Here is a 72,089-nt window from a genome sequence, read left to right on the forward strand (position 1 = left end):
CAGGCAAAAAAAAAATATTTAAAAATGGCTACATTAAGTACAGGTCCTAAATCTATTTTCATAATTGGCTTGAATTTCAAAAGTAACAAAAAAATCTTGGCATGAATTTGTATTTGTGTTTCTATTATTTAGTGGGAGTTGCTGAGTATCCAGCCCTGTGGGAAATCAAAATACTATTGTAACATCTTAAGTATGGATGTAGGTGGTTAATGTTAGGCACCATTTTTTAAAAAACCTTGGCCTCGCTATGGTCCCATCAGATGTTTGACAGAACGGGCTTTATTCTTTTTTCCTGTGCTGTTTCTTTAATAAGTGAATGCTGGGGCTATACTCGGTGAGTCTGGGGCAGCCTGTTGGTAAACCTGTTATCCATCACAGTAATTCATAGAATCTGGCATGTACCAGATGGACAATATTCCATTGTATAAAGTGAGCTCTGTCAATCTTTGCCATTGATATGAAACAAAAGTCAGGATTATTAAAGCACATGGGTACATGGCCTCATGCACTAGTTAAGCCGTTGCTTTGAGAACCGGACTGCTGCCGCTGAGCATTCTGAAAATGTATATCGTGTGCTACAGTACATAAAGAATCACAGATGTCAAGGGGAAATGATATGTGAAAGCAGCGTGCCTTTAAAAATGCAGCACTACTGTACCTTCTTAAAAGAAAAAAGAAACTTTCCTCCTTCTCCCTCCTTCTCTCTATTGCCAGTTAAAATGAACTGTCAGAGCCTGGATAAAGATACAAACAGGATTGCATACCTTACCAAGCCTACAGTGACTCTTCGACTTTGATCTAATTCTATTTGCTGCTTTATGATGCATGAAGCTGTCAGATAAAGAGGTGTTCAAAAAAATCCACTTGAGCTGTCAGGGCTGACAAGCCCTGTGATGGATTACAGAGAAAACAAAAGGGTTATCACCTTAACCACAAACATTTATATCTTTTTTTCATAAGGGTTCTTCAATCAACATGTAGTTACCAGCGTGCAGGTTGTTGTGAAGCCTGTAGAGACACAGATCCAGTGACATATGTTGAAACAGCATTTAAAAAGTACAACACAAGCATTGGCACTAATATGCTGATGACATGGTACAGTTGGGCTTATTCAGATCAAAGATAAGAACCCTATAGTTTTTTATAGAAAAGAGGATTTTTCTGAAGAACAGCTTTCCCCTCTCCCCCTTCAAAGATTAAACACAGTCATAACAGTCTGAATGGGACTTAACTCAAAAAAGGCCAGTACTTAAATATGCCCATATGATTATTTACACTATTATTTCCTGCATGTTGAATAGAAACTTCAACATGTAGGAATAAGGAACACTTAGCATTTGGCCCATGTAGAGGAAAACAGTGTTAACCAAAAAAAAAGTGCTTGTCCTTTTTATAGCACTATCTAATGAACTAGTGATCTATAGTCCCCTCCCCCCCCCCCCCAGACTATCTGCTTTTCAAATGGCTATGGCTAGCACTGAATAGTACTTATTGCTTCAGAAAACAATGAAAAGCCCTCACAATGCACCAACTCCATGGTTCATAGGAAAGTCCAGATAACAGAGACATTTTTCATCCTAACTGCAATTTGGATTACAATGGAGCATTGCATGACAGGGGACATATTCTTGCTGGGCTGCACTTTCACATCAGGGATGAGGGAAACCATAGACCTGACTGGAGAATGCTAGGGACTGCATTTGGCCCACATTGGCCATTCCTTCCATTCAGTGATTAATAGATAAGCAGGTTTTCTAATGTAACATTAATTTAATGATCAGGGAAAGTACATATAAACTCTGGGAACCATTGGCTGTCTCATAAAAGACACACGCTATTCACTTAATGAGAGGCCAACTCCCTCAGTTACTCTCAGCACACAATGCCAGGCAGCATCAAAGATACACCCACACACATGCACATGTGCACACACACACACATATGTGTATACACACACACACACACACACACACACACACACACACACAAACTTCCCATCCTCCACACCATTTCTCTATCTTCTTTCTGTTCCAGTTTGCTAGTCAACCTCACTAAATTCCAGTCTCTTTGGACCTGATCCATTAATTTCTGTGGCTTTGTGGAACAAGCCTTTTTAGGAACAAAAGGGAAAAAATATGGGCCCTCAATATTAGCAATTTATGAAAATGTATGTATTAGCAGAGAAGATTTTTACTAAGACATTTTGACATGAATGTCAACGTTTCTGGGACAATACAGATGGAAAATACAGTTGCCTGTCTTCATTTAGTAAATAAAAAAGTTTGTTAAAGTGGCCTTAATCTGTTATGTCGTCTGCTGTTATCCCAGATTTGAGAAGGCACCTCATTTCACTCTGCAATGCAAGGAGGTGCTTCTAAGAGATTTCTGTTTGTTTGGGGATGTTGGCAACCACTTAAGAGATATTTATCCAGCAAGCAGCAGGCCATAGGAAGGAGTGTCATAGCCCAAGTCAACAAACTCAGGCTTACAGGGCTCATGCTATCAAGCTAAAACAGCTGTATAGACATTAGCAGCTGGGCTAGGGCTCACCTCTCAAGCCAGCAGGTGGGCTTCAGAGCCCAGTTCCAGACTGAGCAGCATCACCTATATCGCTATTTTGAGTGCTGTTGCATGAATCCAGAAAGCCCAACTCTGTAGCCTGGGCTTTGAGATTTGCTGCCACAGCTGTGCAGACACACCTGTAGAGTCTCATCAAGCAGAGGGTTTTTAAGGCCATGTAAGTGATAGATAAGACTCTCCAGTGCAAAAAATAAATAATCTTGTGGACAGATCACAAAGGGCCAGGAGTCCGCTCTCATTCATTCCGGTGACAATCTAAAGTAGCTTCAGGGATTTTATTGGAATTACTCTGTACTGAACCTTGTAAATGAGAACCTAGCCCAAGAAGAAGAGTCATAGAATCATGGAAAACTGTGGTTGTAAGAGACCTCAGGAATTAATCTAGTTAAACCCTCTACTCAAAGCAGGACCAACTCCAACAAAATCATCCCTGCCAGGGCTTTGTCAAGCTAGGACTTAAAACTGCTAAGGATGGAGTGTCTACCACCTCCCTAGGTAACCCATTCCAGTATTTCACCACCATCCTTGTGAAATAGTTTTTCCTAATATCCAACCTAGACCTCTCCCACTGTAACTTGAGACTATTGCTCCTCATTCTGCCATCGGTCACCACTGAGAACAGCCTCTCTCCATCCTCTTTGGAACCTCCCTTCAGGAAGTTGAAGGCTGTTATCAAATCCCCCCTCATTCTTTTCTGCAAACTAAATAAACCAAGTTTCCTCAGACTCTTTTCATAAGTCATGTGCTCAGACTTCTAATCATTTATTGCCCTCCACTGGACTCTCTCCAATTGTCCATATCCTTTCTGTAGGAGTAACAAAGCAAGACAGAAAAAGAGAAAGGTGTGAAGTCAACACTTAGTATTGGATAAAGGATCAAAAAGAAATACTAACATCAGTGAAATGAATTATCTTGCAAAAATATGGACCTCCTAACATTCACAATAAATCATGAGTACATTTATATAAGTTAAATTGCTAAAAAAATCCACACTTCTTGTGGATCTTCCTTTAATAACTATTGCCCAGACACATTGCTTATATAAAAGAATGGCAAGTTTTTTTTTAAAAATCCCTCTTATACGCATTTGCATTATACTAAGATAATAGAATCATAGAACATTACAACTGGAAGGGTCTTTGAGAGGCAAGTCCCCTGCCCTCACGGCATGATCTTGGGGTTGTCTGGGAGAGCAGTGGTTCCTTCAATGAACATAACTTATCGGTTTTAAAGGTTTCTCTTTTCAGCTCTACATTTTTAGCACAGTTTGGCAAACTGCTGACACACTCAGACATCACCCCCATGTGTTAAACTTTGGTTCCTATGCCATAGTCATGCAACCAGACCAGTAAAACTGCTTTTCAAGAAGTTGAAAGGCAAGCTGGTTCAGATAGTCAATTGTTAGTATGCATAGAGTGTTCATTCACAGGCAATAATACACTGGGAATTCAGCTAGCCTGAGCCTGGGCTGATGTGAAGCATATGATATTACTTATGTAGGCATGAAAGCAATCTGCTTTAATATCAGACACTTTCATGCAAAGAATGTCAGGGTTACCAGAGGTTAAAGACAGGCCAGTGTTTTTTGGTGTGCGGGTTTTTTTTTTTTTTTTTTTAAGCAAGCTGAAATATGTGGGACAACTTATTTGGTTTTCAATTTCTTGTGCTACTCTATAAAACACTAATATACAATTTACCTCAAAAACTGTCAAAAATGGAAAATGGAAACATGGTCTACAGTGTGAGAGAAAAGTCTGAATGCCACAAGCCGATGTCACTCAAATCAAGGGACATCCAGTTCTGATGTCCCATCCAGCACCTGCTCCCATTGAAATCAATGGTTTCTAAGGGAGCTGAATTGAGATATAAGGAACTACAGCTCAGATTTTCAATTGGCATAGATCAACTTTCGTCCACTGACTATGATTGCCTTTTGTTGATTTTAATGGTGCTACAGTGTCTTAGACTAGATGAGGAACTGGCCCTACAAGGTTTGTTTGTTACAAGCTTTACAGCCTGATCCTTCCATACTTGCTAATGCAAGTAGTCCACTGAATTTTGTGAGTAAAGTCTACCTGAAGGATCAGACCCTTAGGGTACATCTACACAGCAGGGCAAAGTTCAAATTAAGCGATGCAACTTCAGCTATGTCAATTGCGTAGCTTAAGTTGAAATAGATAATTTGCTTTCTGGCGCTGTCTACACAGCAGGAAGTCGAAGGAAGAACACTCTGAGGGTATGTCTACACTACCACCCTAGTTTGAACTAGGGTGGTAATGTAGGCAACCGGAGTTGCAAATGAAGCCCGGGATTTGAATTTCCCGCGCTTCATTTGCATATTGCCGGGCGCCGCCATTTTTAAATGTTCACTAGTGCGGACTCCGTGCCCCGAGGAGTAACGGTAGTTCGGAATAGGAAGCCTAATCCGAACTACCTAGTCTGTGCCACGTGTAGCCGCGGGGCACGGAGTCCGCACTAGCGGACATTTAAAAATGGCGGTGCCCGGCAATATGCAAATGAAGCCCGGGAAATTCAAATCCCGGGCTTCATTTGCAACTCTGTTTTCCTACATTACCACCCTAGTTCGAACTAGGGTGGTAGTGTAGACATACCTTAAGTTCTCTTTGACTTCCTTTACTCCTCATAAAATGAGGGTTACAGGAGTCGGAGTAAGAAGTCCTCCAGCTCACCATTATTTTGAAATAAAGGCTTGTAGTGTAGACGTGCACTATGTTATTTTGGAATAATGCTGCTATGTAGATGTACCCTTTCAGTCTGGGTGTTGAGGTGTGGGGCCCACCGGTCAGTTCAGTATACGGGAGGCCCGCCACTCACTGTCTTACTGCCCCCCAAAAGGGGGGAAATTTTCCAGCGCCAGGAACCCCAGATATCCGTCGCCTCTCCTTCTTTGTGTCAAATCCCCTTCTTTGACTGTGCCGAGCCCCCCCCAGTCTCCCAAACCACACTCCCATCTCCCTCTGTGCCACATCTGCTTCCTTCCTCCACTCTTCCTCCTCTCCCCCCTCTCACTGGACCTTGCCTGACTTTTAACCTTCCTGCCTCCTGACATCACCCGCTGATCCTCCTGACGTCCTCGCGTCCCGGTTCCTGTGCTGACGTCATTCCCCCTGTCCGTATCGGCTCCTCTTGCCTCCGCGTCCTGCTCATGCGCTGAACCCCGCTCCCACCGCTCATCTGGGCCACCGTGGCCGTGCACGGTGGACAAAGTCTCTGCGCCCCCCAGCCCGCCCCTAAGAGCATGAGGGCGACTGCCGGGTCAGTGCAGGGCGGATCCACCTCGGAGGGGCAGAGGCGGTCGGTCTGTCCTGTCACACTGGGCCTCTGGTTTTGGCCTGACTATAACTTTCATTCTATCCTATCCTAACCGACCTAACCGACCCCCAGCAGTTACTACTATTGCATCAATTTGACCTTTCACTTTTTCTTAATTTTTTATTTTAAACAGCCATAAAACCAAACCTGGCTTGTCCCACATCTCCAAAGGGAACCCTTACTGAGAACTGCAGCTAGATGACCCGTTGGGACAGAGCTGGTGGGTTGCTCAGAGTAGGTTAGCATTTTTTTCTCAGCATTGGCATCTGCCATCGGAGGAGAGAATGAGATAAGAGTGAGCTACCAAGGAGAGGGAGCTGAAATAAGGGCAAATCAGAGCATGAAGGAGCTGAAAACAAGGATAATAAACTGGCTTTTCTGGATTTTTATTTAAAATATGATTATCATTTGTACTAGATTAAATGTATTTTGGAAGGTAAAAATAATAAACAGTAGAAAAAGCTAATACAAACACCGCAACCATTCACTCTCATGGATCTACTGTGATTTCACTACCTACTCTTTATGTATGTATAACCTTGTCCTTTGCCACTACCTGTGCATTGTTCTTTATGAACACATAGAAGTGCATCTATAATAGACTGCTTATGAAGAAAGAAAGAAAGAAAGAAAGAAAGAAAGAAAGAAAGAAAGAAAGAAAGAAAGAAAGAAAGAAAGAAAGATGGCCCATTAGTTATGTATATTGTGACCCATTGCCAGTCGCAGCCCCATGGGAATGAGGCATAATAAAAACAGAAAAATGGAAAGTAGGAATTATACTTTAAAAACCCCATAGTGAACAAACTAAATTGTCTAGAAGGAAGCAGAGTAATAAAGATTTTTTAGCTGCATATAAATCAAAATTTCAAAATAAATTTACTAAAACAGGAATCAGCTCATGTGCAGTCACTGGCGGTAGGGTCTAAGAGAGGATGATTGGAAGCATGCCTAGGTATGAGGGGGATGATTGAATAAATATTCATGATGGTAATGTGCATGTTACAAACACATGCCCTACTGCAACAAAACCAGCCTTTGTACATCCTTGCCCACCATCCAATCTCAGCATGCTCATTCCCTACCCACAGCCCAGCCTCTCTGCATATCTACTCAACCCAATCTCATTTCCCTCAGGTCCATAATGTCTTACTCCAAGATCAGTCTGATGGTGGACTTTACTGTGTGATCTCTGGTACAACCTCATTGACTATTCCCTCATCCCAAAGTCATTCTGAACCCCAAGACTAATTTCATCACGCAATGCATCATCTCACTGTGTCCTCCGGCAACTCACCTTTACAGCCCATCTTCTCCCTCCTAGACTTACCTGCCACTATGTGTCTCCCTCACTTCAGCCTCACTCTCTCCTCCGACCCGCAGACCCCCTTCTTCCAGCCTTATTGTGAGCCCCTCCAGCCCAGCCTCCTCATATGCTCAAAGAATCTCACTGAAGATACCTCATTATTTGAGGTAATTTTTCCAGCCTGAAAACTCCCCCACGCATACCTAGGAATTTGTGGGCCAAAACAGTGTGGTTTCTTGTCTGGTCAGACAGTGGCATGGCTATTCTGGGAAGTACAGTTCTCTAGGATCTGTAAAGCCCCATCTCACACCTATAAAATCACAGACTAGAGCATGGTAGTGTGTATTCCCTGAGAAACACTCTATCCCTTCACTTTTGTGAGGCACAATTCCCTTTTCTCCCCTCTTTCCATTTTTCCTCTCCCTTCCTGAATTCTCATGCATTCTCCATTTTGCTCTTCCCACATTCTGTCTCAAGGGCTCTTCTTCCTCTCTACCTTTCCTCCTCTTTCTAATTTGAGAGCCTCTTTGATGTGGGGTCTATCTAACAAGTAGAAAAGCTAACAATTTCTGGCGCAATTTCACCTCTAACCTTTTCATTGCTTTGAATCCTAACAATACCGTGGTAACACATCAGAGTCTGTCATTTATGTTGGGGAGCTGGGAAGAGTAGTGTTTTGGGTTTGTTTGCTGGTTGGTTTGTTTGTGGGGTGTTTTTTAAATGAAATGATTATTGATCTATCCCAGTTAAAGCAATATTAGTGAAAATGTTTTCTAATGCTTCTTTGGCAAGTTGAAAGCAGCTTCCGAAACAGAGAGTTGTGGATTCAGAGTGGCTTCACTATTGCTGAGGATTCTTGCAATTTGTGGGCTAGCACTGTGATACGATTCAGATTTTCATAGAGTTTAAGGATAGTAGGAACCATTAGATGAAGTTTGACTTCCTGGGTATCACGGGTCATTACATTTCACTCAGATACTCCTATGTTTAGCACAATGACTTAAGTCAGACTAAAACATTTCAATCCTCAGATGACTGTTGAGTGCCAAAAGTATAGAATAAGAGACTCTGAGGCATCACCAAGACCGATTGAGGTTGTTTTGCTACTGCCAAAACAACAAGCATCTAAGAAGCCTGGTGATACACATTCTACAAATAGCTAATATGATTACTGAATGACACACCGGCAGAGAGGCAGATGGGGATGAAACAGTGCTTCTTATTACTTCAGGAGATAAAAGGCCCAGATCTTTTCTACATATAAGATACATGTTCTTTTGTGGTTTTTCCCATTGATTAGGATGTCTTCTGCATTTATTGTTCTACTCATTGTCCATAGAACAAGACAAGATTTTGCTTGATTTCATCAATTCAATAAAAGCCCTTGATTCAAAATCAATCAAGCTAAGCATAACAGTGATATCCTAATACTTGTCACTCTAATTAATCACTGCCTGAATGAATGGGAAGAAAACCCCCCAAATCCCTACTTTCTTCAGTTTCTAGTTACACAGAGGTCCTGATACTTCAGTGAGCTCTGCATATGTAGACCCAACAATAAAGACGGGAATTCATTCAACAGTCACGATGCAAAAGAACCTTAACTGGTCTTTCTTACTCAGCCTCTTCCATGTATCTCAGCAATATGCCTATATATGTGATGAGAGATAGCTTACAGTATCTAGGGAAGAGGCTGCACATATGAAATGCTCACCTGTGCACCACAAAGAGTAGGATTTCCTGTTTAAGTAGTGTGACGTATTGGATGCATGTACAGCCCAGGAGATTAATCAAAGGTTTCACATGAAAAATGGAGCAAGCATATATTACCCCTAAAGTTCCTACTGCAAAAATCCTAAGAAACAAAATTTTGGACTTAAGAAACCATAAGAATGGTTAGCTTGCCTATATCTAGCTACATCTGAGTTCTTGAGAGAGTGTTAAGAAAAAAAATCTGTACTTGGATAATCTTGTTATGCCAAACGTCTGAGCCTTATTTCACTGCTTCTTCTATTTCCAACTCGGAACCATCACTTCCTCTTGCAAACTAGTAGTTTGTTCTACCATATCAACCAAGTGATGGCCAGACACTGGAGTTTATATAATTAACTAGTGAGTGTGCAGTTAGCACTCACTCGATTGTCATTCCACATATTATGTCACCTGAAACTCAAGCCAGAAGTTTTGTGACCTAAAGGAAGCATATCCAATGAGCTAACAGAAGAAGGATCACTCTGCTGTTTGGTTCCTGTAAAAATAGCCTTCACTTAAAAAAAAAAAAAAACAAATGGAAGGAAGAGTGGAGAGAGCAAGGTTCACCCTTAGGAACTGAGGGTGGAGCATCCAAGTTGTGTATGAACAACTGGAGTTGGCCTGGCAAGTTGTGCAGTGATGCTACAATTTCGATGTGATCTCCATACGTGAGAAGAGCCCTATTTTGATCATTGTAAGGACAGAGGCCATTCTTTCTGTGCAACAGATTCTTGCTTGGTATCAGGAGTAGATCAACCAAGGCAGCAGGAGCTTTACCAGGCTTGTCTCTGTAGTAGGTTAGCCCCTAAGTAAGTTATGATTCCTGCTTCTGGGCAGAACCTGTTTAACAAGAGGTGGGAAGAATGAGCCAACTGATAAAGGAATTCAGCGAGTTACTTGTTTCCTTCAAGCTACAGAACAACTTTGTTTAAACATAAGATAACAAGCATGGAAGCAAAATGGGAGCTAATGATGTGCAGTTGCATTCTACATTCTTTGCTGAGAGAGGCTGAAGTGGATTATTTGGCTTAGTGCCTTGTATAGAAAGACGGTGAGGTGACAGTTTGTTGTCTTACCCATGCATGAACACATTATAAGATCAGCTCCCCGGTAACCTGCCTTTTGCCTTCTCCCTGGCATAAAGATACCATCGTGTTACACCAGTAATGACTCAAAGGCCAGCAATGGGAAGGAAGGTGTTTGTAGCTGTGTCTACACGGCAATTTCAAACCCATGGCTGGCCCATACCAGCTGACATGGGCTCTTTGGGTTTGAGCTGAGAGGCTGTTTAATCACAGCATAGACATTTAGGGTACGTCTACACAGCACCCTTACTTCAAAATAGCTTATGTCAAAATTTGGCGCTGACTACACAGCATCAAATTTTGAAATAAAGCGCTATTCCGACAAGTCCCTTAACCCCCGTGGAATAAAGTTACAGGGACGCCGAAATAGCATGCCTGTTATTTCGAATTATATTTTGAAATAACAGCCACATTTAAAGACACAGAATTGCTATTTCAGGATACTTCTGGTATCCTGAAATAACCCCACTGTCTAGACATAACCTTTGATGTGGACAGAAGCCTGGGTACTAGGATCCTGTGATCCTGCTAGTCTGCAGCCTGAGCCCAAATGTCTACACCACAGTTAAACAGTTCCTTAGCCTGAGTCCCATGACCCTGAATAAGCTGGCATGTGCCAGCCAGAGATGTCTAATTGCAATGCAGACATACACACAAAGGATAATCCTACACACTCAACAAACAAAGCAATATCATGCCCAGCACAAAAATGTGTAGGCAACGTACACTGTTTATGTTTTGTTTGCTTTTGCCAAGTCAATAGTGAGGTAATAGTTCTAATTTAGACACAATTATGCCAGTATAAAATGCCTTATGCCTATATAGCTTAACCTGGCTTCTGAATCAGAATAAGCTATACCTGCATTGCCACTCTTAGACCAGTATAATTGGTCTAACCTGCATTGCCACTGTTAGACCGTAGGTGGGGATTATGCCACTTTAATTATGCTGGTATAGTTAAAGTGTAGATAAATCCTAAAGGTGGCAGGATCCAGCTCCATGTTATAAAATCCCCTCAGTGAATGTTAACCCTGAAAAAGATAAGCTACAGATCAGCAGACAAGCAAGGATGCCAATTTTGGTTTTCCTTGGTTTCTAGAGCCCAAACAGAGTAATGGGGCTTGGATTGTCTTTAGTCTCTCTCCACTCAAAGAAACTCCCTCAGTTCAGATTATAGTATGTGACAGAAGTATGCCTTAAATCTCCAACTTAAGGATTAAAACTTGGTAAACCTTTTAAAATCAGCCAGACAGCTCTAGTCCTCATTAAAGCTTTTGCCATGTTTCAAGCCCGGGTGCACTCCAAAACGCGACTAGCAAAAATAAGTGGAAAGAGAAATTCTTTTTTCCTTTGTAGTGGGGTTAAAGGTTCCTACCTGGGAAAAGAAGTTGTTGGTGCCACTTGTGGAGGGAAAGGTGGAATGGAAGGAATGGTCGTTCAAAATGGGCATGTGGATGTTACTGAGATGCCCGCAGTATTTTTATTTCAAGTCAGGTTTCCTTTTTAGTCTGCCCTCAAAAGTGTTGGGAAAGGCTTGTTTTTACCCACGATGGCATGAGGCTGGCCAGCCATGGATGTTTCAGAAAGGAGTAAGAGGGAAAGACTGCAGTTCTTCTGAGGAAGGTTAGAGTACACTGAGAGCATTTGTGAGTTCTGTGGAGATAGGAGGAAGTGCTAGCTATTTGAGAGAACAGTTAGATGACAAATGTGCCGGTGATAATCCGTTACTGCAGAAAGTTAACCAATTATTTCCATAGTGTGATACAGACTAATGTAACACTCTCAAGGGACCTAGTAATGTCAGGGGATGATATATTCAAAATCTCTATTTAATTTGGTATGAATGCAATGGTGTGCTTAGTAATAGCTTCAGGGATTCTTGCTTGGTATCAAGAGTAGATAGTGTGTTGTTCCTTCCCCTTCTTCTAAACTCTTCTTCCAGACACACTGGACCAAATTCAGAAGTAACCTCTCAGCTGGTGTACATTAAGCTTCCCTTCGGCTGATATACCTCAGTTTCTGATGTGTGAGTCTAAGCTAGTGTAAAAGATGCATTGAGGAAACAGAAGGTATAAGAAGGACCAAGCTAAAGTAGAATGGAAGTTACTTTAACTTATACTTCTGCCCTTTTGATGTTTAGGTTATACCAGTTTAGACTAAATGAGCATGTCTACACTAGTGAGAAGATCAACCCTCCAGAGGTCGATCTAGCATTCGATATAGCAGGTCTAATGTAGACCTGTAAATCAAACACTGAGGGCAGGCCCGGCCAGCATCCAGTATTCCTTGATCTGTGAGGAGTAAGGGAAGCTGATGGGAGCATTTTGTGTAGCTGGAGTTGCATATCTTAAGCCAAACTGCCTGGCCTAGTGTAGAACAGCAAATAAGATTTCCTGGGCCTAAAACAGGCACTTTTCTTGACAGAATTTTGCTTGCAATAGTCTTCCACACTCTTAAAACTGTGAGTGGATCCTATGGATGTCAACAAAAGTTTCATGTGCTGCCAATTCCTTTGATTTAAGTCTTGCAATTTTGGGTGTTTCTGTTCAAGCCCTTGATCCTGGACTCAGATGATAACATGACAATCTCTGCTTTCATTATTTTCATTATGTTTCTAGCCTTGCAGAGAAAAGGTTGCCGAGAAAAGGTTGAACATGTGAACAGAAGGCAAATATTAAGAACCAAAACTTTTATTTTCAATGTCATGATTTTTAAACCAGTTTCGCGATTTTTGGAAGCCAGTCAAATGACTTTTCAATACTTAAAGTTGTCATCACTGGCATCTCCCATCCCAGGACAATCGGACCCCAGAGTGCTATTAATGGGCTGTTATTATAGCTAATGTAATTATTGATTTAGTAAATGCATTATTTCTTCTTTTACTATGCTATAGTATTTATGCACTGAATAGAGAATAAAAACTAATAAATAGTTTATTCCATAATGGGATTTTTCTTTTTCCATCCCTGGGGCCAGGCACTTAACCTTGGATTCTCTCTCACGCTCATTTCTTCCCCTCCTCCCAATCCCAAACATGTAATCTTCATCTACTTTTAATTATCTCTGTAAAAAGGTAATATAGTTGAAAGCAAAGTAAAACAAACAGCAGGAGTGTCTTAGAAACACAGACTTGTAACAAAGAAGGAATTTATTTTGTTCACCGTCTTAGGTTTTTCCTAAGTTACTCACTTTTTAATCTGTGGCAATAACTGAGTATCCCAGCAGTCATTTTTATCACTGACCTATATTTCCTTGAAATGTATGAGATGTGTATGGGACACAGGGGCATAGTGTTATGAAACTTTGGACTTGTTTTTAGGCAGAACACATCTACTCTACCTGCTTGCTAAGTGCAATCACTACATAGACTTGTATCAGAGGGGTAGCCGTGTTAGTCTGAATCTGCAAAAGCGGCGAGGAATCCTGTGGCACCTTATAGACTAACTGAAGTGTAGGAGCATAAGCTTCGTCAGATGCATAGACTTCAGTTAGTCTATAAGGTGCCACAGGACTCCTCGCCGCTTTTACATAGACTTGTTTTATCTTCTGTTCTCAGGTACTAGTTTGTACGTTGATAGTACAATGTATGACAACTATGTCCCTTGTATAGCAACAAGAAGTCATGTGGCACCTTAGAGAGCTCAAGTCATCTGAAGAAGTGGGCTCTTGCCCACAAAAGCGCATGATACAACATACAGAGAGATATAAACCTTTTTAAACACGAGATCACTTTTTTGAATTTAAGTGCAATCCAAGATCTACTTCCAATATAAATACCTTCACCCTGCCTCCTTTGTGCCTCTTCTCTGAGGCCACACCCCTGCTCACTCCATCCTCCCTCCCTCCCCTGGCCTTCCTCCCTTTCATCAGGCAGGTCCTGAAAGATGGGTTACAGACTCTGGTCTTGGATTAAGGGATCTGCAGTGTGAGAGGGGTCTGAGCTAAGCTTGAGGCAGGCAGCTGGGATACCCAAGGAGGTTCTAGGTGAAGTCTCTGGAGGGGTGTTTGGATGCTGGGGTACTCAGGGATAGGACAGGGGCTTGGGTGCAGAGGGGTGTTTGTGACTGGGGTAGGGTATCAGGATGTGGACTCCGACTGGGCGCTGCTTACCTCAGGTGGCTCCTGGGCGGTGGTGCACTGGGGCTAAGGCAGGCTCACCACCGCCCTGGGCCTGCACCACTCCCTAAAGCAGCCAACAAACTTCATCCCAAGTCCTTTTGTGCCCCTCTCTGCTCAGTGGAGATAGGATACTGGATGGGAGAAGGGGACATCTTGACATCAGCCCCCCCTCCTCTCCCTCTCCTGCCCTGCACAGCAAGCAGGAGGCTCCTGGGTATGGAGGGTGGCAGTTCCATGGCAAGCTCCTCTGTTCTTTCAATTTTCTTGCAGAAGAACACTACTGCAGTGTGGACGTTCCTCAAGTTTTGTTGGAAAAACAGCTGTTTTTCCAACAAAACTCTGTAGTGTAGACATACCCTCAGACCTTTGTATAGCAGACACCTAATACAGGAGAGACATTTAGCTAGTAGGGTTCATTAGACAGCTAAACAAAACTGTTTCCCCCCAGATTAAAAATCCTTTGAATACTAAATGCTGCCTTACACCATTTGGCATCTTTAAAACTAAGCTAAAGCATGAAAATATTAAATAACTGTCCATGCACATAAAAATGTGTGTGATCAGAATCCCAAGAGTCAAGTATCTAAATCATCAATAAAATTGGATCTCTGACTCCCAAAAGCCAGACAGCATAAATTGAACCTGTTTGAGACATCCTTCATCAGCCTCTTCTAAACAGTTTGCCATTCAAATATGAAAATGCAAGTTGCGTATGAAACAGCTCTCAGGCTGATTAAAGTGTTTTGCATGTGTTTTTAAATTGTCTGTCATTACCTTCCTTGGACAATACTCATGATCTTCTGCTGCTGCCGATCACGTGGATAACATTTTGGATAGGGTTTAGTGGGTAAGAGAAATCTTCCTGGAAAAACCATCCCTCTTGCACTTCTTGCCTTTCACTAATTTTATGAAAGGATTTTGTAATAAAAAAGTATTAGGTTCTCACTGACCTCATGCAAGTTCTATGAGCTTGTTTATACCCTAAAAGGCAAATTTCAACACACTACAATTTATCTTAAATAATGTTTTTTTTTCATAAAAGGACCCTTGAAACGTGACTATTTTCATCTTTGTTTTTCTCAGATACAGGACTAAGACAAAAGTACCACTAGGGAAGAGCTCTCTAGTCTTGTGTGTCACCACAGGAGACAGACTGATAAAGCTATCAGCTGGCAACAGGCTGTATTGCTGATGTTTTCTCAGCCACTGCTATTTGGATAACAATGTTTAATATTTTTGCACTAAGGTTTTTCCTTGACAAAAATCTGGGCCAGATCCTCAGTTTGTATAAACCGGCATCGTGCCTTCAAGGGAGTTATCTAGGCTGTTCCACTTTACCTAGTCCTATTCAGGCCCGCTGATGGGGGGAGGAGACAAAAGGAAAATTGTCCAGGTCCTTGTGATTCCAACCAACCCAGGTCTCCCAGGTACCATCACTGTTACTGCAGCAGCAGCAGCGAACCAAGTCCTGGACTCTTTAAATCACCATCAGAGCACACTGAAGCAAGCTCCGGGTGGCTCTGAGGGCTGGCGGGGAGGAGCAGCACACTTAAGGCAGCTCTGAGGAATGGAGGCAGAGGCACAGAATGCTCCGAGCAGTGCTGAGGGCTAGCTGCCTCCAGCCCTGCCCCTTCCACCTAAAGCCATGCCCCTTTCAGGAGCACAGAGTGGGGGGGCCCCAACATAGCCTGGGCACCCAGCAATTCTGTTGACTCTGCTTGTCCTATTCATTGCACTAAAGAGATATACTAAAATCATCCTGTAGCTGCATGAAATAAGTTATCATCCTCAAGCATTTGGTAGATGTAAACTTTATTGTATTCATATGGGAACCACCCTGAATGAGTTGCTTTCTTAATTATGAGTAAATTAAAGAGTAATAGTGAACTCTACGGGCTTCTGTTGTGCATGTTTACTAATGTGAGACAATGTCATAGTTTCTTCAGCAAGATAGCACTGCAACCAAGCGGTCAACAAAAGCTCTAGATTGAGCAACTAGCTGCTGCCTTGATCTTTGCAAGGTGTAATCTTCCAGCAATAGGCCAGAGCTCTTATGTCACTGCCTTTAATAGGAGCAGTAAGATTGTTCCACAACATTCTCTACCTGCATGATCCTGCGGTAGCAGCCTGATTCTTGGACACCATGAGAATGATTAAAGGATTAGACAGAATGAGCTACGTCTAGACTGGCATGATTTTCCACAAATGCTTTTAACGGAAAAGTTTTCCATTAAAAGCATTTTTGGAACAGAGCATCTAGATTGGCACGGACGCTTTTCCACGAAAGCACGTTTTGCAGAAAAGCGTCCGTGCCAATCTAGACACGCTTTTGTGCAAAAAAGCCCCGATTACCATTTTCGCCATCGGGGCTTTTTTACGCAAAACAAATCTGAGCTGTCTACACTGGCCCTTTTGCGCAAAAGGACTTTTGCCCGAACAGGAGCAGCATAGTATTTCCGCAAGAAGCACCGATTTCTTACATGAGATCGTCAGTGTTCTTGCGGAAATTCAAGCAGCCAGTGTAGAGAGCTGGCAAGTTTTTCCGCAAAAGCAAGTGCTTTTGCGGAAAAACTTGCCAGTCTAGAGGCAGCCAATGCAGTTTAGGGATAGATTCAAGAAGCTCAAACTATTTAGCTTAACAAAGAGAAGGTTTTGGGTAAAATGATTACAGTCTATAAGTATCTATCAGGAGCACTTTGGATTGATAGTAAGTTCTTCAGTCTATCACACAAACATATAACACAATCCAGTGGCTAAAACTTGATGCCAGACAACCTCTTACTGGCATTAATAACGAGGGTAATTAACCCTTAGAACAATTTACCAGGGGTCATGGAGGATTTTCTATCATTGATAATTTTTAAATCAAAATTGGATATTTTTCTAAAAGATACTTCCTGGGAATGTTTGGGAAAAGTTCTCTGGGCTGTGTAATATAGGAGATAACATTAGATGATTACAACCGTCCCTTCTGGCCTTGGAAGCTATGAATCTTTTCATGCTATGATGGGATTTGATTAATTCTTTCTTTGCCATGCTGCCTCACTTGACATAAATTGATTTTAAGCCGGTTAACTGATTCCTTTTCTTTCTAAACTATAATTGCTAATGGTAGCTTTGTCTAAAAAGTTATTCCTGCTTGTACTTCCACCATTATAATTATGCTTTTTTAAGGCCATGTTACTCACAACATTTGGGATTTTCAGAGTCAGGTATGGGATTTAGTCTTACAACTCACTATTTTCAAGAAGAATGGTGTATGTCCTTTTACCAGCTCCGAAAATCTCATCCAGCATGTTTTAACACTGTTCCATAGTAAGTTGCATTTTCATGACACTATGGCTACGTCTACACTGGCCCCTTCTTCGGAAGGGGCATGCTAATTTTGAAAGTGGGAACAGGGAAATCCGCGGGGGATTTAAATATCCCCCGTGGGATTTAAATAAACATGTCCGCCGCTTTTTTTCCGGCTTGGGGAAAAGCCGGAAAAAAGCATCTAGACTGGCCCGACCCTCCAGAATAAAGCCCTATTCCGGAGGATCTCTTATTCCTACTTCAAAGGAATAGGGATTTATTCCGGAGGATCGGGCCAGTCTAGACGCTTTTTTCCGGCTTTTCCCCAAGCCAGAAAAAGCGGCGGCCATGTTTATTTAAATCCCGCGGGGGATATTTAAATCCCCCGGGGATTTCCCTGTTCCCACTTTCAAAATTAGCATGCCCCTTCCGAAGAAGGGGCCAGTGTAGACGTAGCCTTGGAGTCTGAGTCAATGTTTTTCTACTGCCGGGTTACTATCATATTGTAGCAAGTTCTAATTTCCATTAAGTACACCACAATTTGTAGAAGCTGCCCGCCCATTTATGTTTGGAGGGTTTTTTTTAGAAGAATGTGACTGAAATTGATTCAAGGTAATTTTTTACTACAAGATCTCAAAAACAGCCTTTGTGTGACTTCAAACCATTTTATTTTTACACTCGGCACCTAAAAAGGTCTCTTTTTGCAGCTTCTGGCAGTTTTTTTCAATAAAATATGCAATTAGCCTACCATGTTAATTTGCTGTCACAAGATAGTGTTCCGAAAAAGCAATGAACTGAAAGTTTAAATTCAAAAGGCACCTATAAAAGTTTACAGCCAAAGATTGGTTTGACAGATATTAAACATGTGTCCTATCGTGCAGGACATTAAAGGATTTAGGTTACCACATAAAAGAGAAGTGCTGTAGCAATGCTAGGCCAAGCTCTCCAGTGATGTGATACAATCTCTGCTTGGTCTAAAATCTGTGGGAAATGCACTTCCCATTGTGTCATATATACTTCTAAAAGGTCAAAGGGAAAATTCTGGGAGAAAGCCCAGCCATTAAGGCATGTTACAAATAGAGAAATAGTGATCAGTCAAACTACAACCCATGTCAGACTGCTGAACTTTATTTTCGTCTTTTATTTCAAGGCATGGAGCATCAGAGAAAGCAGCACTTTCCCATTTGGATCACTTGACACACAGCAACAAACTTAACAAAGTATAGCCCCTTCAAATCCTAAGATCCCAGTCCATACTCCTATGACATCACTGGTCCTATAAAATGGTGGATCAGCAAAGACACTTCCCTTCTGTACTGTATGATGATAAATTTCACACTTAAGAAAGTCATTGACAAGTGAAACTCCTGGACAATGGGCCAATATTTCTTTATAAAACATCAAGTAGAAAAGATTATTGCTTTGACTCTAAGGCTATGTCTACACTGGTGGCTTCTTGCGCAAGAACATCTTGCGCAAGGGTTCTTGTGCAAGAAGTCTTGCGTAAGAACACGTCCACACTGCTATGTGCAAGCTGTGCTTTTGCGCAAGAGCATCCATGGCAGTGTGGACGCTCTCTTGCACAAGAAAGCTCTGATGACCATTTTAGCCATAGGGGTTTCTTGCGCAAAAAATCCCTGCCGAGCATCCACATTACCTTCTTGTGCAAGAGCTCCTGCGCAAGAGGGCTTACACCTGCTAAAAAAGTGCATAGCTCTTGCGCAAGAAGCCCTTTCTTACCATGCTATACTGTAAATCTTCTTGCGCAAGAGCAGGTGGGCAATGTGGATGCTCTGTGGATTCTTGCTCAAGAATGGCCGTTCTTGCTCAAGAACCTGACAGTGTAGACATAACCTAACATTTTCTTCAAGACTGAATTTTGAAGTCAGTTATATATTTTCCCCTGCCCACCTCACTCCCTTTTTCAATATTAGCTTAACTAGAAGGTGTCAATTGACTGATGCATTAGATAACTCTAGCAAAGCAATGGGGGGGAGGAGAGCCATGAGAGATGCTTGGTTTATACTGAACATGCTCACACGGACTGAGCATGCTCAGTAACATCTGCTGAAGCCACTGCCCTCACTCTGTTGCCACAACTAGCAGCAGGTACCGGTCACCTCTGAATGGCAGAACAAATTTTCTACCTCATGTTGATAACCTAGCATCCCTACTGTCTCCTAGTCTCTTTCTATGAATCAAGGAACTCATTGGGTGCACACAGAAGTGCTCTGAGGGGATCAAGGTAAATACATCCTTCTCCAAGCATAGAGTTATAAGTCCAAGTCCAAGGATAGAGTAACAATGACCCTTGGCTACTATTTAACAGCTTTGGAAGTGGCACGTGTATGGGAAGAAGAAGGAGTTTCTGGCTACTGGCAGTTAGGTCTGGATAAAGCAGCGGTAGGGAACCTCCATCCTGCACATTACACACAGTTGTCAGGGTTAGCCACTGGCAGGCCACCAGATGCTTTGTTTGCCTGAGATTCTGTGGGCTCTAAGCCTGAAGCTTCCAGCTTCTATTCCTGGCCAATGGAAGCTGCAGGAAGCAGTGGTCAGGCCCAAGCTACTTCCCACAGCTTCCACTGGCCAGGAACAGCAAACCCTGGAGCCTTGCACCTTGACAAACTGTGTGTGGCCTGCACACCAGAGGATCCTCATCCTTGGGCTAGAGAATGACTTTTGCCTGGAGAGGTCCCATTTCCTCACTGCTGAGAACTTCATCTACTACAAGTTTGCATTTCTGATGTGCTTCTCTGCCTCCATATTAGCAACTAAGATGCTCAGAATCAAGAGAAGAGGAGTTTGAACTGGGTGAGCAGGTTGGTGATGAGGAAGAACCAGGAATTTTCTGGAAATGCAGAGAGTGGGTCTAACACTCTAGGGATACAAAATGCAGGACAATGTAGCACTTTAAAGACTAACAAGATGGTTTATTAGATGATGAGCTTTCGTGGGCCAGACCCACTTCCTCAGATCAAATAGTGGAAGAAAGTAGTCACAACCATATATACCAAAGGAAACAATTAAAAAAATGAACAAATATGAAAAGGACAAATCACATTGCAGAACAGTGCAATGTGATTTGTCCTTTTCATATTTGTCCTTTTCTGATTTGTCCTTTTCATATTTGTTCATTTTTTTTAATTGTATCCTTTGGTATATATGGTTGTGACTACTTTCTTCCACTATTTGATCTGAGGAAGTGGGTCTGGCCCACGAAAGCTCATCATCTAATAAACCATCTTGTTAGTCTTTAAAGTGCTACATTGTCCTGCATTTTGCTTCAACTACCCAAGACTAACACGGCTACATTTCTATCACTATTCTAGGGATACAGGTAGACTACCTGCCATTTTGGGGGCAAGAAGCTCTCCTGGATTTCTCAAGGGAAGGCAGGAGGGTGGACTGTTGAGATAGAAGGGAACTCATGAGGAGCAGAGGGAAGGAGATGAGGCTTCTATTCACAGAGTCAGAGAGGGGTAAGAAACAGAAGCAAATTGTGCTCAGCTCCCTTCATTTAGAACTTTCCAGATGAGTACATTTGTCTTCAGGACTGTAATTATTGCTTATAATGCTTCATTCTGACTATTAGGTCAATTACAGAAGATACTGGAATCTTGTTCTCAGTCTCCTATTGAGTTGTCAGTACTAGAAATGCGATTACTTTTTTATCAAGATGGCTGCCTCCAGCAGTAAGACCAGAAATGCCAAATATAATTAAAACTCACATTCAAAGCCTATTGAATATACTAACTTGTGGTGACAAGTGCTTCCTATCTTGTGAACTTCTGCAAGATGAGCTTAGACAGAGTCCTCACAGCAAAAAGTGCAAAGTATGTGTAGGTGTTAGCTTTCTCCATATCATTATGAGAGGATGTGAATTCCAGGTAACACATATGGTATAGAACAAAAGAGGATGTTTCGTACCTGCCCTGCTAAGACAGGGAGCATAATTAGCATGTGCTATGAGATCTCCAGAAATGACCCATGCCTGCCAATAGTGCGGGGAAGGAGAGGGAAGACTAAGGGCAGACAGCTTCAGTAGTGTTACTGAGCAGGCTCAGTCCATGTGAGCATGCTCAGTTCAAGCCACATCAAAAATCTGGGAGGAGGGAATATAACTCTGCTTGCCCACTCCCCCACATTTCACCTCTGCAAGGAACAGAAATATTTTTTTCATTATTATCTTTGATGCTATGCTTCAAGCAGTGAAGAAAGGAAGCTCCAAGCCTCTGCATATAAAAGAAAACGAACTTTCCTGAAAGCTCTGCTCTTCTGGGAAAATCACATTTTTCTCCTCTTTCAAGAGAACACAAACAGTATCTGGTCAACCAGTCTGTAGGGGAATCACAGTGACATCAGGTCAGTGACATTCACACCAAATATGAATAACACAGGCTGGATTCATAAATGTAGAATCTTTATTTCAGTGCTGGTAAAAGCAAAATCAGTGCACAGCTAAGACAGATATTTTAGCTGTACCATGCATTGCTGCAAAATGAATACAATCTTTGGCATGGAGATTTGGAACATTTTTAGTCACCATTACAAGGAAGCAGATGCAGCAGAGACACACGAATTTTAGAAATGGACATGTGCTTCAAGCCATCATAGCCCTAATGGGTTCTTACTATAGGGCTATGTCTAGACTGCAGGCTTCTTTTGGAAGAAGCTTTTCCAGAAGAGATCTTCCAAAAAAACTTCTTCTGAAAGAGAGCATCCACACTGCAAAAGTGCATCAAAAAAGCGATCTGCTTTTTCAAAAGATAGCGTCCACACTGAATAGATGCTATCTCGTATTTCAGCTGTGATTACTATGGATGGCGTGACCACCAGGGCACTTGTGCTTTTTCCTCTTTCCTCTTCTTTCAAAAGAACTCCCTCTTCTCTGTCCACACATGCCTTTTTCCAAAAGAGCTCTTTCAGAAAAAGGCTTCTTCCTCACAGAAAGAGATTTACCAATGTTGGGAAAACCCCTCTGTTATTTCAATTTTCTTTCAGAAGAATGTGATTGCAGTGTGGATGTAATTGAAGTTATTTTGGAGAAATGGCCGTTTTTCTGAAAAAAAAACGCTGTAGTTTTTTCTTTCTCACCTAGACATACCCTAGGTGAGAAAGAAGGGACAGGACAGGCTGGTAACAGGTAAAAATTGCAATGATAACATTAGGCTTGGTCTTGGAAGAGGCTATTTGCTGCCCTCCTAATGAAAGACATCAGGAAGAAATAAGAGGTTATAAATATTTGAGAAATTGCCAAAATAAGAGTAAAAAACAGCAATTCAAAATATATAGCTATTGGGAGAGAGTCCAGGAATATAAAGGGAATTCCAGCCATAGAACAGTCCTTATTTGCATCCTGTGAAATATGAAAAGGCTTTTGGCAGAGAAAGGTGTTGATTCTCTCATTCTGACATATCTGTATTTTAGTTTTAAGCAAGAAAAACTTGAAGAGAGCAGGAAAAAAAGGTGGGGGGAACAGGTCCCTGATTTAACTTTTCCTTTCAATTAAAATTTACCAGCTGCAAGAATTGTATAAGTTGCAACAGTCACACTCCCTGCCGTGCAGCTTTCTGTTTTCGCTCCTTTACAAAACAACACATTCAGAGGAGAGGTAAAGCCTGTGAGGGCATGTCTACACATCAGCGTTATTTCAAAATAACTCACATTATTTTGAAATAACAGAGTGTGCATCTACGCAGCAGGCCCCTTATTTCTTACTCTGACTTCTGTAACCCTCATTTCATGAGGAGTAAGGGAAGTCAAAGGAAGAGTGTACTTCCTTCAACTTCCTGCTGTGTAGACAGTGCCACAAGGCGAGTTAAGGTACTTCAACTTCAGCTATGCAATTTATGTAGCTGAAGTTACGTAGCTTAATTCGACTTTAGTCCATAGTGTAGACGTGCTCTGAGTGTTTAGAGTTAGAGTTTTAGTAAAGCAGAAATGTTCAGAATGGAGGCGCAGCCACCAAGCCTGAGATGGATAATACCAGACTTCTCTAGTCTTCAGAGAAGCAATCTGTGAATAAAATTAGAATTAACATTAAATTAGGGGGCTGTGCCCCCTCCTCACTGTGGTCGCCAACCCCCCATCATGGGAGTAGGCAACCCCAGCTTTCTCCCCAGGCACCAGAGAAGGCCAGGCTGCAGCCATGCCAGGCCAGGCTCCTCCTATTTCCCCCTGCCATGCCAACCCAGCACCCCCTTCTCCCTCCTCTCTGAGCTCTTGCCACCCTGTCAGGGCTCCTTTCTTCCCCTGTCCCACCAGCCAGGGCCCTCTTCTCCCTCCTCACCCTACACATTGGCCTAACCAGAAGCCCAGCAACACGTGACAGGCCTGGCGCTAACACCTCAGCTGGGCCAGGTTGGGCCACAACATGCACCAGGCCTGGCTGCCAAGCCCGGTCCCCTCCCCTCCTTTCCCTCCTCCCGCATTCCAGGAGGAGCCAGACTCCACTTCCCCCCATCCACCCGCCGGTAGGGCCCGGAGCTGAGCTACGCAGGGCTCCAGCCCATCTTTCCCTTCAACCCCTGGGAAGGGGGAAGGAGGGCTGGGGCCATAGGCAGCCCCTGCCCTCCACCTGGGCCAGGCTGGGGGTGGGTGCATCATGTTCCTGTAGGATGCAGAGAGACATGATGATGTCACTCTGTTGTCCCACAGGAAAAACTTTTGTAGAGAAGAGAAGAGATTGTATTGTACTGTATTAGATTCCCTTATTTTTGTATTTACTTTTCAAGTTTCATTTTAACAATCATGCTCTGATCTTATTTATTTATTTATTTTTATCTCAGAATTAAAGGTTTACAGGCAAATACTATGATCCAAATGTATCGCAGGCATACCTGTATTGACTTAAATTGAGTTACACTAAGCAAGGAAGAATATGACCCTAGGTCTGGTATTGCCCTAAAAGAAGAAAAGAAACACTTTCGCTTCTGCTAAGCCTAACTAAGGCTGTATGTTTTGGGTTTTACACACAAAAAGACGGTTTTTAGAGTTTTCATAATAAGTAATAACAACCTTTCCAAACCATCCTGTCAAGTGTTAACCTAGCTTTGTTTATGTATGACTTTGTTACCACTTGGCTGAAATGCAGAAATACAATATACCAGCCCTAAGGAGACTCCAACTAGTTCTCGCTGCTACAGTATGTCTTCCTCAGCAACAACACTCACCACTGCAAAGACATCAAACCCGTCCTCCTTTCTCTTCACTAGCTTTCCATAGAATACTATATCAAGTCCAACGTCTCGTTCCTTATCTTCAAGGTGCAGCACCGGTACCCGGGCCCAGTGTATCTAAAAGATCATCTAATTCTCTGGGGTGAAGACAGTTGACAACTTCACATCTCTGGCACAATGAAACTTTCTTTTATAAGCATAAAGCTCATCAGTTCAGGAGACAGAATTTCTTGGGTGTGAGTAATATACTGTGGAATGAACTCCCCCTAGAACAAAGGGTATGTCTACACTAGCCTCTTACAGAGATCTAGGGAGGCTAATGAGGGCGACCGAAATTGCAAATGAAGCACAGGATTTAAATATAGAATTAGCTGGTAAACCTCATTGCAGGAGGAATACCAGCTAATTCGAGTTAAGGCTTTATTTTGGAATCCCGTTTCACTGCCACGTATAGACGTGGGCAGGTACTTCAGACTAGTCAATTTCTAAAATGGCGACTGGCCAGGAACATGAAAATCAAGCGCGAGATATTTAAATCCCACTCTTCATTTGCAATTTCAGTTGCCCTCCTTAGCCTCCCTAGATCAATCTAGGAGGCTAGTGTAGACATACCCAAACTGAAATCTCACCACCCTTAAGAAGAAGATGGGAGATAGTAACATTTATTCCCCTCCCCCCGCCTGCTTTTTCTTTATACTATTGCAATATATATTTCATATTCTATTATTTATACTAATGGAAATCTGGGGGGAAGGGGGATGTTAAGTGGATTTATTTCTTTATGATACTGTTGAAAAGTGTGTTGACTTGTATCATCTATTTACTGATTCTTGAGTAAACACATTTCTTTCAAAATAAAAAATAAACATTTAAAAATAACAATAATGATCCTGAGGTCTGCTCAGAAAGAAATCTAAATTTGACTTTCCTTTATATAGTATTCAGTTTGGGAGGAGGATATCATATTAACAATTCCATGATTTCTTTGTAGAGACAGTGACATTGGTATTTCTAAACCAGGGATGGGCAACCATGAATTGTGGGTGGGCCACATGAGTGGCTCTCCTTCACATCAGGTGGCCGCAGCAATCCCAGTACCTGCAGCCCTGCAGCCCCCCCTCCCCCCGTCTGTTCCCCTCCCCCACCTGCCTCTTGCACACTGGGGCATCAGAGCCCCACACTTACTGATCCTCTCTCTTCCTCCTAGCACTTTTGGAACATGCAAATCGCTCGATTCATGCTCCATCCCCACTCCTCCTCTTCGCTCCAAGAGCTGGAATGCCACAAACAGCTAATTCATGGCACTCCAGCTCTGGGAGCAGGGAGGGAGGAACGCGACACCGCATGAATCAGGTGATTTGTGGCTCCTCCAAAGAACACTGAGGGTACGTCTAGACTACAGGCTTTGGTCGACAGAAGTTTTGTCGACAGATGCTGTAGACAAAGCTTCTGTCGACAAAGAGCATCTAGACTACATCCAGTTCTGTTGACAAAGCAAGCCGCTTTGTGGACATGACAGTGTAGATGCAAAGGACAGTGTAGATGCAGTCACACCTTCTGGTGACAGAACTCTGTCAACAAAAGGCATTATTCCTCACAGAATGATGTTTACAGCTGTCGACAAAACTGCTGAGTTCTGTCAACGTTATGTCAACAGAACTCAGCAGCAGTGTAGACGCAGGTATAGTTTTTTCGACAGAAGTCCACTTTTGTTGACAAAACTTTGTAGTCTAGACACACCCGGAGAGGCAGGAGGGAGGCATAGGAAGTTTGGGACACCTGTTCCTCATTGCATGAAGGTGGGGTTCCGCCAGGGGATCCGCTGGCCACAGATAGAGAGCCCCAGTCGGCTGCATGTAGCCTGCAGGCCTCGGGTTGCCCACTACTGTTCTAGATTCTCCTTCGTCATGATCCCACGTTTGAGGTAAAAGACTTGATCCTCAGAAAACTGAGGACCACTGTCTTGTACTTCAAAGGCCATTTTTAATTCTGATGTCATAGGACATGATCCTGCAAACCCCTTATTCACATGAGCAGTCCCGTTAACCTCTGTGGGATCGACACATGTGAATGGGATTTGCAGGGTCATTTGCCGCTAATATCTTTTAAAGCTTAGGGTAAATTGCAGAGCTTTTCCAGCAGAAGCACTAATCTTTTTTTATATATATTGCATTTCATTACAGTAAATGTTGCCAGGAAGAAAGACAGCAGAACTAACCTAGTGGCACAGTACTTGATTCACCACTCTTTTGCACCTTGTGCTCTGACTGACGCCAAGAAGAATATATATAAAGACTAGTAAATCAGTATAGTGACATTTTACAGCCATTTATACATATGCAAATGACTGTATGAAGTGCAACACAGCAGAGAATCATAGCCGATATCTTCTGCCAGGCTGATCAAAAGACATACCATGCATCTTATCAGGGGAAACTTGGACATAAAAACAAGGAGGAACAAGCTTAGTGTCTTAGAAATAAGAAGGTCACAGGACCCTGTTTATACAGTATATTATCTCTTCTGGACGGACTTTGGAGTATCACTGCTGTTGGTCCCACATGCTAGTTACTGTTTGAAGACCTTCATCTATTTGAAGCTTTTCAGACACTTTTGAAAAAATGTCTACAAAGTCCTGCAAATGCCAACAGCAGTTGATTTAACAGGACTCTAACTAAGGCAAAATGAATTGAAGCAATTCCTTCTGTCCCTGCAGGTACTATGTTGAAATATCTGAAGTCTTCAGAACTATCCCACTGAAAATATCTTTTAAGATGCTTCACTCTCTTCACACATCAAAAAAGTATGCAGTATACTTGGAGGGAGGGGAAAATCCCTAAAATCAATGTTGTTATTGTGGACCTAATAGGGTCTGCCATCTTCTAGGCAGTCAAGTTTTGATAACGGCAAATTTCATTAAGATCTGTCTTGAGACAGACCACACAGTTTCAGAACCCTTTAGAAGTCAGAGTTTTTCTTCAAAAAAAAAAATGTCAAGCAAAGGTTTTAAAAATACAACTACGGGACTTTTCCTTGATCATTGTGATACCTTCGGGGATGTGGAGTTATTACTATCTCTGTAGTCTGATAATGAGAGGTTACTGTCCATTCTTGGACGTGTTTTGAGTCAGTGCCTAATTTGTTGTGTTGTAATATGAGGTCTGTTTATTGATGCCTATTTCCCACATATACCAGAAATATTTTCTCCAATGCTGTCTTTTGTTTAAATAAAGCATCAGACCATGTAATGTGAAAAAAAACCCAGAAGAAACCATAAACAAAATCCAGAGTCAATCAAAAATGTGCAACATCATAAAATATAGGACCATTTCTGTTTCACTCTATATAAGTCAGTACAAGAATACAATACGTGTGTTTTATGAAGTTTACACTGTGATGTGTTTTGACTGAGAATTGCTGACAAAAACTCTGGACAGTCAAACTCAAGAATGGCAGATTCTAATGGATTAGAGAAAACATGCAATAAAGAATTTTCTAGGTCTCCTGTGGGGATTTTTTATTTTTTCTAAGAATGATGTTTTGCTAAAATAAAAACCCAAATAACTAAAGCTCTTTCAGTCATAAATTGCATGAAGTGTATTAAATTTACAATGCAAGACTGTTCAAAAGCTTCAAAGGGGTAGCCGAGTTAGTCGGTAATAGGAAAAACTTAAAAAACAACAAATAGACTAATAGCACCACATTTTTTGTTAGTCTTTAAGGTGCTACTAGATTATTTGTTGTATTTTAAGTTTTTCTTAGCACAAGACTGTGGCAGGTTTCATTCAGTGTAGTTCCCTTTTTTCATCTCCTTTAAAGAAACAATATTAGTATTGTCAATCCCAAATGATTCAAGACCCCAAATTCATGTGACTGGCTTACAAATTAGGAGCTTTTAAAAAAATATATTTTAAGTTCTTTTTATCTGACTTCTGGTTTCCAAGCCAAGATGCATTTGTGTCATATTTTCAATCTGTTCTCTACAATTAAGAGGGCTAGACACTTGCTCATTTTTAAAATGAAAGCTGAGATTCTCACATCCCTTGTCTTCAACCATCAACCATCACAAAACTCAGAATAAAGATGATAGTGCTGCAATATGAGGATATCACCAGTATTTTTCATGTATTTTTGGTATTTATGTGAACTTTGGTAACATCTGGCGATATCAATCAAGATCAAGATCCCATTGTGCTGGGCATGGCACAAATACACAATGAAAAGATGTTCCTTGGAAAAGGGTTTATAAACCAAATAAGAGATTGCAAATCAGTTTTGTTATCAGAAATTGAAAGTTATGTCTTAGTATCTTGGAGGAGGCACAAGAATAATGCTGGTGTAGAGAGCATTGGGCACTGCAGAGAAGCAGTGGAGATGAGGAGACGATAGCTATGGCTTTAAGTGATGTGACACTCCACTATGTCTGCCAACCTTTCCTTCCCACTTCTTTGGAAACCCTTAATGCAGGAGACCACAGAAGTAACTCACTTGTACAAGGTTAAGTGTTTAGGGTAGCAGTGTGCTTTGCCAAGTTTCAAATCTCTTCTCAGTCCAGTTATGAAAGCTAGCCATGTATCTGATTGTATCATGGATGGGACCTGACAGGAACACTATGTGTCTTTGCAGAGTACTGGTGTACGCAGAGGTAGGAGGATGTTAATGGGCAGTAAGTCTAGTCTACAAATAGCTGATTAAACAAAAAGCCAGATTAGTGTAATACACATGGAGTTCTCTTGGATGATTATTACCCAGCATCCGCACATGAAATACTCTTCACTCCGGCTACACCTACACTGCAGGATTTTTGTGCAAAAAACAGCCTTTTTTGCACAAAAACCTATAGCGCTTCCACACCTCAAGCACATTTTTGTGCAAGAAAATTTACAGTAAATCAAAAGAACAGAGGGTTTTTTGTGGTGTAGGTAATCCTCTTTCTACGAGGCATAACTCCTCTTTGTGCCAGAGTTCTGGTGCAAAAAGGTGTGTGTGGATGGGCAAGAGGGAGTTTTTGTGCAAAAAGAGCTAATCAAAAAAATCACAAGTGCTTTGGTGGCTGTTCTGTGAATGGCAATCAGAGCTTTCTTTTGAGAGAGCGTCCATGCAGTCTAGACGCTCTCTTGCACAAGTGTGTGTGCAAAAGTAAGAGGATGTTAATGGGCAGTAGGAATAGTCTACAAATAGTGGATTAAACAAAAAGCCAGATTAGTGTAATAAACATGGAGTCCTCTTGAATGATTATTACCCAGCATCAAGCACAGTGTGGACATGCTCTTGCTCAAGATGTTTTTGCAGAAGATCTCTTCCGCAAAAAGCTTCTTGCGCAAGAAGCCTGCAGTGTATACATACCCTCAGCAACGTCTGGGGCAAGAGGCCTTGCAAAATCTGAGAAATGTAGCAATAATGGATTTAAAAGAAGAGCCAAAAATGTAAGGAAAAGAAAAACAAGGTAAAGAAAATTAAAAAAGAGTCAGAGAAAGAAAATGATAGGGCAAACTGACAGGAAAAAAATGATGTGATGGTAGCAGCTGTGCTGGGGCACAGCACAAGGAGACCCTGAATTGGGATTGGTATGCAAGCAGATTTTGCAAGATTGAGGCCTAGCATGGAGAGGCACCTACTCACCCATTAAAAAGGGTCTCCAGCAATGAAGGTTTGGGAACCGTTATCTTACTCAAAATTCAGTAAAAGTCTGTTTGTATTCACCAATGATATTCCACAAAAACTGGATTTACCCAGTGGAGCTATTCCAGATCAAACCATCCATGATCCTGGCCTTGAAACTTCAGGGAAAGATCAAACTAGCTTTGTGGTGTATTTAGCTGGTTGAGCAATGGTCAGTCTGGTGGGAAGGGGACATCAAACCTTTCTTTTCTAACCCTTCAGGACACCAGCTCCTTCAGCTGCTCAGCTGTTTATTTTTACCTAGTTACTATTTTTGAAACCAGGTGTTGAGTTAAAGAAAATTTAATCAATTCCTCAATGAGGTTTAAAGTCTTATCTTTTAACTGGTCATTTTTAGGGGGGAACCCTCAAGCCATTGCTATTGTGAAATGCTGTGCACTGTACTGTCTCAGAGCAATGGTGAAATTATATCCCCTACAGTCAATAAAGTTTAGCCCGTGCAATACAGGAAGCTCAGCTGCTCAGTATGGGCCTGAGCCTGATGCTTTAAAGCAAAAAAAAATTGCTGTTTACCTCACTGGGAGCTTTCTGTATGCACAGTCTGCAGTTCATGCCCTACATACTCTATTGTATAGGAGAAAAAAACGTGCACTGCATATAAATAGATACAAATAATTAGCCTGTTTTTCCTATTTGCAAGGCGAATGATGCTCTGCAAAGCTGCAATGCTGGAATATGGGAGTTTAGAACCTTTTAGTGACATGACCAGTGCTTCATTTCTGCCAGGGCTGAGTCCTGGCATTGCGGGGCTTGGCAGTTCATAGTTCTGGCATTGCTGGGCTTGCCACACCACTTATGAAAGTAAAAAAAATTGCTTGAACTCTAGCATCTCTTTCATTACAAGTTAAGCACTGGACACAACACTTTTTTGTGTGTGACATTTGTGCTCATTTTAGCTTTCCCCCAAGTTGTGTCCTCCTCCATGTCCTTCCTCTGAGCTATTATAGTGAGTTTTAAATGTAAAGTAGCTCTGCCAGGACAGATTTAGCATAGCTACTGTTTACTGACTTTTGCCAGGGAAAGTTCCTTTCATCTAGTAGAGCTGCTGCCTACAGACCACAAAGGTCCCACCTCCAGTCTCTGTTAAAGTAACGTACAGAGAAAGACATGAGACTCAGTTCTGCACCATTTATGTTGATCCGCTCCTACCCATGTACTCAATGAGACTGCTTCGTTGAGCAAGTGTTACTTGATGCTAGTAAGCATTCCAGAATCAGAACCACAGTCAACGGACAAGTGACCCAACCAATACTCCAAGCCTGCTATGGATGGCTGGCAGCTAGCAGACCCAGCAATCCCAGTTCTGGCAACTTTGGGTCAGAGGTGGTATCCCTGAAAATGACAGTTCAGGACAAGCAAATCAGCATTACTAGTGCTGAAAATTCATTGTTGGAATTGAGAACATACGACGTTTTATAAAAAGTTCTTCCAATATGTAGGGCCCCTTGCTTTTAATCTCAAAATTCCGATTTTTCCCCATAATCCACAATTCTCTTCTCTAAATACAAATCGAGATGTCTCTGGAACTCATTTGACCTATTTGCTTCATTAGCCTTTCCTAGTAACTTATTCCATATGTGTATTACTCTTTGTATGAAATAGTTCTGCCTGAGTTTCCTAATTCTGTATTATGTCCCTTAACCTCCCCTTGCCATTACAAAAAATATTTCTCTACCAGCATTATTAGTCCTTTTTGTAATTATGAAACTCTCCCCTGAACAACTTCAAAGTATCTTTGTAGCCAAAGAGAACAAGGCCATCTCTCTTAACCTATATGCAAAACTTAAATTCTTCTGTCCGGGTATGTCTTATACTATGCTGCTTCAAGGGAATTATATCCTTCCTGTAGCATAAACCCCACTATTTTTCCAGAAAAACTACACTTACATCCACACTGCAATTGTGTTCTTTTGACAGAAAGTTGAAAGAATGCAGGGATTTTTCTGCCAGTGGTAAAATGGGGATGGTTATGTTAGGGGGGGGGAGAAAGTAACAAGCAGTGATTCTGTGACTGAATATATGACAACTCTCAGAACCTGTCCAGAACACTGGCTAAGTCTAGACTGAAGGCTTCTTTCAGAAGAAGCTTTTCCAGAAGAGATCTTCTGGAAAAACTTCTTTCGAAAGAGAGCGTCCACATTGCCAAAGCGATCCATCCATAATAATCAGAACTTAAATGCAAGATAGCATCCAATCAGTGTGGACACTATCTTTCGGAAAAGCAGGTCGAAACAGCGCACCACCTCATGCCCCTATCTCCTCCACAGTGAGCCCTTAGTGCTGCTCAGAGTGTGCTGTGCAGGGCTCTGGCAGCAATTTAAAGGGCCCGGGGCTCCGGCTGCTGCTGGTATTGCAGTAGCAGTAGCAGGAGCCAGGAGATTCAGGCCCTTTTGAATGACCAGGCCCTGGGGCAATTACCCCCTTCTGCTTCCCGCCATCAGCAGGGCTGCTAGTTCTTTACATAGTAATATAACATCCCCATCTTTGCAAATTTGCCAAACTAAAGTTTCCACTTCATTCATCTGACGAAGTGGGTTCCAGCCAGTGATCCCTCTAAGCTGCGGGGCAGCACAGCTTCACAGGGGATTAATCAGCCCCACCCAGTCAGAGGCTCAGGGCTTCTTGCATGGAGCTGACTGACTGGGGCTGATCGATCCCCTGTGAAGCTGTGCTGCCCCGCAGTTTAGAAGGAACACTGGTTCCAACCATAAAAGCTTATGCCCAAATAAATGTCACTGGACTCCTTGGTGCCACAGGAGTGCCAGGATCAACTGGGTAGGCTATGGAAGAACGGAGAAGACCATTGGGATGATGCTGTCTGCCTTCCTCAGGAGTAATCCCTCCCTCTGGCTTCATGTCTGCAAATTAAAAGGTAGTACTACAGGGCTGGAAGAATCCAAGCTCTTTGCAGAAGAGCCTGGTGAAGTTTTTGTAAAGTGAAACAAGCACCATCTCTAGTGCTTTCCCCATAACACCTGCAATCTAAGCAATGGAACAGAAAACAAACAAAACGGTGGGGGGGAGATGTCATCTCATCATTTATCAGCAGTTTAACAACACGTTATTATTAGCATCTTGTCTGGGTGATTTTAGAGAGACCTTGAATGGTCAATAACATGCTTTACAAGCTTAAGAGAGAGTTGTCTCTTTCAGGAATAGATTCTGAGCACTGAGCGTGGGTAGAGGGTAGATCCATCAATGGCGATTAGCCGGGATGGGCAGGAATGGTGTCCCGAGCCTCTGCCTGCCAGATGCTGGGAATGGGCAACAAGGGATGGATCATTTGCTGATTGTCAGTTCTGGTTATTCCCTCTGGGCTGGCACTGGCCACTGTCAGAAGACAAGATACTGGGATAGATAGACTCTGGGTCTGACCTAACATAGATATTTTTATGTTCTGGATTAGAAATAATTACATTTATCAGCTCTAATATTTTTAGACTTCATAAGGGACATTATCATTCTATACTTACACATATGATTACCATGTAATAATTGTTGCAATCGGGTTTTATATTTTTCATTTTGTACTTTCAAGTAAAGTATATTATTTTACAGTGTTATATTCCTAATATAATAAATGATTGATTTGAAGTGCTTTATTGATTAGAACTTCCTTTTCTTATATTTCCTCTCTACCCGATCTAAAGTGTGGGATCTTCCACTAAATAAGCAGGTGACAAGCTATACTTTTGCCTTAATTGAAAAATGATTTTAAAAAGCCAGCTACAGTGATGAATGGCAGCTTCATAGACTGATGCATTGAAAAATCCTACAGTTTTTAAGAGCCTTTTTGCTATTAATATTGGGAATTGCCTCTTACTGGTTTTCTGATGAGTTATCAAATTAGATCTATTGATTTTTGGGAGGGGCAAGAGAGATCTTGCTTTTATGAAGTAGTAATGAACTGAGCAGAAAAGCTTAGCTATGATTATGTCAACAGTTTAGAACTAATCTGTATCCAAATTCAATAGAGGATTTCATTCACCTAGAAAATATACAAGTGGAAAACAGCTTGGTGAGGGCATTAGTGCATGGCCAAATCTATGAGAGATTTGCATATACTTGAGACAATTAGAAAAGAGGGCCCCTATCATTTTTATGAAATCAAACTAAATTGTGGGAGTACCCAAAATACACACTGGCACAGGGCATTTTCTTCCCTAGTCATTTGCAAAGGATTAGCTTTCTATTTCATGATGCTTATATCTCATCCAGCAACTTAGAAAAATCAGAAAGAAATAAACCATAATGCCACAGTCCTGGAAGATAGTTTGCTGCTTTTTTTTTTTTTTTTTTCTAAAAGAGAGTCTCCTGAGCCAGGCATTTGAATCATAAGGACTTCTGGGATGGGATTTTCACTCAGAGATCTCCATTCTTAGGTGGATTAAGAGGATTAAAAACCATTAAATGACCATCCTCTAACTCCCTAAAGCAGATTTGCCTTTTTCTATCCTTCTGCAACTGGGCCAGACTTGGGGGTTACAAAGTCCCACACAAAAGGACTTGGTTAGCATGACAAAAGGTGAAACAATCCACTGAACTGCCAATGTACCATACAATGAAGTCTATGCAGTCTACTCAGCTCATTTTCATCAGAACAAATGGCATCAAACTTGGCAATAGCATTGTTCTTAAACTTGAACACGGGCTGGGTTTTTTTTCCCATCTGAAGCTCAAGGTGTCATATTAATTATTTAAATCTTCAGAAGATTTCTGCTGTATCCTCCAAGGCTCTGCTCAGTGCCAGAAGGTCTCCAATCTGCATTAGCTTTTGTTAATTAGAGCTGAAACAAGGGCTTTGATCTCAATGAATATAATAACAACAACAAAAAGCAAAACTTCCTGTGTGATTTATCTTTTACCTATTTTCTGCCTTTGCTGTTTTTCCACTCTATTAGACTTTGATTTACCTTGTCGGAGTAACATTAAACAACTTGGGTACAAAAGAACTTAAACAGCATCAAAAGCTTGACTGAAATGATAGTTAAATGCTACATAAAGTGATTCTGCATCTTTAAACTTTGAAGGAAAATTATACTGTTTTTTTACTTTTTTGGGGGGGTGTGTTGGGGGGGAGGTTTGATTTGTGCAGCAAGCATGCATGTCTACTGATGTCAGATATCACAGGTTTTCCTGTTGGGATTGATCTTTCCTCATTAACAGTCTTGTTTCTAGAACTATAGTGCTGATAGAACAGAAGGCCAGCAATATTCTGCAAGATGTTCTGCAAGCATTCTGACTTAGCCTGAGTTTGTAGCAGTGCTTAGATCCAAGGGGGTCACTGCCAGGGCTTGCCTTGTTAAAATTTTTCTCATTAACATTTCTCTTATTGAATAGCTCTGAAAGGCAAATTTTTTAAGCCCAGAAAAGAAAAACTATCAAATGTTATGTCACTCAAGGTCTAGTTGTATATCCTTTTCAACAATGGCTTATTGCCATGGCCCCTTAATACAAAAAAAAAAATAATAATCAAAGACGAGCTCAAAATAAAATGCTGTGAGTGAAATCTACATCTGAGGTTTACAAGATACGTGAGGGTAAATTTTCATTGTGATGGACAAAGCGTATGCACGTGGCCCTCATTAATAATAACACACAGCCCTGGAAATGTCTCCTGTATCTTATACAGAAGGCTCCCTACAGAATGGTGCAGCCCCAGGAGACTGGTCACTCTTGGCTTATCATTTGAGAGAGAATAAATTAAAGAACGTTCTGTGAATTCTGGACAGAAAATATCAGAGTTGAGAAGAGTTGTTTTAAAATAATGGCCAGGAATGATAATAACCTACTGAATGGGTTGCCTGAGACAAAGAAGGTTTAAATATAAAAGAACAGGGTTTTGTTAATGGGGGTGAGAAAAAGGAATTTAGTGCTTGTGGCAGTCCTGCACGGATGAAGCCTGATTCATCTACATGGTAGGCGCAGCACGAGCTGCAGTAGTCCAAACAGTAGTGCAAGCTTCCCTGATTCACCCCACTAATGTCCCTCAACACTATGCTCCGTTTTGGCCTGATCCATAACCCAGTGAAAACAATGAGAGTCTTTTAATTGATTTGAATGGCTTTGGATCAGACCCATAATCAACACAGCTGGTTCATTGAGTGCCAGCAGTATTACGTTACCTGCTCACTAAGAATAGATCAAGACTCCCAAACACCTTTCACACAGCCCACCAAACAACTATGAAGCAGTGACCACTTTTGGTTACAATCACTATCAACCTGGGCTGAATTGAAAGAGCATTTCTTAAAGGAAGAGGAGCAATCCTTTCGATAGTGAGTCGTGCCGACAGTCTTCTCCAAACATATGAAGAAAACCATAAGACTATAACACTGTTTGAATAAAAATGTAATCATATGGTAAATCATATACCTCAGATTTTGATCACTTCAGCTTCTTACATAATGCAGTTACATTTGGCAAAGCTAAGGAATGTCATCAAGAAACCAGAGCTATCATTTTTCATAGGGGCAAAACTACCTTAGTGAAGAAATTCATTCTTGTCTGTTTGCAAGTCACCATTTTTGTAGGGATGGCAGAGTGCATCTCCTAGCCTGGTGTTCTCAATTTGGTGCATTGATTTGCCATTCTTTGTCTTCACGACTTTCAAAACAAATTGTTAAGCAAATATAAAAGAAAGAATAATTAAGGTCCTCCTTCATTGGCTCCATGGTAGCAGTCAAATATATCCATAACAAGCATCAACCAAATTCACAGAACCATGGGAGAAGTTTTACTCTAGTTACACTAGTTGCTCTTGCAATCAGTCAGCAAGAAAAAATCAAAATCCCACCACACCTCACATGCCTTACCCCTTTGACAACTAACCCATCTCAGCCATCCCCAAATGCCTGCACTGATGGATGGGCTTCGCAGCATCCTGAAAGTCAACACATTCAAGCCATTTCAACCAAGTGGGATGTGATGGGCAGAAGTTTCAAAGTCAAGGGGCCTTCACAGGGAATGACCTGCCAACAGTGACCTTGCTTATCAACTGAGAGAGCTCCACTGACATGTTTCAGATCACAGCTGTAGCACTGTGGTTCAGGGCTACTGCTGCTGCTCTCCATACCTGAGCTGCCATGATCAAATAGCCAACACAGGATTTTATATAGTCACTTGAGTTTCTCCTCCCTTTTACACAATGTCTACTGAAAGCATGGGACCGTCAGTCACACAGTTTACACAAAAGATATTTAAAATTCATGCCTGCAGTGCCTCTCCTGCCTTATGTCACGAGCCCACTGACTCAGGAACCACTCTCAATGCAATTAGCTGTCACCTTTCCCTTGGTCATCCTTGCTGTGTCCAATTCCCACTCAGTGAGAGAATGACGAGCAGTAAGTCTCTCCTTACTTAGGCACATTACTTATGTCAGGGCACTGGTCGCTGCTCTGTGGCCTCAATGCTGTATCATCTTGGGGCTTCAGGGTGGTCATGAAGTGTGCAAGATGCCTAATGCAGCACTTGCCCCTCACAAAATATGGATATCACCTCCAGTTATCAGACCTGTGAAGGCAGGATAGCTATTCTAACAAATGAGGTCTGGCAACATTTGACTCAGCCTTAAAGTGCATCTACTAGGGACAGAATTCCTCTCTGTTTTCAGGGCCGTAAAAAAGGAGTGTATAGACTTGGGCAGCCTTCATGCAAACTTTTAACTTGAGGGCAAACACTTGCACCCTCTAAATTTTGCTTTGAGATTTTTTTTTGCTTCATTACACCCCAAACAACTGTAATAGGGTTGAATAGGCAGTGTGAGCATTTGATCTGATTTCCATGGGAATCAAAGGAAAAATTCTCACTGACATTAATTGGAATAGAATCCATCCCTAAATCATTGCAGGATTTTTCACATTGATCTTACAGGGTTCCATTTCGTTACACAATCTGCTTCCTTTTAATAAAGAGTATGTATGTACATAACAAATCTGTTATTTTAATCTGTCCATTTTATATTGTGTTTTAAATTCCTGTGAACCAGAAGTTCTCTTTAAAAAAAAAAAAAAAAAAAAAAAAGTCATTTTAACTTGTTTATTCCTTTATCAGATATTCATTTCAAGGCATTTCATTCTTTGTCTGTATTTATTTCATTTGATACAAAGATGACATATTATTTGATTATGACTAATCTTTGTACAATAGTTCTTTTCAATGGGCTCTATTGTATTTTCAGTGTAATCCGTATACCTCTATGCAAAACATTTGCTTTTGCATTGCTTCAGTGTGTGGTATGTGCATTGCTTTATTTAAAAATGATGTACACAATAATATGTTTCTGTCTGCAGATTGTGACTGATTTAGCTGACACAAGATTGCAGCAGTCAGTGTGGCCAGAAGCTATTGGAAAGCAGCCAGCATTAATAGCAAAATTAATCCAAAGCAGAAGCAAGAGATACAGTAAAGCACAAGGACGGCAGGTTCCACCTCTCTGTGCTAAATGGCATCACATAATGTGCACACGTATTCACCAAGAAGGCAAACAGCAGCTTCCCCTTTTGACATGTTCACATCACTACAATGGTTGAAACTTACAGGATCTTTGGAAAGCAAACTTTTCAAGGGGTCATATATAGGTATTGGAGAGCCTTATAAAAAGATGGAGAGTAATCTTAGGCGCACAAGCTTCCTTGTTTCGATGATGTATTAAAGAAACATAGTTGGAACTAGTATATTCAAAATCAGACCTACTTTTTAGCACATTAGAACATGAAAATAACTATACATGGTCAGACTAATGGTCTATCTAGCCTAGTCACCTGCCTTCTGACAGTGAGCAATACCCTGTCATCCAGCCATTGGCTAAGGGACATCTAATGTATGGGTTGCATCCCTAACCATCTTGGCTAATAGTGATTGATAAACCTATCCTCCATGAACTTATCTAATTTTTTGATCCCTTTTATAGTTTTGGCCTTCACATCATCCTTTGGGCAAGGGGTTCCACAGGTTGACTAGGTGTTGTTTAAGAAATACTTCCTTTTGTTTGTTTTAAACCTGTTTCATATTAAATTCATTGGATGACCCACTAGTTCTTGTGTTATGTGAAGGGGTAAATAACACTTCCCTATTCACTTTCTCCACACCAGTGATGATTTTATTGACCTTTATCAGATATCCCCTTTGTCATTTATTTTCCACACTGATCAGTCCCAGTCTTTTTAATCTCTCCTCATATGGCAGCTGTTCTATATCCTTAATCATTTTTGTTGTGCTTTGCTGTATCTTTTCCATTTCTTATATATCTTTTTGATCTGCTCTCAGTATTAAAGATGTGGGTGTACCATGATTTATGTAGTGGCATTATGATATTTACTGTCGTATTATCGAACCCTTTCCTAATAGTTCCTAACATTCTCTTGGCTTTTTTGACTACTGCTGCTGCACATTGAGCAGATGTTTTCAGAGAACTGTTTACAATGACTCCAAGATGTTTTTGGATATGTATTCATTTGCATTTTTCTACATTGAATTCATCAGCTATTTTCTTGACCAGTCACCCACTTTTGTGAGCTTCTTTTGTAACTCTTTGTACGTTTTTTGTAACTCTTCACAGGCAGCTTTGGATTTAACTCTTCAGTAATTTTGCATCATCTTCAAACTTTGCCACTTCACTATATACCCATTTCTGAGATCATTTATTTATATGTTAATATGTTGAATAGCATTGGTCCCAGTACAGCTCTTTAGAGGACATGGCTATTTACCTCTCTCCATTCTGAAAAATGAGCATTTATTTCTATCCTTTGTTTCCTGTCTTTTAACCAATTACTGATCCAAGAGGAGACCTTCCCTTTTATTCCATGACTGCTTACATTTCTTAAGAGCCCTTGGTGAAGGCCCTTGTCAAAGGTTTCTGAAAGTTTAAGTACACTATATTCACTGGGTCACCCTTGCAACATATTTATTGACACCCTCCCCCCATGAATTCTAATAGATTTCCTTTAGAAAAACCTTTAGAAAATTAGGCCTATTGGTCTGTAATTAATAAGGTTGCCTCTGGATCCTTTTTAAAAATTGGTGGAACACTTGCTATCCAACAGAGAAGCTGATTTATGTGACAGATTACATACTACGTTTAGTAGTTCCACAATTTCCTTCAGAATTCTTGGATGAATGCTATTTGGTCCTTGTGACTTACTACTGTTTACTTTAACAGTTTCATCTTTTACGTGTTTGCCTAACAATGTAATGTTTTATGTGTCTTACAACAAATAAACAAACCCAACTACTCAGGCCCCGATTCAGCAAAGCTCTCATGCACATGCTTAACTTTAAGCTCATTAGTAGTTCTACTGACTATGTGATGCCTGTTAGGCCATCATGGCAGTGCAAATGAGACAAAGTGGGGGGTTGGGATCTGGCTCCTTCTCCTTGCCAAGGAGTTCCTCCTGGGTGCATTGTAATCAGAATGTTTCAGGAATAATGCAGAAAGAGAAGGAGTTCTCAAGGCAGCCAGACTCCAGTCCTCTGGAGACTTGGAGGGTAAAATTGAACTGTAACCCAGTGCAGGGGGCTGTGTTTTCAATCAGCTATAGCTTCTCCAGTGCCAGGCAGATAGAAAGAAATGCAGTAGCCCCATTTCAAAATAATAAAGGCATAGATGATCATGGCTAGGTCTGCATCAAGGAAAGGAAGAAAGTGTTTCTGGCCATTACCAACATTCGGGTGTGAAGACAAAGTGCAGGCAAGCGTGCTCCCAGATTGAGCACTAGACGGAGTCTGTTGGTAGAATCTGCTTTGAAATGCTTCACAATAGGCACCATCACCTCCAGCTGACTTGGCATTGACTCCACTTTATGTGGGTTGCCTTTGATGCAAATTTTATTCATCCAGATGTTTATTTCTTCCTGATTCTGGAGTAACTGTTTCCTTCAGATCAGAATAATAGACATCATCACAATGTTGTTGTCATTTGCGTCTAAAACATCTCCTGATGTCTCCTAGTGGTGCAACGTAGATATGGAACAGATGTTGGATTCAGTGGAGTTGCACAGGTGTAACTGATGACAGAATTAGATGAGCTGCCTTTATCTTGAACATCAGGGCTCCTTTGTGCTAGCTTCCATACACACATATGCTATAGGGTCAGTCGCTGAGCATGTGACAGTCTGAGCATGTGATGAGAGATTACAGAAAAACAGGAAAAGCAGAGCAGTTACAACTGACACTATTATGTTAGGTGTAATAAAAACAGCGTCAGCACACGAGTTATCTATCCATTGTCAACTGTTTTGCAGGCCTCATGTCAGAGGACAGTTTTAAGGAGGAATCTGAGGGAGGACAACCTATGGATTTCTAGTGAGAGCTCCTATATATAACAGGCAGCATGTGAAGAAATTTGAGAGACAATTGAACCAATGGGTGACTGAAGCTGGCATTGGTGGTAAAGCAGAGGCGAGGTCAATAGCTAGATAACACATTAGAATTGCTTGGCAGGATAAAGCTAAACTATGAACAGCTTTAAAGTGAAGACAATTTTTTTTTATGCAGAGACTTGATACTAGGGGGCATCCCCTCTCAAATGTAGTCACATTATGTTACCAAATTTAGCCAAAATTGTCCTTCCAACTGATGCCATATTAAGTAGCACCAGTCCCACTTTCTGAACTGTCTCACCTTCATATGCCTGTTTTTCCTCAAACTCTCCAAAAAGTAGAGGGGGTGTTGAGCTCCACCACTTTTGCCTCACAAACACTTGCTTCCTTCCTCTCCCTGCTAGCTTCTGTTTCCATTTAACTGCTCCTGCAGATTCATTATGGCATGTGTAAGTGATCAATCAAAAGGCTGTCATGGGAACACTTCTCAAGTGAAAGATCACCCTGAGTCAGCTACAATTTCAAGTGTCATCAGTGAAAAAAGTAAGATGTTTCTTTGCTCACTCATGTTGGGTGTGCTGAACTTTTCCATTTCCAATGGCTGTTGCTTCCCTGAGCCCCCTCAACCCAACTGTCTGAATTCCTCTAGCTGTGCTGGACCAAAGTAACAGATTTTGACCAAACCATTCAACTATTTCTTCTACCGTTGTCCCTGAACACTCTCTAGCTGTTGCTAATGAGATACAAACATTCATACTGGCCCCAGTCAGAAGGTAAGTCAAAGATGCACTAGACTTTGCCTTTCTTCCTCAATGACAGACTCTTCCTGTTCTCAAAAAAGCTAGTGTCTCTTAAGTTTTGTCATATATCTTAAAGCACAGCATGCTTTTGGGGGTTGGATGGATGACTGAATAGACAAATAGATAAATGGAAGTTATATAAACAGGTCTGTCACTCTGTCCATTTATCAATCTGTCCTTTTGTACATCAATTTATTTAGCCTGCTACTGGAAGCGCCGGAAGTCTAAGGGTTAAGGTGGGATGCAGAACCCTGAAGCACCAGAGCTTCTAATCTCCTAAACAGAGGTGGGCAAATAATTAATACAGAACAATGTATGGAGTGAATTTCACTTTTCTTTTCTATTTGCAAATTGTCTTTTTTTGGAATTTATTTATCTGAAATTATTCATTCAGTAATTCCTGGGAATAACATATCTGAAGCTTGTTTGCAAGGTGTTCACTGTTAATGTTTGGTGTCCAAAATGCCAGATTAGTGATTGGACACACACACACATCACATGGTGTGCTTCTGTTTTCTGATTGGAGAAATGTAACTCTTCTAATCATGCTTTTGTTCTGAGCCCTAGGCATTATGTATCTGAAAGTTAGTTTATATTATTATTTAATATTTGTATCCTACTAATACGTAGAGGTATCAATCACAGGCCAGCAAAAAAATTACAATTTAAGTATAAGATGAGAGGAAACAGATGGATACAGCAACCAAATGTGGGGCACACAAACTACCACTGCATAATTGTATTGTATTTTACACAAGTTCTTATGCTGCACTTATTACTGTACCAGCTGAGCACTTCCAAACGTTCATTAAGTGAGATAAATAAAATTAGCATGTGTTTTTTATATACACTGCTCTCAGGCTATGTCTACACTACAAGGTTTTGTGCAAAAACTGGAGGAGTGTCCACACCTAAAGCGCATTTTTGCACAAAAAATGTACAGTAAATCGACAGGACAGAAGGCTTTTGCTGGTAGAGTTATTCGTCTCCCCACAAGGAATAACTACTTTTTGCACTACAGCTCTTGCACAAAAAGCATCACGTGTGGATGCTCAACAGGGGTTTCTTTCACAAAAAGACCCTATCAGAAAAAGCATAGGTAGATGCTCTCTTGAGCAAAAGCACGTCACTTTTGCTATGCGCTTTTGAGGTGTGGATGCGTTTTTGCGCAAGAAGATTTTGCGGAAGATCTCTTCCGCAAAAAGCTTCTTATGCAAAAACCCTGCAGTGTAGACAGTGTATATATGAGTGAAGGCAAGATTGAAGAAATATGCCTGGCACTTGGAGCAAAAGATGAAGTTTGTTGTGATTCTTAGTTCCTCTGGGAGTTTGTTTCATAGTCTTGAATCAGTTCTTGAGAAATTTCTGTTGCCCTGACAGAGGTGCTTTACTCTTACAGCGGACCGCATCTTTGGACTTGAAAAGTAGAGCTGCCAAACCACATCCCAGAGCTTGTGTGATCTTTTAGGTATCTCAAGCCCAGGCCTTTGAGTGCCTTGAAAATAAGGACCAAGCCAGTGTAGAGAGGAGTGGACAAGTTTGATGTGCCATCATCAAAATATTATAAGTGCCATCAGCTGGGGTCCCAGCATATCAGTTGCATACCCACATTTTTTAGTCATTATTTGGGAATTGGTGATTAAAATGCACTGTTTTGGTGATGATACCTGCAGTTTATTCAATTATCCATATTCTCAGAAAGTGAATATAAAAGTGGGGAGCATGGTAGTCATAAATTTGTTTACAAGTCAGAGTAAATATTCATGCATAGAATTTTTTTCTACTTTATTTTACTCTGAACATTCTCTGTGCCATGGTGTCTTCCCACTGTTTTATTTTTGAGATCACTAGACAGCCAACAACAACAACAAAAATTCAGAAGCAAGATGTTGCCATGTTAAGTGATTAAGTTAAGTTGCCATGTTAAGCTTCTTCCCCTTTCCACCCCAAACCTTTGGGAAAAGGTCCAGACAGAGAAAGGAGAGGATTCATTTGGTCTACTTAGAGCTGTTTGTGCTTCTAAGTGTAGGAAGATCCAGCCTCCTCTGACATGAAAGGGGAATGTCAATCTCCATCACTTTACAAGAGAGAATTACAGAGAATAAAAAGGCAGGGATGTCAGAAACTCAGATGATAAGAAACTGTGCTGTAGGCAAAAGTGAGCTCCTTCAGTGAAGGAAATAGAGTAGGTTCACATCCCACAATCATATTTTTGTCCTGCTTTTATTGAACAAAATGTGTCCTACCTTTTTCAGTAACTATTTCAGAACAGTGTCTTTCCCCTTTCTAGTAATATAGTCTTCATCATTATTAAAGGAGGTGATGAGGTGAGATGGAAAAATCAAATTATTCCTTTAGTTGAGGTTCTTTTTCAAGAGTTTGAGTGACTTGGTTTAAAAGTTTTCCTGACTCAGAGGAATTAAGCTGGAGACTAGCCAAAAACTGAAGAGAAAATTAAGATACAATGGATTTAATGGATTCCCATTGGCTGCTATTGTTAGAGCCATTCTTAAAAACAAAATAAAATGTGCACACAAATCTGGTTTTCGATATGGTATGTGTGACTGTGATTTTATGGCACCTCTGATTTGCTAGTGACTTTTGCTAGTGACTACATTGTGGTTCATTATTTCCTCGTCTAATTCAAAATGGTTATAGATGAGATTTGTGCATCAATCTGTCTGTGAGTCCATCTGTCTGTCTGTCTGCAAGTCCATTTGTTCAAGAATTCCTCCTAAATGATAAGCACTAGGACCACCAAATTTGGTATGCAGCTTCCTCTTATTCCAACCTAAAGCAAGGTCAGGATTTAGTTATGCTGGTAAAACGGCAGTGAAACCCAGCCCTCCCCCCCCCACTCCTACCCAAGGAGCCATAGCCCTCCCCCGCACAGCCTGGCACAGCCCTCCCTCAATCTGCTAAGCTGGACCCTGGGAGCAGAATCCATCCTCTGGACCAGGCCCGGGGAGTCCCCCTCCTGCCCCAAGCCAGTCCTGGGAGAAGCCAGCAGGCAGGGTTCATGGTCCCCATTGCCCCCAGGAAGAAGTTGGTGACCACCCCAACCCTCTGCCCCTCTTCCCAACTCCCTGCCCTAACCCCAGCACCCCACCACCACCCATGTCAAAGGGGGCAGGATCAGGCCCTTCGTGGGTGTTCCATCTGATCAACAGAATTTTCAATTTCTCTCCGTTGGGAAATTCATCAGTCGCATGTGGAGCACAGCACAAGGCTGAGACTGAAATCAACAGGATGTGCTGCTTTCCCAGTAGAAATGTCTTCTGGATTCACTTAGCAGCCAGTTGGTGATAGTTTGCTGAAGCACATATTCTGCATTCAGCACACTCCTGAATGTTATATTCCTCAATGAACTTCTTACCATTTAAAAAAATTGTACTAAATTCATTTTTCTGAGGCACTCTGGAATACAGTGTCCGCATCTCAAAAAGAGCAGCTCTGTTCATTATTTATCTTGTGCTACAGAAGTTTCATTAGGCACCGCAGATTCTGAAGGAACACTGAAACCGTCTTTTCCCATTTATTGTTAAGAATTTGTGTGGCTTTTTAATCACACAGCATTTTCCATTGTTGTAACCCTTTAATCAAGCCCTGCCAACAATGTAGCCAAGAACTGCTAGTTAGATATGGTAACAAAGCAAAGTTTGGTTGCTTTTGTCTGATTAATCATCTGCCCACCTTTGAGTCCCACTCAGGCAGTTGTGAATGAACTAAAGGATACAGAAGGTTAGTTTGCAAGACATTTGCCAGCCCTGCTTTCTTTTGGAAAATTAATTTTGCTTGTTCCGTGTGCCAGTCTCCTGTTCCAGGACCCATCTCCATGAGGAAATCTTTTAATTACCTCTTCCCCCCCAAATGACAGCTTTCACCACTGGAGTTGAGTTCTTGGACATTAGCAATTGAATAGGAAGCCTTCATACTGTATATCATTTTAATCTTTCATGTTTAAGTAAGCCAGATGGCTTATTATTGCAAGCTCAGTTTAAAAAAAAAAGCCCAAACTTTCTATCAGAGGATTTGTAAGATGATGGTAAAAAAGGGAGATTTTGCATCACACAAAATAGCCTGAATTTTAATTGCACATCATAGTTTGGCAGTAATTTTCCCATAATTACCATTCCTGCTAAATGAATAGGTGGATTAAATGGATGACTAAAATGGCATTGAAACTTCCTAGAATGGAGATTTGTCTTTAATATATGGAATAGCTAAACAACATTGTCAGTTGCTTGTATGTAATTCACACAGCTTTAACATGCTTTGCTAAATTGGGGGGGGGGGAGCTATTAGTGTTTTACTCCAGCATTTTAGACATGCCAAATGTTATTTAGTATGTTACATATGGAAGCTTTAGATTGATGACATTAAAAAAAATGAAGGCTGTTTTATTTAAGCCTTGGCTAGACTCTTTCCTGCTATTTACAGAATACCATTTCTAGTTCTCTGTACTCTGGGTCTAATCATACAAACATTTATGCTTGTAGCATTACTTATGTGTATAGTCATGTATATAATAACATTAAAGTCAATGTGACTACTCACACGTGTTAAATTTCTCATGTGTATAAGCACGAGTAGTATCATACCCTATGATTCTTAAACAGATACAGACACACTGATGTTGCCACTTCATATTCGGAACAATTAAAGTATTACTGACGTGCTAGAGCCTACCAGCTATATTCTTGCTTAACTGCATATGGATTTTTGTAACTCTGTGCATTGAAATGATAAAGTGCACTAAATCTTGAATTCATAGTACTCTATCATCTCAGAACAGATCAGATATTATTTTTGAATGATAAATGTTGCCATTGTTTAACCAGCTCTAATTCCTATTTAATAATATCTATGACCAGTCCTTTGCCCATTGAAATCAAGGACAGAATTCTCAGGGCCTGGGCCAGGTTTCTTATTTACACAAAAAAATGATTTATACCATTTTGGCCCTGTATATGGGGCCTAAATATCATTTGAACTCATTGTCATGTTCTTTTGCCTTCTCTGCTACGTCTAGACTGCAGGCTTCTTTCGGAAGAAGCTTTTCTGGAAGAGATCTTTCAAAAGAGAGAGTCCACACTGCCAAAGCGAACTGCTTTTTCGAAAGATAGTGTTCACACTGAAAGGACACTATCTTGCATTTAAGCTGTGATTACTATGGACAGAGGGGCCACCAGGGTATCTGTGCTTTTTCCTTTTTCCTCTTCTTTCGAAAGGACTCCCTCTTCCCCATCCACACATGCCTTTTTCTGAAAGAGCTCTTTCAGAAAAAGGCTTCTTCCTCATCGAAAGAGGTTTACCGAAAAAAACTCTGTAGTGTAGACATATCCTCAGGCTATGTCTACACTACAGAGTTTTTGTGGAAAAACAGACGTTTTTCTGCCGCAGAGCATCCACACTTCAAGCACATTTTTGCACAAGTAGAATCATAGAATCATAGAACCATAGAGCTGGAAGAGACCTCAGAAGGTCATCAAGTCCAGCCCCCTGCTCTAGGCAGGACCAGTCCCAACTAAATCAACCCGGCCAGGGCTTTGTCAAGCCGAGACTTAAACACCTCTAGGGATGGAGACTCCACTACTTCCCTAGGTAACCCATTCCAGTGCTTCATCACTCTCCTAGTGAAATAGTTTTTCCTAATATCGAACTTAGACCTCTCCCAGTGTAACTTGAGACCATTGCTCCTTGTTCTGCCATTTGTCACTACTGAGAACAGCCTGTCTCCATCCTCTTTGGAACCTCCCTTCAGGAAGTTGAAGGCAGCTATCAAATCCCCCCTCACTCTTCGCTTCTGCAGACTAAACAGACCCAACTCCCTCAGCCTCTCCACATAAGTCATATGCTCCAGCCCCCTAATCATTTTGGTTGCCCTCCGCTGGACCCTCTCACATCCTTTTTGTAGTGGGGGCCCAGAACTGGACACAATACTCCAGATGTGGCCTCACCAAAGCTGAATAAAGTGGAATAATGACATCTCTGGATCTGCTGGCAATGCTCCTCTTAATGTAACCTAAGATGCCATTAGCCTTCTTGGCTACAAGGGCGCACTGTTGACTCATATCCAGCTTCTCATCCACTGTAACCCCCAGGTCCTTTTCTGCAGAACTACTACTTAACTGGTTGGTCCCCAGCTTGTAACTATGCTTGGGATTCTTCCATCCCAAGTGCAGGACTCTGCACTTGTCCTTGTTGAACCTCATCAGATTTCTTGTGGCCCAATCCTCCAATTTGTCTGGTAAATCAAAAGAGTGGTAATCCTCATTCTACGAGGAAGAATGCCTTTTTGCACAAGAGCTCTTGTGAAAAAAGGCATGTGTGGAGAGGTTTTTTTGTGCAAGAAGAGGGAAGAGGAAAAAGCACAGGTGCCCTGGTGGCCATTCTCTCCATAGCAATCACTGCTTACTTTCAAGAAAGCGTCCATGCAGTCTGGACACTCTCTTTCACAAAAGCACATCGCTTTTTCAGTGCGCTTTTACAGTGTGGACACTCTCTTGTGCAAGAAGTTTTTGTGGAAATTCTCTTCTGACAAAAGCTTCTTGCGCAGAAGCCTGCAGTCTAGATGTAGCCTCAGAGTGGTGTAAAGGGACATTGTGTAATTGGAATCACAGTCTTGCTGATTTCAATGGCAGCAGGATCAGGCTTTTTTTTTTTTTTTTTTTTTTGTCTGGGTCAGAACTTCTTTACAATAGGGCACAGATGGCGATCCTAACACATATACCTGCATGAAGCTCACATCTTAATCTTGGCATCCTGCACTCATTAATATCAGACATGCTGTTTTAGATTTCAGAAGGAATGAAGATCTATCCAGTAGATACAGTCCATATTCAAATACATATGTTTCTCTGGGCCCAAAGTCAAAAGTTAAAACACTCTAAAGCATTTTGAAGTTATTGAAACATCTATTGTAGTATCTTTTGCAAAATATATTAAAATATTCATCAGTATGTTTCATTTTGCATTCATTTAAAGAGACACTGAATTATGTTTACAAATAGAAGTTGCTTTCAATTAAAAAAATATAGACTCTAAATTGTGACTGCAGGCCAGATGAGAAGTCATCACTGAACTTTAAGATAAAGGATGTTTTTAACTGTGAGGGGGGTAGTACAGCGTTTAAAGTACTAATTTAGAACTTGAGGGTATGTCTACACTGCAAGACTATTCAAAATAACTAGTGCTATTCCGAAATAACTTAGTCCGCGGCCACACAGTGGGCAGTAATTTCAAAATAGTGTCAAAATACTGTCAAGCTGGAGGACTTCTTACTCTGACTCCTGTAACCTTCACTGTACAAGGAATAAAGAAAACTCAGAGGAAGAGTGCCCTATTTCGAAATAAGGGCTGTCTAGACACTCCCTATTTTGAAATAAGCTATTTTGAAATAAGATACTCAATTGGGCTGTGTCTAGATTGCACCCCTTTTCCGTAAAAGGGATGCAAATTAGACATATCGCAATTGCAAATGAAGCGGGGATTTAAATCTTCCCCACTTCATTTGCATAAACATGGCTGCCGCTTTTTTTCCGGCTTGGGGCTTTGCTGGCAAAAAGCGCCAGTCTAGACGGGGATCTTTCGGAAAATAAAGCCTTTTCCGAAAGATCCCTTATTCCTGATTTTAGGAGGAATCAGGTGCCTTTTAGAGTGGTTGGGAAGGGCTGAAGCTTCCTCCTGCCCCTCATTCAGACAGGGACATTGCTGGCTGTTCCCCTTCATCAGGGAGCAAGGGGAAAGTACACAGTTTGCTGCATTCCTCACACTGTCTGGAGAACACAAGGGACAGATGAACCTGGACCTGTCCCATCTAGGGAGCAGGCACTCCTCCAACGTCTGTGCCGGTGGAAGCTGCAGCCACCACGGAGAGGCACTTCTCACCTGGCCCCAAGCTGCTAGGGTGAGACGGGATGGGGTTGTCCTATATCCCCAGGGAAGCCTACATACAGAACCCCATATCTCCAGCCCTACTTCAGAGTAATGATTTAAATGAAGCATGTACATTTTCAATTTATTTTCCAAAAAACAAAAATTAATTGAGTTAAGGACCTGAGCAACATCGGGTAAATCTTCTAGTAAGCACATAAAATAGATGCTAGAATGTCTGTTGTCTGAACCACTGCAAATGTTTTCTGACTAAAAAATTAAGCCCCAATGCTACAAGCTCCTCTAGCTAGACTAGCCCTTTTGAAGTCAGTGCTGGAGACCACCTGTGTAAAACAGTCTACAGAACTGGACCGGTAGTCAATGTACTGTAGGTAAAAATGTTTTGCATCGCAAGATTTACTGTGGGGGGAAGGGGGGGGAGGTTTAACCAGTGGGTCATGCTTGTCATCCTGCATGTGTGCCAATAAACCTCAATGCCATAACACATACTGTTATGTATTCACCACTTCTGTACTGAAATTATCTTCATTAGGGTTACATAGGTATGACTGACCAAGGGTATCATGTGGGAAGAATGCTATTACAGATAAAGCTCTCCAGTTGGAATCGGGCAAAACACTGTGATGTCCCTAACACTCCAAAGTAAAAGCCTTTATATTGTGTTTTATAGCACATGGAGAACCTTGTTGGTGCCACATTAATTAATAAATACTAATACTGATAAAATAATGTTCAAAAGCCATGTTTGCCTGTGGGACTGAAGGAGGGAATTTGTAAAACATGACCAGATATAGCTGACATGCTTTAGAGGCTCCATGAACTAATGAGGTTTTCTACTTAAAGAAGTTGGCAGTTGTGACACAGGGAGTGTGACATGACAATGAAGAGGCCCATCTAAGTACCTCGATGGCTAGTGGTTGCAAGCAAGCAAAGGCTGATGTTCAGCTTAGCAAGCAATAGAAAAAAAATCAAAAGCAAATTAGTGGTGTTCCTTTACCTTGCACAAGCCACTTTCATATAACCACTAATATTACTGGGTCATCAGTACCACTTTTTCCAATTACAAACACCTAAGAGTACAGCATGTCATATCTGATGTCAGTAAATTGCCTGAGCTGCTAATTTCAGGAGCCCGTTGTAGTTTATCAGTGTTCAGTTCTCACCTCCCAGGGATGCATTCTGGTTGAAAAATAGTTGATCACAGAAATGGCTAAACAGTCAAAAGCTTTGCTAAAAGTAAACACTAGCCTAGCGTCCTAATATTAAAACAAAAAACTTCTGAGAATGGGTTTGAAATTGTTATTGTTAATGCTTTCAGCTGCCTCCAGCCTTATTGTCTTCAAGGTTTAAGTGGATGGAATCACTGGCCCCACAGTCTATTATCCTTATTAACAAAGAGTTGATATCACTCCTAGAGACAGTGCTTACTGAGTGAGATATAGCACTATAAAGTGAAGCCTATTACTGTACCTTAGGGAACAATGACACTATCACAGATTTCAGCTCCAGCTCTCTGTTATTTTAAGACAGGAGCACAAGGGTTTTACACAATCATCTCATTGAAGAGGCAAAGCTCTCTTAAGCTAACAAATCTGGCACTAGCTGCTTTCTACTGCTATCTAGCTCTGTCATTCTGCAATAAGAAGCAGAGTAGATTAACCACTCACTCCATCAGAGTAGTGCCTTCTCTGTCACATTGTTCATTGTCTGTGCAGCTGAAATGTTGCACTCACCATGAGTTGTTATTCATACGAACAGCTTGCATACATTTTATTTTCATTACTTCAATTTCAGGTATTAGCAAAGGGACTCCGAGAAGTTAAATTTGCTCTAAAATTTTGACCAGATTTTTTGACCTTTTCATCTTATAAGTTCATTTGGAATCTCTTCCTGTTAGCTGATCTGTGTGCTTAGACAGAAAGTTTGGGCTGCATGGAACCCAATTTGAAGCTAGTGCGGGTATATCTACACAATAGAGTTTTTCCAGAAAAATGGTGTTTCTCCTGGAAAAACTACACTTATGTCCGACAGCTGTAAAATCTCTTTCTACAAGGAAGAAGCATTTTTCTGAAAAAGTTTTTTCGGAAAAAGGCACATGTGGACGCAGAAGAGTGTTTTTTCAAAAGAAGAAGCCTCCAGGAAAAAGCACAGGTATCCTGGTAGCCACTCCATCCACAGTAATTACGACTGAAATGTGAGATAGTGTCCAATCAGTGTGGACCCTATCTTTCAAAAAAGCAGATCACTTTTTCATTGCACTTTTGCAGTGCGGATGCTCTCTTCCGAAAAAGTTTTCCAGGAAGATCTCTTCCGGAAAAGCTTCTTCTGAAAGAAGCTTGCAGTCTAGATGGTGCCTGGGACTTCATGCTGATGCCGTGGTCTGCCCATGTGCATTAGCTTGCAGAGTCAGGGCTTAAGGGCTTTTCTACACACCGTTTTCGTACTGTAGAAAAGTACACTGTTTTTGTACTGTTCAGAAGGTGATATGGTTAAATCAGTGCAGTCTGGATTCAGTTATACCAGCATGAAGGTGCTGGAGTTGCTCACTTCTTTAAAGTTAGCAATAATGAGGTGTTGTATTGAGACTAGAAAGAGAGGCTAAGAAGAATCTGGCTCTTTGATTTTATGAATATAAGCTTTGACAATCCTAAAAATAATAGAATTGTTTCCATGATTTTTAAATACCAATTAAAACAATGTAGTTAATTAAATGCTCCCTTGCAGTGTATGCAACCCTAACATCTGCCTATTTGTCTATCTAAGGCGTTATACTGATACAAATCATGAACATCCTCTGCTTAAATCAATAGCAGTTGGAGCACTATGTCAGTGCATGGGAACCAAGAAGTGAATTTAGCTTGCAATGACCATAAACAAAATGAGGTTGACCAGTCTGTAATGTTTGCATTGTACCAACTGAAAACATATTAAATTGAATTCAGACAGCATAAAGATGGAGAAGTAAATCTTATTTTTAAAACCTTTTCTCTTTTAATAATCAAAGGGGCTAGGATTAGCAACATAGGTAAGGGAATTTATTTTTTAAAAGTTCTTTTAAGTTGACAATGTTTCTTTTATCAAAAATGTTATCCTAATTATCTACTCTTTCCTCAGTAAATATAGTTCCCCCTTCCTATAAGTGCTGAGAGAACATAAATTGATATATAAACAAGAACTCTCTTAATTGTAGACATTAACATTCCATATTACTGTACTCACCATAGCATACTGGTAGGCCAAAATAAGATATTCTAACTAACTCCATAAAAATACATACAAATACGTGTGTGATGCATACACATAACCCACTTTAGGTTCGGAATATATTCAGTCCTTTGCTTTACCTACATTTTTTTCTGAACCACATAAAAATATCTTGAAGAGATTCCAAATTACTCAGGATGACAATTGCCTCTAACCATTACTTTTAGAATTCTGAAGAAATGGGAAGATAGCAGTACAAATCCTGAATACTGACAGAATCTGTTATTCTTACTTATTTGTCCCCAACTGATGGATCTGTTGGTTAGTTTGTTTAAAATGTGTCTTTTGTGTCTCATGAGTTTATGTGGATAAAAGGAGGACATAAGGCCCAATACAAACAGAGTATTTAGAAATTGAACATTCAGTGTTGCCCACATGGGCTTTATAAGTACAGTACAAAAACAGGCCCTAAAACCTCAATTTTCTGGCTACAAAAGAAAACCAGATTTCTTGAGTATTGTAAGCTAGGACCTACTAAAACATGCCCATTGAAGAGCTTTGGGATCAGCAGTGTGCACCTCATATACCGAAAGCTGAACAGATTGCCATCCCAACAAAGTAAACCTGCTTCCTGAGTGGCAAAATTTGACAGAAAAAATAAATTCTTTCTTTGAAAATCAGTACAGCCAGGCCCATTAAGGGAAGGTTTACATAAATCTTTCATGCACGCTGCTGAAGTTACTTTTTTGTCAACCCTTGTTGTGGAAATCCTACACCAAAACTCATCTGTTATGATAACGTGGGCATCTAGAGCAGAAAGCAGCTTAGTGCACAACAACTGGTTGCTGAAGTGAGGGAAAAAACCTTAGACTAACAATAAAGGAGACTTTAGGGAAAATAAATAATTTTCAAACATTGTACTAGTTAAATCATTTTAACCTTACATTCATTACTTGCAAACAAATGTGACATTATGAATCAACTGCAGTTATGTTGTTAATAGACTTTATTAATGCCAAAGAAAAATAATATACATAGTATCCTCAGTGGGTGTATAACAATCATCTCAAATGGAGTTTCCTGATATTTTAAATGAACGGCATGGTTTATTTTGGCAGCAGAATCACATAACTAATATTTCATATTACACACAAAAATGAATTTTGTTCCATTCTTGAAATGAAACATTTCATTTCAATAAAGGCGTGTAATTGTAACACTTATTAAATACTGTCATTAATGGGGAAGAAAGTTCTCCCTGCAACACTTAAAAAAACAGTAAACTTCCCTGCTCATTCCTCTATTATAGCCAATGTCTTTTTATTGTCTGTTTTCATCTCCATTTTACTTTATCTGCCAAACTACTTTGCATTTCAAGACATTTCCACTCACCTTGAGTTCTTGGTTCAAAAAGAAACAATAAAGTTTAATCTTTTCACTTGACAATGATGTATGGGTCTGCTGAAAAACACTTTTCAGGTATTATCATTAAAAAGTCATTTTTTTTAAAGTTTCTTCTCCATTTTTGTACACAGAGAAATATAAGATGTCATGCAAGCTAGGGCTTTTATCAGAGTTTTTAATAACGCCATTTAATTAGAAACCAAAAACTGCTAAATGTTTCTTCCAAGAGCTCTTCAGCATAGTCCTTCCTTAGGTTTAGTCATTCCTCTTTAGCTAAACATTGTCTAATGACTTTATTAGTCATTTCAAAGACTAGCGAAGGCCACCTCTCTGCTTGTTTCTTTCCTTCCAGATTACATCTTGCTGGTGAGGGAATTTGCTGAGCTGTAGCATCAAGCAACTGGTTTAAATTAGGATTCCCCCTCCCCCCTTTTTGCAGTGAGCTACTTATTAGCATTTGTCAAAACAAAGGGATACTGCAACCTCCAAATGTTTAATATTGTTCAACAATTGTCTGAGAAAACACAGTCAGAAAGGGACCATACAATAATCGTTCCCTTTTCAGGAACAGAAAGGGCCTGCTGTGGGGTTACTAAAGTAACCTTAACTTCCTGTGATTGATCCCATATCTGTATTTGTGTTATTTAACATTTTGTATCTTTTTAAGCTTAGGAAATACTTTTTAAAATGTCTGGTTTGTTATGTAGGAACTGTGCAGAGACCAGCAACCAGTGCAAACAGACTGCCTAACCAAATAAACGAAAACTGTCCAACTGACAATAAAAAAGGCTGGACAACTTTTTTTTTAATTGATGTCTAAATATATAACATTCCCAGTTCAATTTCCAGAAATGTACTAAACCCAGGAACTTCCATTAAGAAAAAAAGCAAATACTATATCAGTTAAAGGCTCTCAAACTTTTCCCCCAAGTTACATAGCTGAAGTATAAGAAATTGATTTCTAAAGCGGATTAGTTTCCTTGAGTAGATAAAAACCATTGCTCTAATTCAGCCTGTTTATGCTGTTCCCAAGTCTAGAACGGTTCCCTTCATCTTCCTTTTTGGGGCAATGGCTATAGGATGTAGGAGTGGGTTAGGTACCAGGAAAAGGTGATATGTTAATTACTTTAAACATCCATTTGCTCTTCAAAGCCCCTCTAGAAGAAGCTGTGAATTTATAATTTCATCTGCATGGTACATTCCATTCTAATATCAGAGCTACATTCTGCCTCTTTCTCTCTCACTCACTGTTCGGAAACACTTTGGAAATTATTACCACATGTCCAGGAGTCACTCTTGATGATGACCACTAATACCATTCCTCTTGTTACAGTATTAACTCAAAATATACCACTGTTGTCTTTGATTAGCACAAGCACAAGCTAAGAACAAAGACATACCATTGACATAATGACAGTTTTATGGCTCCCGTCTGGAAAAAAATTATGCTCATTAGCATTCAAAATATAAAACATTCTCTTCAGTAGTTCAGTGCAAAACTGTGTAATCTTCTTTTTGCTTCAAAACCTCAAAGGCACTGACAAGTTACCTATTTCCTGCAATGCACATCTGGGGTACTTGCTATATATAGAAATAAAATTATCAGGTGAAGTGGGCCAAATAGAAAATCATCCCATATCTTTCCTTGTTGTCTCAGAATTAACCCTTTCTGACAGACTGATGTCCTCTAACAGAAAATAATTGCACAAAGATATTAATGCTGCCAGTTACATACATACTTTTTGTGAACACAAACATGCTTTGTCCACGATAAGGCAATGATGTGTTCTAGTTTCTTCCTAAGTCACATTATATGATTGTGCCCTTTAGACCAATTTTTTTTAAAAGAAATCTACTCCCTTCCCCAAACCTTTGGAAGCAGCCTTATAGATTTCAAACCGAGGAGCTAGCCATTCAAAAATCAATAACCACTTTATAATCCCTTTGCCTTTCCTCATGGCTTCATTAGTTATTAATTTGTTCTTCTGTTTATAAACTGCACTTATCCAACAAACTGCAAGCACATGTATGCCAGTTAAAAACAGCACACACCTCATTAATATTAATTTACTAAATGGACTCCCACCCAAAGATAGCCAGTTCCATTTTCTTCTTTCGGCTAATGAAAAGATGAACCAGTGAGGTGATCAAATCACAGAGCCAAAGGCCTTCCACCAAGAACGCTTCACATCTGGTCCACAGATGATAAAAGCCAGGGCACCCTCTCCCCTCACAGATACATGCAGACATCTCCCACTGACGTCAAAGGGTTGTGCATACTGTAGAAGAGCTGATTAGGGCCCAGGGGCTGCTGGTGAAAGTGCTTTCACTGATCTCAACTGCCACAGTGGTTCATAAGCCCCAAACCACACAGGGCTTTAAAAAATCAAAATGAACACCTGGAGTAGCATGTAGAAACAAACAGGAAACCCATATGCCCCCTAGAGAGGAGATGTTATATGCTCCCTACGATTAACATCACTAAGCAAATTAACCACATTTTGCACTCACTGAAGCTTTTGAGTGGTCTTCAGTGATAGCTCCCATACCCGGGATATTGCTGTAATATATTCAAGAAGGGCATGGATGACTGTGGTGAGGTCCACATGGGAGAGAAAAAGCCATAATCATCTATCTAAGCACAGATGCAAAAAGATACTTCTCCATACTGTTGCCAGAAGTATTCCCAGATTCCTTGCCATCGGTTTCATCTCAGCACAATTTTTGCCAGGTGCTGGGGAAAACAACAACAAACAACAACAACAACAAAATAATCCGCATTTTTCTAGTTTGGGGAAAGTAACTTTTTGAGAAGCTCTGTCATATCCTCGTACTGCAGACCAAACTCTCTCTCAATCTCATTTAGTAGCTCCATATACTCACTGAGCAAGGAAACAAGGGGAAGGGGGGACAGGACAAAACTCCACATGAAAAAGGGCCTTCAGAGAAGATGAGCAATTGCTCAACACCATTCACCTGGGATTTCCATTAGTTGAAAGAACAGAACAAGAATCTATTCCCCTAAGCTTTTCAAAGCTTTTCAAAAGGACAGGCCAAGCAAAGCATTATATGGAGAGGAGGTATTAATGGTCCAGCTGGGTATAGTTAGTCTAAAGAGGCTAGAGAGACTAATTGAAATGCTAAGTCTAATTTTGTCAGTGATTTATTTTCCATTTTTAATATTTGTGCTTTGTGGTTCATATATTAAAAGCCTTGATAAGTATGTTAAAGAAAACCTAAATAAATAAAAAATAAAGAGTAATATTCTCACATCCAACTAGTGCCCACAGTGTGATGAACCACACCTTATGGTCAGCCATATCAAATGTTGATAGAATCATAGAATCATAGAATACTAGGACTGGAAGGGACCTCGAGAGATCATCGAGTCCAGCCCCCCGCCTTCAAGGCAGGATCAAGCTCCGTCTACACCATCCCTGACAGATGTCTATCTAACCTGTTCTTAAATATCTCCAGAGAGGGAGATTCCACCACCTCCCTTGGCAATTTATTCCAATATTTGACCACCCTGACAGTTAGGAATTTTTTCCTAATGTCCAATCTAAACCTCCCCTCCTGACAGATCTAAAAGAATCAACATGAACACAACCTCTCTACTAGACATAGGCTTTATGTCAGATTGAAAGGGGCCAACTAAATCTCAAGACTCCTGGTGATAGAGCTGTCTCACCACAAACCTCCTAATGACCTTATCTTAAAAAGGAACGAGACAGCACAATAGTTGGTCAGACTATCAGTGTCAAGAAAAAGGTTCTCCAAAGCAGCCTAACAAGTAAGTAGACACTTGAAGAAAGCTATTTCCCTGCTCTCCTTGGCCGTGTCCAGACTCAGGGGTTTTTTCGGGAAAAGTAGCCTTTTCCCGAAAAAACTTCCCCTGCGTCCAGACTCAAGCCGCGTTCTTTCGAAATTATTTCGAAAGAACACAGCTTTTCTTTCGATGGCGGTAAACCTCGTTTCACGAGGAAGAACGCCTTCTTTCGAAAGTTCCTCTTTCGAAAGAAGGCGTTCTTCAATGTAAAGAGGCCGTCTTCGAAAGAGAGCATCCAGACTCGCTGGGTGCTCTCTTTCGAAAAAGCGGATTTCTCTTTCGAAAGATCCGCCTGCAGTCTAGACGCGATCTTTTGAAAGAGGCTCTTTCGAAAGATGCTTTCGAAAGAGCCTCTTTCGAAAGAAGCCTGCAGTCTAGACATAGCTCTTGGGAGAAAGCATTGATAATATCCACCAAAAACAGACCCAGTAATTCTGTACTATGAGGGACATAGGTCCAAAAACTAAATTTCACTTTGAAGATGCAATCCTTACCACATCCTGAATCTCTCTAAGAGAAACTGCCTGATATTTAAACAAAGAAGACATTGCACTTGACCTCTCCTGCCAATTCCCGTTCCACTAAGAGCAAGTATCCTCTGGATCATATTGTTCTTATCAATGAAATAAGCAACACCTCCCAAGGGCAGTCTATTCTGCCTTGAGAGAAAGGACTCCTGGATTCAATATGCTGTTTGCTACCCCAAACAGGATATAAATGGACTATAAACTCAGGTATAGGACTTTTGGAGGGAAAAGTAAGGTCTAGGAATATGGTGGCAGTGGTACACTGGGCCGTGACATAAAATGAGACGACACTTTAGAACGTCTGCTCCCCGGGCTTTTGAGGAATATTCATATATCCTTCGCTCTCCTAAAAAAAAACCCTACATGTAATTCAATATAAATGCAGCATCCTTGAGAGCTGTTTAAGCATTGTCTTGTACAGAAGAGGACACATTTTACATTGTCAGTTAGCTAATGAGTGCAGCAAAGATGGCAGCTTCTAAAGAGAGAAATTGTGGTGAAAATGGCTTCGTGAAGAGGAAAACTTACAAAGCTGACTAGGTTCCAAGGGAATGTTTACTTACACAGGGAAAGCAGACAGACGTGCAGACATAAAGCATAAGGGAAAAGAAGTACTGAATGTGTCTAACTGATCTATTTCAGGGTTTTTTAAAGCACCCATTACCCTAGCGTATGAATTATTGCTTTAGTAGTAAACTAGGTCCTTTCCCTGGTTATAGGAAGTGATGCTCGGGGTATGTATTTATAATAATTTTATAATTAATATTCAGGTTATGAATAAAAACAGAGATTAGTCCACAGTCAGAGGAATCAATAATCAAATCAGTAATTAGCTCTAATTTAATGAATTACTAGTTCAAGATACCCATAACTGTTCAAATTATGTAATGCCACTCATGAGAATACCAAGGCAGCACTCTGTTAAAACAAAATACCTTGTGTACTGTTCCACATGACTTGATTTTTCATTACCACAGGCTCCAATTTTTCTTCCAAACAGAAAAGTCACTAATGAATGGTACCCTAACTATGCATGAGAAAAAAACCATCACTTTTTATTTAACAAGATGTGTGTGCTTGAGACAGTCAGGGACTTAATCAGGATTTAAGAGAAAAACTATGTTCCGGGGGCCAAATCTGTTGTGAATCTAGAGCCATACATTGACTTTCATTGTGTTGTTTTCAGTTAATCAACATTTACATTGATGCAAGTGAGCAGCATTTGCATATTAAAAGTAATGAGGGAGAGGGAAAAAAAGATTAGGGGCAAATTTCCAATAGCTGCCTGTGGGCCTGTAAGTATCAATGTCTGCAGTTTTGCATATAGAAGTTTTTAGGCATATAAGTTTTCACTTATAATGTCCAAAAGCTTGGATTTGATTGAACAAAAGGTATTTGCATGCTCAGATGCAGGCATCTAGCAATCAAATTTACTCTATCAAAAACTTATGTGCCCAAAATTGCTTGTTCAAATTTACGGACTGTGAAAAGTAGTTCTTGAAAATTAGTCCTTAAGTCTTTGCTGCAGAAAAAACATTATAGACAGGACAAAGCAAGGAGATGTGATTAGAAATGGGATATGTAAAAGTAAATCAGGAGTCTTTTTCCCCCTCAAAAAAAACAAAACAAAACAAAACAAAACACAAGCAGGAAGTCAAAATAGTCAAGACTTGAACCAAACTAGGAAGTTCCAAATAGACACTGCCCCTTATTGGGCCAGATTCGGAGCTAAATTCTGGCTTCCAGATTCTGTAACTGGTTCTATGACAGACCCAGCACTGAGGATAGGATAGGATAGAGTAACATTTTTTGAGGAGTAACATTAGTTCGGACTAAGGGCTTTAGTCCGAACTAACGCGTCCCAGCACGCACTTCCTGGTTCGAATCAGCTGTGATTCCAACTAGCGCGCCAGCGAGATCATGTTAATGGAGCGCGGGATATTTAAATCCCCACTTCATTAACTACTTCAATTGTCTCCATTTGCATCCCTAGTTCGAACTAGGGATGCAGTGTAGACATACCCTGAGACTGTGGTGCTTAGATACCACAATGATAGCCACCTTCAAATGATTAGATTGGTTTGGATTAGGTTAGGGTATGTCTACACTACCCCGCTCCTCGTGGAATGAGGAGTAACGGTAGTTCGAACTAGGAAGCCTAGTCCGAACTACCTAGTTCGTGCCCCGGGTAGCCGCGCTGCACGGGGTTCGAACCAGCCGGGATTTAAAAATGGCGGCGCCCGGCTTATGCAAATGAAGCCCGGGAAATTCAAATCCCGGGCTTCATTTGCAAGTGCGGTATGCCTACATTACCCTGCTAGTTCGAACTAGCGGGGTAGTGTAGACATACCCTTAGATCTCTTCTGCTTTTGAATGGCTTCTTCTCCCTACTTCAAACAATTCAGCATTTTCTTAAGGCAATCCAGGTGTCAACATCAGGTATCAAAATATCCAAAGTAACTATCATTAAGTGAAAATAATAAGTTCTCAAGTAGCATTTTTCTTACTTTTCCAAGCTGCACATTTTTATTATGAATGGACATATTTTTCCTCAGTTTGTATGTGAAAAACAAAATAATCATGTACAGACATTTACCGATAAAAACTGAATCTTTCCAAACCTAGTTAAGGGTCATTTTGCTTCTGCTGTAAACACAGTGAAGTTAAGAAGAGGAAGAAATAGATTTTTTTTCCATTTTGGCTCTAAATCTCTCCACAAATAGGCTACTTTTCAAAATCATTGTAATGTAAGTAAGTGTGGTTTCAGGGAAAATCCTGGATCGAGAATACAGTTTTAGTGAGTAGGCTGGGTACTGGAGAACTTTGCAAAGGCTGGTGGGACCAATTATTTACTTATTTAATTACAGTAGACCCCGTTATGTTCCAGGGGCGTTCCAAACACTTGAGAAGGATGGCCCCGGCTCCAAGGAAATACAGGTTGAACCTCTCTAGTCAGGCACCCTTGGGACTTGACTGATGCTGAACCAGATAATTTGCCGAACCACAGGAGGTCAGTATTGTCTAGCAGGATTACCAGCACTTCCAGCCCTTATTGGGCTCTTCGAAGACATTTAGGGGTAAATTTGAGCTAAATAACAGCACAGAACACTGAGAGACAGGACTAGTGGCTGTAAACAAACTTTATGGAATCATGGAAAACTTGGTCACGCCCATGAAAAGTGGACATCCAGCTAATTAAAATCATGCCATACCACAGATGTCATTGGACCAGAGTGCCAGACTAGAGAGGTTCAATCTAAGGAATCCTTTTCTCCAGGCCATAGAATACCAGCAGAGCTGTTCTCCTTCCCCTCTGCAAGAGATTGCCCAGTGGATGTAACTAGTTACAGCTACACTAACCTGGTCACACCACAGCCTCTTCCCCTTCCCCTATTCTTCTGCACATCAGGGAACAGAAAGCCTCGAAGCAGAACATCTCTGCTGCACACAGTGTTTGCACTCCCTGCACAGACATCCCTAAACCTCCTCCAAATCTTCACAGAGAAACCACATTAGTAACACGCTGCCTTCAGGGTGCTCTGAGCCAGCAGATGTGGAGTAGGATTTAACTCTAAAGTCATCTCTGAATATAAAAGGAATGCTCCTTCATTGTTTGGTTATCTATCTATCTATCTATCTATCTATCTATCTATCTATCTATCTATCTATCTATCTATCTACAGGGCTGGATTAAGGCATAGGCTAGCTAGGCAGCTGCCCGGGGCGCCAACCTATGGGGAGCACCTGGCTCCCAGATTGCAGGCTGCAGCAGCTCCCAGGGGCCACCCTGCAGCGACCGCCCGGGGCGGGGGCCGCATTAACCCCCGCAGTGCCGGCCAGCAGCACCCTTCCCCCCGCGGCCGCAGGGCCCTGCATGGCCAGGTTTGGCCTGCCCCGGGCGGCCCCGAGCTGTGCTCCAGTGGCGGTAGCTGGGCTGTGCCAAGCCTGGCACATGCGTCCTGCCGCTGCCAGCTCCGCACGCCCTCCCCCATGCGCCAGGCAGGGGGGAGAACCGTGCATGCGCCCCCCCCCCCACATGCCGGGGTGGGGTCACGCATGCGCCCTCCCCCAGCCTGGGGCGCAATTAACCTGTCTGCCCAGAGTGCCGGAATGGCTCAGTCCTGCCCTGTCTGTCTATCCCCAATACTCATGGTATCTGAGCATCTGTTGTCAGGGGATTATACCCGTTTCCCCCTCAGCTCTAGGTCTGTATATATACATCTGGTAGTGCTCCTTTTCTATTTGGCTTCCCATAACTAGCACAAGTTTGTTGACAACCACAGTGGCATTTTAAAATACAGGTTATTTAACTCGGATTCCTTTTTTTTTTTTTTTTTTTTTTACAATATAATGTTTAGACCCAAGCATAGCTATAATGCACAGACACATGCAAAGAAATATTTAAATTAGTCATTGATATACATAACAAAATACTTGAAGAAACACATACCTAGTGTGCTACCTTTTTCCATTAAATTAAATCATTTGATTCCTTTTTTCTCACCCCACCCCTTTCAAAATACCAAAAGCTGTTAGAACACATAATGGACTACTCATTGCTATATTACAGTGAGTCAAAGTCAGTTTTGCATTATTGCGAGCAAAAAAACAAACAAATCCCAAAACCTCTTAATTGCTGTAAAATGTGGGGCAGTTATCTGGTTCTATCTACAGTATTTCAAGAGCATTATTACTATTATAAAGCGGAGCAGCAATATAGCAAGACCCCCATAACTTCCCAAGTGGGATGTGAAAAAATGGATTTTTCCAACAGTTGAAATAGATAATATGATGCTATACTACATTTATAATGATTGGTAAATCAAACCATGCATTTAGCTCTCTGAGTAGATTTCAGGTGGGCACAGAAATTCACTTCAGGTTATTCTCCTCTTCCCTCCAAATGAATTAACAGCCTGAGGGGAAATCCTCTACCTGTCTGACACTAATGCACACTTTCCTAACTAATACTTCTCACCTATGACAGTCACAGGTCAATCCCAGTGTCTGGCACTTGGTATGGATTTGGAGTAAACCAGCATTTTCAGGATAAGAGAATAAATAAGTCTGTTGCCATGATCACCCAGTAGCTTTTGCATGGGAGAAGAATTTTTTCTTACCCAGACATTAGAGAAAGGCCCTGCGAGATAAACAAAAGATGTAGTCTTCTTTATGCAGTATTAAGTGACGGTGGTGACTTTTGGTACTATATCTAAAGTCAAGTCTCAGGTGAATTTTAATCCTTCATTATTCAGGACATACTGGGTTATTTTTTCCCCTTTTTTCTCTCTAAAATGACAGTCATGCTGTTAAGCATAATAATTGTTCATGAGTGAGCACTGCGTATTGTCCCTCTTGATTTTGCCTCTAAGGCAGTCTTCTTACTCAGCAGAGGTCAAGGGTCACTGCTAAATCATGCATACCCACAATCCCTTGTGAATTAGGCAGTTGACAAACTGCCGCTAATGATTAGTACAACCTGCATTAAAACCCTGGCACTAAATTGATATTACTTGAGTGATGGATTACACCTCTAATGAGCGGATTATTGCCACAAGTGACCTTGTCAGCTGAAAGAGTGTTTCAATATAACTAACATCTCTCACATTCTCGTGTCACAGCAGTGCTAAAAAAATACACTTTTTCCTTTTTGATTTTTATTCCTGTGTTGGTTTCTCTTCTTTCAGACTACCAGTTAATGGGTAAACAGCATGTCTAATGGGATTAGTCATCAGAACTGCACCCCAATTAGTATATCAGAATAGCTCTGAAACATAAAGTGCTCAGAGAGTCATTGTTTTCTGATGAAAATCGTCATTTTTATTTTGCTCTCTATTCTTTAGAGTGTTGAAGTTCTATCAGCAGCAGGCTTGTCTGCAGAAGTGGTCACGTGATCACATAGATAAAAATGGATTTGTTGCCATTTTCTGATGAAAAGATTAACTGACGACTGCGAACTTCAGTGCTATTTTAAGGGAAGCCATCATTGCTTAATCATATAAGCTACGTCTAGACTGCAGGTTTTTTTCTGAAAAAGACATGCAAATTGCGAACTGCAATTTGTGTACCTTTTCCCGCTTTTTCTTTGTAAGAGGCTTTTCCGAAATTTGGACCATCTATACGGAGCCAAATTTTGGAAAAACCTTCTCTTTTGGAACATCCTTTATTCCTCTCACCAAGAGGAATACAGGGACGCCGAAAGAACGTGCCTGCTTTTTTGGAAACTGTTCCCAAAAAGCGGGCACATTCCCTGGACATGGAAAAACTCTGCAGTCTAGACAGAGATGGGGTAGAATCAAAAAGATTTCTTCTTCTTCTTCAAAACATTGAACTGGAGTTTATCATGTGCACTGCTGTGTTTTATGAAGTGCAATGTAAACTCATGGGAGTACAGACTGGGCTTTCATGCGTGTTTGTTAAGCATATAGAGTTATTGCACTGTATAAATGTTTTGCAACCGTAAGATTCAGAGGGCAATACTGTGGTTTACCCATATCCTAACTGCAGTTAATTTAGAGAGAAGGAAGTGGCATTTTCTAATCATTTCATCAAATAAGAATATCTGCAGCAATAGGCCTGTCTCAGATGAAGTTGCATTCTGACTTTAAAGTTAATAGACCCCTGTTGGAGCCTACTCAGGTCTTTGTCCATACACAGTTAGTGGTGTATTCATGACTTCCTGTCATTCTTCACTAGTGCAGATGGGGCTGGAGGAAACTGTATATTGATGGAATTAATTGAGTATAAGCCATGCTGATTGGGAAGGAAAAATCAGATGAGAGAAACAAAACACATGTGCCTCACCAGTAATTTGCCTTAACAAAAAGTGAGTGACTACAAATAAACAACAACAAAAATCCTGAGCAGACAATGATCTGAGCTCTATATTATCAGTAACATAATTCTCTGAGGACTTGTGACATTGGTGTGAATCAGAAGTCCACGGAGGTTAAGAGTTACAGCCAAGCAAAACTGGCTTAAAGTAAGATTAGAATCAGATGCAATAATACCTCATGTGGTGATGTCTTCTGATCTGCTCCTACAGATATAATCTTGTGATCCTTCTTGCTCCACCTCAGTTGTAGGGTTTGTCCCTCTACAAAGGCTATCTAATGTATTTCATGATCTCCCCAATGGGTAGAATGACACTGTCTTCTGAGGATACCTATGAATTAATCTTTTCAGAACTCCTCCCACTATCCTGATGCAACACTTACACAAGCAATTGGCATTTTCTTCCTGGCCATTCATAGGTTGTAGGGCACTGTGTGCATATAGCTCCTAGCTCTGGGCTTCCTTCCTTCAGACATTCTACAAATATACTAGAAGCAAAAAGAAGACTAACGACAGGGTAGGCCCATTGCTCATTGAAGAGGGAGAAACAATAACAGGAAACTTGGAAATGGCAGAGGTGCTTAATGACTTCATTGTTTCAGTCTTCACCAAGAAGTCTGATGATGAAGTAATGTCTGACACAGTGAATGCTAGTGGAAATGGGATAGGTTTAGAAGTTAAAATAAAAAAAGAACAAATTAAAAATTACTTAAAAAAGTTAGATGTTTTTACGTCACCAGGGCTTGATGGAATGCATCCTAGAATACTCAAGGAGCTGCTAGAGGAGGCATCTGAGCCTTTAGCTATCATCTTTGGAAAATCATGGAAGACAGGAGAGATTCCAGAACAGGAGAGATTGTAAAAGGGCAAATATAATGCGCATCTATAAAAAGGGAAATAACAACAACCCAGGAAACTATAAACCAGTCAGTTTAACTTCTGTACCAGGGAAGATAATGGAGTAAGTTATTAAGGAATTCATCAGCAAACATCTGGAAAATAATAAGATGATAAGTAAAAGCCAGCATGGATTTGTAAAGAACAGATCATATCAAATCAATCTGATAGTTTCTTTGACAGGATAACTAGTCTTGTGAATAAGGGAGAAGTGGTAGATGTGGTATACCTAGACTTTAGTAAAGCATTTGACATGGTCTCGCATGACCTTCTTATCAATAAACTAGGGAAATACAGCTTTGATAGGGGCTACTATAAGGTGGGTGCATAACTGGCTGGTTAAAGGTTCTTAGTGAGTAGTTACTAATGGTTCACAATCATGCTGGAAGGGCATAAAAAGTAGGGTTCTGCAGGGGTATATTTTGGGACCGGTTCTGTTCAATATCTTCGTTAACGATTTAGATGACCGCATAGAGAGTACAATTAATAAGTTTGCAGATGATACCAAGCTGGGAGGGGTTGTAACTGCTTTGAAGGATAGGGTCAAAATTCAAAATGATCTGGAGAAACTGGAGAAATGGTCTGAGATAAATAGGATAAAGTTCAATAAGGACAAATGTAAAATACTCCACTTAGGAAGGAACAATGAGTTTCACGCATACATAATGGGAAGTGATTGTCTAGGTAGGAATACTGCTGAAAGAGATTTATGGGTCATAGTGGACCACAAGCTAAATATGAATCCACAGTGTGACACTGTTGCAAAAAAAGCAAACATGATTCTGGGATGCATTAACAGGTATGTTGTGAGCAAGACAGAAGAAGTCATTCTTCCACACTACTCCGCACTGATTAGGCCTCACCTGGAGTATTGTGTCTAGTTCTCGGCACCACATTTCAAGAAAGATGTGAAGAAATTGGAAAAGGTCCAAAAAAGAGCAACAAAAATTATTAAAGGTCTAGAAAACATGAGCTATGAGGGAAGACTGAAAGAACTGGGCAGGACCCAGTACTGTCTAGAACATCCCTGATAGACATTTATCTAACCTTCTTTTAAATATCTCCAGAAATGGAGATTCCACAAGCTCCCTAGGCAATTTATTCCAGTGTTTAACCACCCTGACTTTTTCCTAATGTCCAACCTAAACCTCCTTTGTTGCAGTTTAAGCCCATTGTTTTTTGTCCTGTCCTCAGAGGCCAAGGAGAACAATTTTTCTCCCTCCTCCCTGTGACACCCTTTTAGATACCTGAAAACCGCTATCATGTCCCCTCTCAATCTTCTCTTTTCCAAGCTAAACAAGCCCAATTCTTTCAGTCTTCTTTCATAGGTCATGCTTTCTAGCCCTCTTGTTGTTCTTCTCTGGACCTTCTCCAATTTCTCCACATCTTTCTTGAAATGTGGTGCCCAGAATTGGACACAATACTCCAACTGAGGCCTAATCAGTGCAGAGTAGAGCGGAAGAATGACTTCTTATGTCTTGCTCTCAACACACCTGTTAATGCATCCCACAATCATGTTTGCTTTTTTTGGCCACAGTGTCACACTGTGGACTCATATTTAGCTTGTGGTCCCTTCCAGTTCTAGTATTCTATGATTCTGTGATTCCTCTCACAGTGCCCCAGACCTCTAGTTTGATGCATTCCAGGTGCATTTCTTTAACAAGGCATTTGATTGAAATGGTAGCTAGGGATATTTATTCTTTTCCTGTTGGCAGGTATGGTCAGAGAAAGGTATGATCAGTTCGTATTAAGATGTTACAATTAGCATCAAGGCAAACAGAACACCCTGTAGACATGACATCAAGCCCAGAAAGAGGGAAAAACAGCTCAGGCAGCAGGAATTTATGAAGAATATAACGAGCTTTCTCTTCTCTCAGTTCCATGGGAGCCAATGTCATGGACAGGACTAGCATTCTTATAAGGAGCCCTTTGCTTTTTAACAATTCCAGCTTACATGCGGTGTTTTGGGACAGCTCTATGAAACACTATAATTTGAAAATGACAAATTCATTATGGCTTTGCAGGCAAGAACTTTATGAAAAAAATCATGAAAATCAACTACAGCTAAGAAATAACACTTTTATTTCTTCTCTGCCCTGGAAGGGGTTAACCCTCCCCATCCACCCACCCAAAAAAACCCACCTTTTTGCGGCTGTTGTGATATATTTAAAAAGTTAGGGAAAGCTAAAGAAGAGCAACAGCTAGAAAATGGCTCACATGCTTCGAAAACCTAATGGCACGATCAGCATTTTGGCATTCATAGGAAGTGCTGTTGTAACCCACACACATACATCTACACTGCAGGCTTCTTGAGCAAGCTTCTGGAGCATCCACGCTTGCCTTTTTGCACAATAGCTGTAGCGCAAAAGGGAGTTATGCCTCATAGAAGGAGTTTAACCTACACTGGCAAAAGCCCTCTGTTCTGCCATTTTACTGCTGATTTACTTGCGCAAAAGCGCATTTGAGGTGTGGACATGCCACAGGTTTTTGCACAAAAATGGCCATTTTTGCCAAAAACTTTGCAGTATAAACATAGCCTGGAGCTTTGTCTACACTACGAGTTTTTGCCAGAAGAGGAAATGCAAATGAAGCACTGATTAGCATATTGTCGCACTTCATTTGCATAATCTCCTCTGATGCCTTTTGCACAAGAGGTTTTTGCGCAAAAACAGACAGTGTGGACGTGAGAGGGATAAGGGATAAGGATCTTGCACAACAAGGGTTTTTTGCACAAAGCAAATATGTCCACAATGCCTGTTTTTGCACAAAAACCTCTTGTGCAAAAGGCATCAGAGGGGATTATGCAAATGAAGTGCCACAATATGCTAATCAGAGCTTCATTTGCATTGCCTCTTCCTGCAAAAACTCGCAATATAGACATAGCCCTATTGTGGTTCACTATCCCATGCAGTGGCATCAAGACCACAGCAACAGATAAGAACAAGAGACCTCTACAGGAAGGGATGTGCATCAACTAGCTTTTGGCTGAAAGGATAGAGGCTCTGATATTAAGCTCCAGAGGGCCCAAGCTCAGATCTGTTTGGTGGCAGTTACACTGTGCTACCGGGTTTGGAACAATTCAGATAATACATTGACTTATGCACCTTGTAAAGAGGCTTTAAGAAAGCCTGCATTTGAGTGCCCAATGCTTGTGCTGATATCTTGGCAAAATATAGATGGTTAGGTCTACTTTAGTTTACTGTAGCCATACCCATTTACCTCTTGTAATTTCAGCCCTAAAAATAGCTCATTTCCAAGACCTGCAGAGAGGGAAGGAGAGTGCTAAGGAGAAAGCTGGCTTTTCTTCTTTGTAAAAACTATGACATTGGTGTGAGGAGGGCCCTTTCCTTCTCTCTCAAGTTCCTGTATGATCCCCATTGCTATGGAAACAATACACCTCCCAAAATTATAAACATTTGGGCTATGTCTACACTGCACCTCTCTTGTGCAAAAGCCTATGCAAATGACACATGGATTAGCATATTGCTATACTTCCTTTGCATAATTAATTAGGGGCCGTTTTTGCGCAAGAGGGTTTTGCGCAAAAAGGAGCTGTGTAGGTGGCTCCTTTTTGCACAAAAACTCCCTCTTGCGCAAGAGCCGTTCTTCCTGGAAAATATTAGGAAGAACAGCTCTTGCTCAAGAGGATAGTTTTACACAAAAAGGAGTTGTCTACACAGTTCCTTTTTGCATAAAAGCCTATTGTGCACAAACGGCCCCTAATTAATTATGCAAATGAAACATGGCAATATGCTAATCTGCACTTCATTTGCATAGGCTTTTGCACAAGAGAGGTGCAGTGTAGACGTAGCCATAAAGATTTTTCCTCCGTCTCTCCTTTTCCTTTCCATTCAGGGTCTGGATTTTGTTTGTTTACTTATCTCTGTGGTGTATTGTGAGATGCCTCCCGCACAGAAATGTGTTTTACATTTTGCCTTGCAGGTACTGATATTCCCAGTCATCTTCATCTTTTCCTGTATAAGCGCCAGACTTGTGGATCAGATATTTAGAAAGGTCTGTGTCTGGCACACATGAGCTTCATTCCTAAGATTGGCAGAACAGTCCATTTTTCAGGTGGAATATAGCTATCATGGAGGATCTTGGTTATGCATGCAGGCCAGTTATCTTGGCCATGTCCACAGTGGGATTTGTTGGGAGATGAGGACAGAAACCTTGAACGTGAAGAAATTGTTTGACAGAAAATTAGGATTTTGACTAAATGAATTTTTTAAAGCCCGAGCTCCTCATGTGAATACATCAGCTTCTCTGCTTTCATTTTTTTAAAAAATGAAGTTTCTAGCCACTTTAGCTGTGGAAAAAAGCTTGAAAATGTGACCTAAAAGTTCAAAATCCAGAAGGCAAATAAAGAGCTCAGAATGTATTGTTTTTATAGAAACTCAAGATTGGTTTCAATCATATCATTTTGTGGGGACCCGACTCCTGATTTTTGAATATTTAATATGCTACAAAGTGATATCACTAGAAGTGATTTTGTGAAGCTTAAAAAAGCGAATATTGAAGCTGAAAGTGAAATAAACTTTCCTGACAATAAAACTTATTTCCTTTACTTCCAAAAGTATACTTAGGAAACACCGGCACACGATACACTTTGAACTAAGTCCAGAGAATAACAATAATTAAGCCAGCAGGTCACAGAAGCATGAATAATTGTGGCTAAGTTCAAATTCAATATGCTGGTGCACAGGTTTTATTGTTGTTGTTAACCAGCTGTACAGACTGTACTAGATTTAAGCTACTGTAGTCTAGAAAATGTACACTAGGGAACAATCTTGCATTGGCAGAGAAACTGACTACACACTTGGTCTTTCCTATTTAGAATTTCTCTGGTTCCAGAATTCGGTGGTTACTTTTATTATGGCAGATTATTTCACAAATCTGTTTCCTAAAGTAAGCATGGTAGCCCAGCTCACTATCCTTCCTGTTTTGTCTTATTACTTGTATAGTTGATAGTTTACTATCCCCCTTTTGGAGGAATTGAGTAAATTGTCAATTTAAAGAGAGCCTTTATTTTTTTCTGAGCTCACAGC

Source organism: Pelodiscus sinensis, chromosome 1 (assembly GCF_052426305.1).
Source record: "Pelodiscus sinensis isolate ZL-2025 chromosome 1, ASM5242630v1, whole genome shotgun sequence".
Classification (NCBI taxonomy): Eukaryota; Metazoa; Chordata; order Testudines; family Trionychidae; genus Pelodiscus; species Pelodiscus sinensis.